This window comes from Hordeum vulgare, chromosome 4H (genome assembly GCF_904849725.1).
Source record: "Hordeum vulgare subsp. vulgare chromosome 4H, MorexV3_pseudomolecules_assembly, whole genome shotgun sequence".
Classification (NCBI taxonomy): domain Eukaryota; kingdom Viridiplantae; phylum Streptophyta; class Magnoliopsida; order Poales; family Poaceae; genus Hordeum; species Hordeum vulgare.
This window is the reverse complement of record NC_058521.1, coordinates 619,939-692,027: the sequence shown is the minus strand read 5'-3', so window position 1 is coordinate 692,027 and position 72,089 is coordinate 619,939. Positions and strand designations below refer to the sequence as shown.

The 72,089-nt window shown below is 43.9% G+C and overlaps 1 pseudogene; it reads left to right on the top strand.

Moving 5' to 3' along the window:
- The first annotated feature begins 39,297 nt into the window (after window positions 1–39,297).
- Window positions 39,298–43,384, top strand: LOC123448158 (annotated as a pseudogene).
- Window positions 43,385–72,089: the final 28,705 nt, after the last annotated feature.

The window sequence follows — 72,089 nt, the reverse complement described above, 5'->3', positions numbered from 1 at the left end:
AAATGGCATAAGAACCTTCGTAAGCTCATGAATATTATATACTTAGCTTGTTTTCCTCTAAAATGGGAAAATTAGCCCATTTAGGTCCAAAAAGACATAATTAGGTAATTTAGCACCAATAAGAGGAGAAGAGGAGAAGAAATAGGCAAAATGAAAAGGAAGAAGAAGAAGAAGAAAAAGAAGAAGAGAAGAAGGAGAAAGAGGAGGAGGAGGAGAAGGCCAAGGACCTTCTAGTCCTTCTCCTCCTTCTCCTCCTTCTTCTTGATTTCTTCTTCTTCTCCTCCTCCTCCTCTTTCTTCTCCTCTTTCATATTATCCTTGCTTTAATTAACCCATTTAGCTCCAAAATGCCATAATAAGCTAAAAATGGCATAAGAACCTTGGTTAGCTCATGAATATTATAATCTTAGCTTGTTTTCCGCTAAAAATGACATAATTAGCTGAAAACATCATATTTTGTTCTTCTTCTGACTTTCTTATTCACATTTTTGCAGATTGGATATACTACATGCATGGAAGCTGGCATTCATGGAGTTGAACAATGTCGATGGATGAACTTTATATGTATATCATCTAGTTTTCATTTGAGTTGATGAACAATGTCGAACTATATGTATATGTATATATGGATAAACAGTGCAATACTTTGTATGTTGGTTCTTTCGATATATGGGGATGTACATTGATTTATATGTATATCATATATGTGTGGTGAATTATATATATATATATGTGTTGGCAAGTATATGTGTGGTGAACTATATATCATATATGTGTGGTGAATTATATAAATGTGATGTCAAATATATATATATATATATATATATATGCTGTGAAATAATATTAAAAAAAACAGGTATTATATGGGCTCTTTGCCGTCTCCCAGCTGATGGCAAAGACCTGTGCCATCAGCTGGGAGATGGCAAAGGTGCCACATGGCACACAGCTGTGCATCCTGGGGTGTCTATATATGCTCTTTGCCGTCTGCCTCCAGGGTGGGCAGACGGCAAAGAAGAGGGCACAGAGGAGAGGGGGAGGAGGAGGCAGACGGCAAAGAGTGGAGGGGGGAGGAGGAGGAGGCAGACGACAAAGATAAAGGGGGAGACAGACGACAAAGAGTGGAGGGGGGAGGAGGAGGAGGCAGACGACAAAGATAAAGGGGGAGGCAGATGGGGTTTTCATCATTGGTTTGAGATTATCCCTCTACATTATGTCATCTTGCTTAACGCGTTACTCTGTTCGTCATGAACTCAATACACTAGATGCATGCTGGATAGCGGTCGATGTGTGGAGTAATAGTAGTAGATGCAGAAAGTATCAGTCTACTTGTCTCGGACCTGATGCCCATATGTATGATCATTGCCTTAGATATCGTCATGACTTTGCGCGGTTCTATCAATTGCTCGACAGTAATTTGTTTACCCACCGTGATATTTGCTATTTTGAGAGAAGCCTCTAGTGAACAATATGGCCCCCAGGTCTACTCCACACCATATTTTCATCCTTACACTTTTACTTCGTTGCACTTTCCGCCTGCACATCTCACTTTGCAAACAATCTTGAAGGGATTGACAACCCCTTTGAAGCGTTGGGTGCAAGCTCGTTTGTGTTTGCGCAGGTACTCTGGACTTGACGAGACCCTTCTTCTAGATCGATACCTTGGTTCTCAAACTGAGGGAAATACTTACTGCTCGTGTGCTGCATCACCCTTTCCTCTTCAAGGGAAAAACCAACGCAAACAAGAGAAGTAGCAAGAAGAATTTCTGGCGTTGCTTGGGAAGGAATTTTGTTGCCGTAGTAGAAGAATTTCTGGCGCCTTTGCCGGGGAGGAAGATCAAGTCAAGAACTCATCCAAGTAGGTGTCGCAAACTCATCTCTTGCGTTTACTTTGTTTGCCAGTTGCCTCTCGTTTTCCTCTCCCCCACTTCACCAATTTGACTTTTTCGTTTGTCTTTTTCTGTTTGCCTTTTCGTTCTCCTTTTCTCGCTTGCTCTTTGTTCGCTTGTGTGCTTGCTTGCTTGCCGAAGTCACCATGAATGAAAACACCAAACTTTGTGACTTCTCGAGTACTAATAATAAGATGCCGTATCCCATCTCAATACCTTCATTGAACTTTGCAACAAGCAAAAGAACAAAGATGTGTATAATGACGTGATTAACTTGTAGCTTTTTTCCTTTCTCGTTGCGAGATCGCGCAAAAACTTGGTTTTCTTCTTTGCCCAAAAATAGTATTGATTCTTGGGATAAGTGCAAAGATGCTTATATATCCAAGTATTTTCCACCAGCTAAGATCATCTCTCTCTGTAATGATATCATGAATTTCAAGCAAATTGATCATGAACATGTTGCACAATCTTGGGAGAGAATGAAATTGATGATTAGAAATTGTCCCGCTCATGGCTTGAGTCGTTGGATGATTATTCAAATCTTTTACGCTGGCTTGAATTTCGCTTCTAGAAATATCTTGGACTCCACCTCAGGTGGAACGTTCATGGAAATCACGTTAGGGGAAGCCACAAAACTCTTAGACAACATCATGACAAACTACTCTCAGTGGCACACTGAAAGGTCACCTACTAGTAAGATGGTACACGCTATAGAAGAAATTAACTCGTTGAGTGCTAAGATGGACGAGTTAATGAATTTGGTTGCTAGTAGAAGTGTTCCTTTGGAACCTAATGATATGCCCTTGTCTTCTTTGATTGAGAGTAGCAACGCTAGCTTGGACGTTAATTTTGTTGGTAGGAATAACTTTGGCAACAACAATGCTTTTAGAGGAAACTATGTTCCTAGGCCTTTTCCTAGTAACTCCTCTAATAACTTTGGCAACTCCTACAACAATACCCATGGAAATTACAATAGATTACCCTATGATCTAGAGAGTAATATCAAAGAGTTCATCAACTCTCAAAAGATTTTCAATGCGTCCATAAAGGAAAAGCTACTCAAAATTGACGATTTAGCTAAGAGCGTTGATAGAATGTCGAGTGATGTTGATGCTTCGGAAGTTAGATGTGCTCCTCCCAAAATCAACATGGATGAAACTTTAAAAGCTAGATGTGTTTCCATGATTGAGAGCCAAGAAAGAACCGCCCAAATTCGCGCTAGACATGAATGGCTTAAAAAGGTGTGTTCTCGTGATGAGAATCACGAAGATCTTAAAGTGCTTGGTGTGACTCCCTTTGAATCTTTGTCTTCTTGTGTCAAACCTAATGATTATGGGGCTGGAAACTTTGAGTAGTAATGAAATTACTACCGTGGATTTCAAGGAATTCAATTATGTTAGTTGCTCCTTGATTGAATGCATTTCTTTGATGCAATCCATGTTAAACTCTCCACACGCTTATAGCCAAAACAAGGCCTTTACCGATCATATCGTCGAAGCTATGATAAAATCTCTTGTAGAGAAACTTGAATTGGAAGTCTCTATCCCTAGAAAGCTTCATGATGAGTGGGAACCTACCATCAAAATCAAAATCAAAAACTATGAATGCAATTCTTTGTGTGATTTGGGTGCTAGTGTTTCTGCGATTCCAAAGTCTTTATGTGATGTTTTGGGTTTTAATGAGATTGAAGAGTGTTCTCTTAATTTGTATCTTGCTGATTCTACTATCAAGAAACCCATGGGAAGGATCAATGATGTTCTTATTATTGCAAATATGAACTATGTACCCGTGGATTTCATTGTGCTTGACATTGATTGCAATCCTACATGCCCTATTATTCTTGGTAGACCTTTCCTAAGGACTATCGGTGCTATCATCGATATGAAGGAAGGGAACATTAGATTTCAATTTCCTTTAAGGAAGGGCATGGAACACTTTCCAAGAAATAAAATAAGATTGCCTTATGAATCCATGATGAGGGCCACTTATGGTTTGAGCACCAAACACGACGATACGTGATTCTATCGCTTTTATGCCTAGCTAAGGGCGTTAAACAATTGCGCTTGTTGGGAGTCAACCCAATGAATTTATCATTTTCTTTCTATTTTGTTGCGTCCACACCATTATAATTCTGTTGTGATTGTGTTTTTTGTGTTTCTTTTTGTGTTTGAGCCAAGCAAAACCTTTTTGTCTAGTCTTGGTGACGGTTGTGTGATCGTGCTGGAAAAAGACAGAAACTTTTCGCTCACGAGATGTTTTTTCATTTTTATTCAGAAAGAGCTTTTGAGTTGATTCTTTTTTCTGCTGGTTGATATGCCTTTTGCCGAGGCAGTCGTAATGTTTCAGATTTTTTGAGGTAACAAAAGTATACAAAGTATACAGATTTCTACAGACTGGTCTGTTTTTGACAGATTCTATTTTTTGTTGAGTTGGTTGCTTGTTTTGATGAAACTATGGTTAGTATCAGGGGGGTACTAGCCATGGATGTAGCGACCCGACTCAAGACGAGTCAAGCCTCTCGTGTTTCCGTACCATCCCAAGATCATGCTGGTACACACTCAGTACATAATGTATATATTCAAGAGTTCAATCACACAGCTTTATTAATCGAAATCTCATAACGAGTACTTTATTACAATAAAGGATTACAATAAAGTGGCTGAAGGCCATCTCATGAGATATCTAACGAAGACTAGTGGAAGCATTAGGTAGACGAGTCCATCCGACTCCAGGGCATGTCGTTGAGCGTAGATCGTAGCCTCACTCCTGGTCGGAAAAGTACTCTGCAACATGATACGTTGCAGCCGTGTAGGTCAGCATATGGAATATGCCGGCAAGTCATCAAAGAGAGGGATAAAATAATAATCAACTATCTCTACATGCATATTTGGCAGGTGGGGCTATAAGTTTTGCATAAAGCCAATTTTATCCTACAACAAGAGGGGCTGGAAGCAAAATATTACTACATTGTTTGTTGTTAATGAGATGGTTCCGCCAACCAATTCTCGTACCCGAGTTGTTGTTAACACCCACATCATTATTAAGTTGTGTCAAGTGTTTAGGGGAATTTCAATGCCCTCGGCTCAAGTTGTCCATGACCGTGGACACGGCTAATCGATTAGGTTGGGCACTCTGCAGAGTTTTGCACACGTTCCCCACAAGATTTGATCGCCTCCGTGTATGTCCTCGCACTTCTGAATGTTTGAAGACCGGATGATCAAAACATGGTCTTTCAACGGGTCCATTCCTACCGTTCTTCTACATCTGCTAGCACCGCCTGTCCAGAGTCGCCGCATTGTCCAACCAAGCCAGAGCCCATAATGACTTGTGGCTGTGCAGGTAAGCCTTGAGTCTTGAAGTCTCCGTCCGTCTCTTCGAGCCTGGGTGAAGCTTTCCGCAGGATGTCATGGCCGTCTCCAGCATCCCGGGCCTTCCACTAGTTTCTCCAGGGAGCTGATCAACCGTCCTTCACCCAGAATTGCATTGCGTCCGAGGTCTTGAAAATCTTGTCTTTACCGGTCTTGATTAATTAATCAACCTCGCATCACTCGTGTTATGCACTCAACCGAAAACCCATCTACTCAAGCATAGCATAAGAAATTTGTCGTCCCGGGGCCAAGTATCGGGGTTGTTGTGTGCCTACCACATGATACTACAACCTATACTAAAATTTCCAAGTACCTAAGCAGCATGCAATTGGGCAAAGAAAGGTGAAACAACCATGCATCGAAAACATAGGAAATAGAATGATCAAAATGACTTGCCTTGATGATAGTTGTCTTGATCGAGCGCTTCTAAGTAACAAGCTTCGCACTCCGGGTGATCTACCGATACAAACAAAATACACACCATAAGCACTACAATCAAGCAACAAGTAAAATAACATCACAAGTAAAAGTTTGCTATGGCCTAAGTGAAAGAATTCAATACACGTCACTAAGGCAGAAACTTGTTTCTGTTAAAAACCCAAGTAAAAGTACAAAATTTTGTTGAAACTTCTACCACAGTAAGATATAATCACTAGGAAGCAGTAGCAAAACGAATCAACTAAAAACCATTTTGTAAACTCCTGGAATAAGCAAAACAAGGTTTAAATTAAATCTGATCTAATTCATATTTGAAAATTTGAAACATAGACAAATTATATGTTTTTAAAAACTATAGACAAATTGGGATCTACTGGAACACGAATCAACATCATTGGACTTCGGGATCAAAAGCTATGGTCAAAACAAAACTGAAACTATTCTGTTTTTGGAACTAGACAGAAAAAAGAAAACAACTGCTAACGGACAGGGGGTACACGTGGCGCTCTGTGAATGGCTGTGGGGGTGTGTGTTGCTAGTGTTAGGAGCAAACGGCCGAAGCCTAACAAGAACCCGCTTCGGCTAATAGTTAGGTAAATAAAACCCGAGCGGTTTTCTTAGCTAAACCGAAAGGGTAACTACTTCTAATCTAGCACGTACGTGTAGGATCCAATGGTGGAGGAGGGGTGGGGGTGCTCACCGTGGGCTGCTCTACTCCGGCGAGGTCTTGACGGCGGCGGCGGCTCGGGCGAGGATGGGGACGGCGCTGCAGAGGGTCTCCGGCGACGGCGAGAGCTCCAGAGGGTGCGGGCGAGGGCGGCGAGCGTGATGTTGGCGTCGGGGAGGGGTCGGGGCGGCCGGAGGCGGTGTGGTGAGCGGCCGGAGGTGGCCGAGCTTTGCGTGCTCCGGCGGCGGCTGCAGCAGGGCGTCTTGGGGGCCGCGGGACGGCGTGGCGATGGGGAACGGGGTGCGGGCGGCCGGGGCAGTACTTATAGGGGGAGAGAGGAGCTCGGGGAGGGAAAGAGCAGGGGATCCGGGGAGATCCCGGCGATCCTGGGAGGCTCGGGCTCGGGCTCGATTTTTGGAAAGGGGAGAGGCGAGAGGAGGAAGGAAGGTGACCGAGGTGGGGAGAGGTCGGCTAGGGGGACCCACCTGGCAGGGAGAGGGGGCTGGGGTGACTGGGGGCGGTCGGCCGATCCTTAAGGGGATCGGGATCCCGGTCTGGTGGGATTCGGCCCACGGTTAAGATGCGCTGGCTGCGGTTTCCTTTTAAAAAAAAACCTTTCCTAATTTTAGTCTTTTTCCGAAACAGAAATTAAAAAGGAATAAAAAGAAAACAAATCAAATATTTAATATGGGGTATTATATACCAAAAAAATCAGAAAAATATCCTCTACTCGATTATCATTTTTCCAAAGCAAAAATAAAAACTTTTAAAAAATGTTTTTTTTTCAGAAAATCCCCTAAATGCTTTATTATTTTTTTTGCAAATATTCTCACGATAAAACTTTGGATTTCTTGGCTCCAAATATTTCAGAAATGCCTCGCACTTTGGAGGGTCATTTTCCTCCGCTCTCTCTCTCTTGCGTGCAAGAGAGTATTTTCCCGGCATTTCTCGTGTGAGGAAAAATGGAAATGCAAAATCGAAAGTCGAAAGAATTCAAATGCCAACTTTATTTCAGTCAATATGCATAGATGCTTAGCTAAAATGTAAAACATTCCCAATTAGGAAAATTGGGATGTTACAAACCTACCACCTTAAGATGAATCTCGCCCTCGAGATTCGGGTTGGCTAGAAAATAGGTGCGGGTGGTCTCGACGAAGATCCTCTTCTCGTTCCCAGGTGGCTTCTTCCTCGGTGTGATGGCTCCACAACACCTTGCAGAACTTGATGATCTTGCTGCGGGTAACTCTGTTGGCAGTCTCGAGAATCCTGACGGGTTTCTCCTCATACGTCAGATCACTGTCAAGCTGTATGGCCTCTAGGGGCACTGTATCTCTCAATGGAACACCGGCCATCTTAGCGTGGCATTTCTTCAACTCGGAAACATGGAAGACATCATGAACTTCGGAAAATCCTTCCAGCAGTTCCAGTTTATATGCAACTTCGCCTCTACGTTCAAGAATTTTGTAGGGGCCAATGAATCGGGGTGCTAACTTTCCTTTCACACCGAATCTCTTGATTCCTCAAAGTGGAGACACCCGAAGATATGCTCGGTCTCCCACTTCATATGTCACTTCCTTGCGTTTGATGTCAGCATAACTTTTCTGCCTGGACTGAGCTATCTTGAGTCGGTCACGAATTAGCTTGACCTTCTCTTCATAATCTCGGATAAGGTCGGGACCAAAAAGTTGTCGGTCTCCAACTCCATCCCACATCAGCGGTGTTCTGCACCTCCTTCCGTATAGAGCTTCGAAAGGGGCCATCTTCAGACTGGTCTGGTAGCTGTTGTTGATGAGAACTCGGCATAAGGTAAATTGTCATCCCAACTAGACCCATAGTCTAGTGCGCAAGCTCTCAACATGTCCTCCAGAATCTGATTGACTCTCTCGGTCTGGCCATCTGTCTGTGGGTGAAAAGTTGTACGGAACTCCAATCTTGTTCCCAAGGTTTCATGCAGTTGGTGCCAAAATTTGGATGTGAACTGAGTCCCTCTATCTGACACAATGCTCTTCGGTACTCCGTGCAGACATACGATCCTCGTCATATATATCTTGGCCAGCTTGGCACTCGTGTAAGTAGTCTTCACAGGAATGAAGTGAGCTACCTTGGTCAAACGATCGACCACAACCCAAATAGAATCATAGCCAGAACGGGTCCTGGGTAATACTGTGATGAAGTCCATACCAAGCTTTTCCCATTTCCACTCGGGTATCGGCAGAGGTTGGAGCAAACCTGCTGGCTTCTGATGCTCGGCTTTTACTCGCTGACAAACATCGCATATTGCTACAAACTCGGCAATGTCTTTCTTCATTCGTGTCCACCAGAAACTTTCTTTCAGATCCAGATACATCTTGGTGTTGCCGGGGTGTATCGAGTACGGGGAATCATGGGCCTCCTGAAATATCAACTTCCTGAGTTCGGGATCATTGGGCACATAGATGCGATCCTCAAACCATAAAGTTCCGTGTTCATGCTCACGAAAACCTTTAGCCTTCCCGTGTTTCATTTTCTGCTTAATCTCAGCTATCTCCTTGTCTGATTTCTGTGCCTCGCGGATCTTTTCTGTCAAAGTGGACTGAATTTCTAGTGTGGCAACAAATCTTCTTGGAACTATTTCCAATTTGAGCTCTCGGAGGTCATCGACTAACTCCTGGGGTAATCCTCCTGCTATGAGTGTGTTCACATAACTCTTGCGGCTCAACGCATCGGCTACAACATTTGCCTTGCCTGGGTGATAATGCAATCTCATTTCATAGTCCTTGATCAACTCTAGCCATCGCCTCTGTCTGAGATTCAACTCCTTCTGCGTGAAGATATATTTCAGGCTCTTGTGATCACTGTAAACATCACAACTATTTCCGATCAGGAAATGTCTCCAGGTCTTGAGAGCGTGCACTACGGCTGCTAGTTCCCAGTCATGCGTGGCATAATTCAACTCATGAGGTATGAGCTGTCTGGATGCATAGGCTACAACTTTACCTTCTTGCATGAGCACTCCTCCGAGTCCTTGACGAGAAGCGTCACAGTAAACCTGGAAATGCTTCCGAATGTTCGGCAATATCAGCACTGGGGCTGTAACCAGACGTTTCTTCAAATCTTGAAAACTGATTTCACATTCCTCAGTCCAAACATACTTGGATTCCTTCTTCAATAACTCTGTCATGGGCTTGGCGATCTTTGAGAAATTCTCAATGAACCTTCGATAATATCCGGCAAGTCCGAGGAAACTGTGGATCTCCTTGACTAAAGTGGGTGCTACCCATTCGGTGACTGCTGCGACCTTGGCAGGGTCCACTGCTATTCCTTCTCCTGAGATGACGTGTCCGAGGAATCCGACTTCCTTCAACCAAAACTCACATTTGCTAAACTTTGCATACAGCTTATGCTCTCGAAGTTTCTCCAGAACTAGACGCAGATGTTCCTTGTGTTCCTCTTCGTTCTTGGAGAATATCAGTATGTCATCGATGAACACCACGACAAACTTGTCCGAGTATTCCATAAATACCTTGTTCATCAGATTCATAAAATATGCCGGAGCATTAGTCAGTCCAAATGACATGACCGTGTACTCATACAAGCCGTACCGAGTGGTGAAGGTTGTCTTGGGTATATCCTGTTCACGAATCTTCAACTGATGATACCCGAATCGAAGATCGATCTTTGAGAATATGCGAGCTCCAACTAACTGATCAAACAGATCATTGATCATCGGCAAGGGATACTTGTTCTTGATGGTCACCTCGTTCAATGCACGATAATCGACAACCATTCTCAAGGACTTATCCTTCTTTTCAACCAAGAGCACTGGGGCTCCCCAAGGTGAAGAACTTGGGCGCATATACCCTTTGTCCAACAACTCCTTAATTTGCTTCTTGATTTCTACCAAGTCATTTGCGGGCATCCGATAGGGTCTCTTGGATATCGGGGTTGTTCTGGGTAATAGCTCAATCAAGAACTCAATCTCTCTATCAGGTGGCATGCCTGGTAATTCCTCCGGAAATACATCTGGGTACTCCTGTACAATCGGTACTTCCTCCTGGACTACTCCCGTGAGAGAGTTTACTCGTTTACTCCGTGTCGAGCGCTGAGACACGTACTTAATCCGCTTCTGCTCGGGGGTGGTGAGCAAAATAGACTTAAGGGCACAATCAATATTCCCTTCATATTTGGCCAACCAATCCATGCCTAGGATTACATCCAATCCTTAGGACTCTAATACGATGAGGTCGGTGGGAACATTATGGTTCCCGATGTTGAGACTCAAAGCATGACATCCTATCCCGGCTGTCATCATGCCTCCTGGGGAACTGACCTTAATAGGCTGGCTGAGGGTTCTAGTTGGCAAACTATACTTTTCCACAACTACCCTTGATATGAATGATTGCGTTGCACCAGAATCAAAAAGTACCAATACTGGATGTGAATTTAGCAAAAACTTACCAACCACAGTATCGAGGTGATCATAGACCTCTTCAACATCAATGTGATTCACCTGAGCTCGAGGAAAAGGATTGGGCTTCTTTGCTGCAGAGTTGCCGTTGCCGTTTCCATTTCCCTGCTTGTTCTGGGGACATTCAGTGGCATAGTGTCCCGTCTTCTGACACTTGAAGCAGGTGATGTGATTCAGATGCTTCTGAGCTGGAGCTGAATGCTGCTGAGTGCCAGTACCGCCATTCTTGAAGTTGTTGTTGTTGCGGTGGTTCCCATTTTCTCCATGGTTGTGGCCTCCATGGTTGTGCACTGGGTGGTTATGCTGGACGTGTCCTCCAAACTTACCGGATCCAGTCCCGGTATTCCCTGAATAGGGGGTGTAGCGAGGCTTCTCCTGAGTGTCGGAGTTGAACTTTCCAATCCCATACTTCCGCTTGCGGTTCTCCATCTGCTGATGTTTCCCCTCCAAGATGAGGGCCTTATCCACCAGCTCCTGGTAGTTGTTGAAGGTGGCTACAGTCAGCTGAATGCTCAGCTCATCATTGAGTCCTTCCAACAACTTTTCCTGCTTGGCCGCATCATCGGCCACATCTCCAGGTGCATAACGGGCGAGCATGCTGAATTCATCGACATACTGAGCCACAGAGCGATTCCCCTGGCGTAAGTTGCGAAACTCACGCTTCTTCAGACTCATTGCACCAGCTGAGACATGTGCAGTACGGAAGGCTTGCTTGAACTGCTCCCAAGTGACTCCAGCAATGGGGTATGTGGTGGTGTAGTTCTCCCACCATGCAGCTGCAGGGCCTTCAAGTTGATGCGCGGCAAAGCGCACCTTCTCAGCTTCAGTACAACCAGCAGTGATAAGTTCACGCTCCATCTTGCGGAGCCAATCATCTACCACAATGGGCTCAATGCTGCTGGAGAGAGTCGGAGGGTTCAAACTCAGGAAACGGGTGAGATTGTCGGCCTGGGGTGGATGGTGGTTGTTGTTATTGTTCTGGTTCTGGATGATGAGCTCCATCAGGGTGTTCTGTTGCTGGATCAACTGGGTGAGTTCTGGTGGAAAGTTGGACTCAGGGGCGCGTCTCGAAGGCATCTGATGTTTCTAGAGGGGTGAGTTTAGCATAGAACAATGGTCTAAGAGTAATTACACTACCCATATGAAATGCAACAAACAAGTATCACACCACACATTATTATTCAATACCATCAGAAAGGTTCACACGGGGATACAAAAAATTCGATAATCCTATACATCGGCCTAAAACGTTTAACGATAAAGTAAATTTGGTGGTCTAGTCTAAGTGTCCTCCTCAGAAAAGCATGGTGATGGGTCCTTCGGTGGAGCTTTCTTCATAGTCCTCATCATTGCTGATCAAGGGGGCTACGTCACCTTCGGGATGAAGGTTCTCGCCCATTTCCAGTTCCTCCTCTAGGTATGCAACTCGAGTCTTCAGCTTCTATCCTCTCCAGAAAGTCCTTCACTTCCAGTTCGTGCTCATAGTGGGCTTCCCGGGCTGCTTCTTCGAGTTCGAGTTCGCGGAGTGACAGTTGCTTGATCTTCCTGGCGTCCTTGATCACACGGTGCTCCAGAGTCCCGCTGTGTTTTTCCAAGGTCTGGGCATAAGATAGGAGAGCGTCCTTGGTCTTTCTTGAGATGATTTCTCCATCTTCGCTTCTCTGGGATACCGTGAATAGGTCTGGTGAAATAGGGCAGCCTTTGTACTCTTCCTTGATACGTCCGAGTGCACAATGGACCGCCATGTCCCTTCCGAGAATCCATTTGGGTGCGATGAACTTGAAATCCACCGGCTTAGTGCGCGGCTCGAATGTCCTTCCGGGAACGTGCACCTCAATCCTGTAGCGTGAATCCTCCGGGTAAGACGAAGTCGGCTTCCCTGTCATAGTCGGCAGAGCAATCCTCAAGTCCTTGGTGATCTGTACCAGCTCCTTTCCGAAAGGCATAGTGGCGTCGGGCTGGCAATACTCCGTGAACTTAACGGGGATGAAGGTGGCCATCTAAAACATTGGAAAATCGGAGAGAAGTCAGAAATGATCAGAAGAGAACACAGAGGATTTATAGACATAAGAAAATAGTTTTCTTCCTAAGGCTTTTCCATTCCTAGAGGTTACGTCCTACGGTCAGCGTGTGCTCTAAATACTATTTCTATAGCGACCCGACTCAAGACGAGTCAAGCCTCTGGTGTTTCCGTACCATCCCAAGATCATGCTGGTACACACTCAGTACATAATGTATATATTCAAGAGTTCAATCACACAGCTTTATTAATCGAAATCTCATAACGAGTACTTTATTACAATAAAGGATTACAATAAAGTGGCTGAAGGCCATCTCATGAGATATCTAACGAAGACTAGCGGAAGCATCAGGTAGACGAGTCCATCCGACTCCAGGGCATGTCGCTGAGCGTAGATCGTAGCCTCACTCCTGGTCGGAAAAGTACTCTACAACATGATACGTTGCAGCCGTGTAGGTCAGCATATGGAATATGCCGGCAAGTCATCAAGGAGAGGGATAAAATAATAATCAACTATCTCTACATGCATATTTGGCAGGTGGGGCTATAAGTTTTGCATAAAGCCAATTTTATCCTACAACAAGAGGGGCTGGAAGCAAAATATTACTACATTGTTTGTTGTTAACGAGATGGTTCCGCCAACCAATTCTCGTACCCGAGTTGTTGTTAACACCCACATCATTATTAAGTTGTGTCGAGAGTTCAGGGGAATTTCAATGCCTTCGGCTCAAGTTGTCCATGACCGTGGACATGGCTAATCGATTAGGTTGGGCACTCTGCAGAGTTTTGCACACGTTCCCCACAAGATTTGATCTCCTCCGTGTATGTCCTCGCACTTCAGAGTGTTTGAAGACCGGATGATCAAAACATGGTCTTTCAACGGGTCCCTTTGAATCCCTGTGGGTGCCCATCCATTCCTACCGTTCTTCTACATCTGCTAGCACCGCCTGTCCAGAGTCGCCGCGTTGTCCAACCAAGCCAGAGCCCATAATGACTTGTGGCTGTGCACGTAAGCCTTGAGTTTTGAAGTCTCTGTCCGTCTCTTCGAGCCTGGGTGAAGTTTTTCGCACGATGTCATGGCCGTCTCCAGCATCCCGGGCCATCCACTGGTTTCTCCAGGGAGCCGATCAACCGTCCTTCACCCAGAGTTGCATTGCGTCCGAGGTCTTGAAAATCTTGTCTTAACCGGTCTTGATCAATTAATCAACCCCGCATCACTCGTGTTATGCACTCAACCGAAAACCCATCTACTCAAGCATAGCAATAAGAAATTTGTCGTCCCGGGGCCAAGTATCGGGGTTGTTGTGTGCCTACCACATGATACTACAACCTATACTAAAATTTCCAAGTACCTAAGCAGCATGCAATTGGGCAAAGAAAGGTGAAACTACCATGCATCGAAAACATAGGAAATAGAATGATCAAAATGACTTGCCTTGATGATAGTTGTCTTGATCGAGCGCTTCTAAGTAACAAGCTTCGGACTCCGGGTGATCTACCGATACAAACAAAATACACACCATAAGCACTACAATCAAGCAACAAGTAAAATAACATCACAAGTAAAAGTTTGCTATGGCCTAAGTGAAAGAATTCAATACACGTCACTAAGGCAGAAACTTGTTTCTGTTAAAAACCCAAGTAAAAGTATTAAACAAAATTTGAAACTTCTACCACAGTAAGATATAATCACTAGGAAGCAGTAGCAAAACGAATCAACTAAAAATCATTTTGTAAACTCCTGGAATAGGAAAAACAAGGTTTAAACTAAATCTGATCTAATTCATATTTGCAAATTTCAAACATAGACAAATTATATGTTTTTAAAAACTACAGAAACATTGGGATCTACTGGAACAAGAATCAACATCATTGGACTTCGGGATCAAAAGCTATGGTCAAAACAAAACTGAAACTATTCTGTTTTTGGAACTAGACAGAAAAAAGAAAACAACTGCTAACGAACAGGGGGTACACGTGGCGCTCTGTGAATGGCTGTGGGGGTGTGTGTTGCTGGTGTTAGGAGCAAACGGCCGAAGCCTAACAAGAACCCGCTTCGGCTAATAGTTAAGTAAATAAAACCCGAGGGGTTTTCTTAGCTAAACCGAAAGGGTAACTACTTCTAATCTAGCACGTACGTGTAGGATCCAACGGTGGAGGAGGGGTGGGGGTGCTCATCGTGGGCTGCTCTGCTCCGGCGAGGTCTTGACGGCGGCGGCGGCTCGGGCGAGGATGGGGACGGCGCTGCAGAGGGTCTCCGGCGACGGCGAGAGCTCCAGAGGGTGCGGGCAAGGGCGGCGAGCGTGATGGTGGCGTCGGGGAGGGGTCGGGGCGGCCGGAGGCGGTGTGGTGAGCGGCCGGAGGCGGCCGAGCTTCGGGTGCTCCGGCGGCGGCTGCAGCAGGGCGGCTTGGGGGCGGCGAGACGGCGTGGCGATGGGGAACGGGGTGCGGGCGGCCGGGGCAGTACTTATAGGGGGAGAGAGGAGCTCGGGGAGGGAAAGAGCAGGGGATCCGGGGAGATCCTGGTGATCGTGGGAGGCTCGGGCTCGGGCTTGATTTTTGGAAAGGGGAGAGGCGAGAGGAGGAAGGAAGGTGAGCGAGGTGGGGAGAGGTCGGCCAGGGGGACCCACCTGGCAGGGAGAGGGGGCTGGGGTGACTGGGGGCGGTCGGCGGATCCTTAAGGGGATCGGGATCCCGGGTCTGGTGGGATTCGGCCCACGGCTAAGATGCGCTGGCTGCGGTTTCCTTTTAAAAAAAAACTTTCCTAATTTTAGTCTTTTTCCGAAACAGAAATTAAAAAGGAATAACAAGAAAACAAATAAAATATTTCATATGGGGTATTATATACCAAAAAAATCAGAAAAATATCCTCTACTCGATTAACATTTTTCCCAAGCAAAAATAAAAACTTTTAAAAAATGTTTTTTTCCAGAAAAATCCCGTAAATGCTTTATTTTATTTTTTGCAAATATTCTCACGATAAAACTTTGGATTTCTTGGCTCCAAATATTTCAGAAATGCCCCGCACTTTGGAGGGTCATTTTCCTCCGCTCTCTTTCTTGCGTGCAAGAGAGTATTTTCCCGGCATTTCTCGTGTGAGGAAAAATGGAAATGCAAAATCAAAAGTCGAAAGAATTCAAATGCCAACTTTATTTCAATCAATATGCATAGATGCTTAGCTACAATGTAAAACAGTCCCAATTAGGAAAATTGGGATGTTACAATGGAAAAGTGAGAATACAGTAGCCCAACACCAATATAGATGGAATTCAAGTTTGCTACAGTACCAAAAGAAGTGGTAGTTTGTTTTCTTGTGCTAATGTTATCACGAGTTTTTGTTTAAGTTTTGTGTTGTGAAGTTTTCATGTTTTGGGCGATGTTCTCATGGACGATGAGATAAGGAGTGGAAAGAGCTCAAGCTTGGGGATGACCAAGGCATCCCAAGCCAAATTCAAGGACAACAAAAAGCCTAAGCTTGGGGATGCCCCGGGAAGGCATCCTGTCTTTCGTCTTCAATCCATCGGTAACATTACTTGGAGCTATGTTTTTATTCACCACATGATATGTGTTTTTCTTGGAGCGTCTTGTATCATAGGAGTCTTTTCTTTTTGTTGTGTCACAATCATCCTTGCTGCATACCTTTTTTAGATAGAGAGAGACATGCACTCATCATGATTTTGCTAGAATGCTCATAGTGCTTCACTTATATCTTTTGAGCTAGAAACTTTTGCTCTATGTGCTTCACTTATATCTTTTAGAGCACGATGGTGCGTGACTTGGTAGTTGTCTTATGCTATTAAAGTATTCCCAATTGTGATAGGTACCCAAAGAGGATGCAAAAACCTTCATCTTCATGTGCATTGAGTCGAAAGAGAAGTTTTGATTCCTCTCAATTAGTTTTGAGACGTGGATTCGGTAATATTGAGAGCTATGTTAGTTGGGTGTTGTGAATCTAGAAATACTTGTGTTGTAGTTAGTGATTCCCGTAGCATGCACGTATGGTGAAACGCTATGTTAGGAAGTCGGAGCATAATTGATCTATTGATTGTCATCCTTTGTGTTGAGGTTGGGATCGCGCGATGGTTAACACCTACCAACCCTTCCCCTAGGAGTATGCGTTTAGCACTTTGTTTCGATTACTAATAAAAACTTTCGCAACAAGTATGTGAGTTCTTCATGACTAATGTGAGTCCCTGGTATAGATGCACTTTCACCTTCCACCATTGCTAGCCTCTCTAGTGCCTCACAACTCTCGCTGGTGCACAAACCCACCATATGCCTTCCTCAAAACAGCCACCATACCTACCTACAATGGCATTTTCATAGCCATTCCGAGATATATTGCCATGTAACTCCCACCGTTCCATCTCATTACTTGTGTCATCACTCTCATATTGCGATTGCATGATCGTAAGATAGCTAGCGAGATGTTGTCAACGTCATACGCCATGCTAGATCGTTGCACATCCCGGTACACTGCCGGAGGCATTTCCTATAGAGTCATAATCATTTTGAGCTTTGAAGCTGTGAGTAAATAAAAGTGTGATGATCATCATTATTAGAGCATTGTCCCATGTGAGGAAATAAAAAAAGAGAGGCCAAAGAGCTCAAAAATAAAAAAAGAGGAGAAAAGAAAAAAGAGGCCTAAGGGCCCAAATGAAAAAAAAGAGATAAAAAGAGAGAAGGGAGAATGCTAGTATCTTTTTCCACACTTATGCTTCATAATAGCACCATGTTCTTCATGATTGAGAGCTTCTTGCTTTGTCACTACCATATTCTAGTGGGAATCTTCATTATAAAACTTGGCTTGTATATTCCAATGATGGGCTTCCTCAAAATTGCCCTAGGTCTTCGTGAGCAAGCAAGTTGGATGCACACCCACTAGTTTTTCTTTTGAGCTTTCACATACTTATAGCTCTAGTGCATCTCTTGTATGGCAATCCCTACTCATTCACATTGATATATATTAATGGGCATCTCCATAGCCCTTTGATACGCCGAGTCAATGTGACCATCTCCTCCTTTTTGTCTCACAACCACCACCACACTCTATTCCACTTATAGTGCTATATCCATGGCTCACGCTCATGTATTGCATGATAGTTATAAAAAGTTTGAGAAAGTAAGAGCGTGAAAACAATTACATGGACAATACCGGGGTTGTGCAAGATTTACATTAGTTGTGTGAGGATGATGGAGCATAGCCAGACTATATGATTTTGTAGGGACAACTTTCCTTGGCCTTGTTATTTTGAAAGTTCATGATTACCATGCTAGTTTGCTTGAAGTATTATCATTTTGATGTCAATAACAAACTATTGTTTTGAATCTTGCGGATGTGAGCATTCATGTCACGTGAAAGAACTTGCAAAGGACAACTATGCTAGGTAGCATTCCACGTCAAAAATTCATTCTTTATCACTTCCCTACTCGAGGACGAGCAGGAGTTAAGCTTGGGTATGCTTGATACGTCTCCAACGTATCTATAATTTTTTATGGTTTCATGCTATTATCTTGTCAAACTTTGGATGTTTTGCATGCCTTTTATAACTCAGAGGAGATTTTGAAACGGAGTCCAAACAGAATAGAATCCCCGAAAAGAATTTCTCCGGAACAGAAGAAGATCATAAGACTTGAGAGCCAAGGCAGGGGAGCCCCAGGGGCCCCACAAGCCCCGACTCCGTGGCCAGGGGGAGGCCTCGGCCCATAGGCTTGTGGGCCCCGTGGGCGCCCTTTGCCCTAGGTTTGGCGCCTATATATCCCCAAAAATTCCACAAAAAATGCACGAGATCATCGAAAGTACTTTTCCACTGCCGCAAGTTTCTATCTTCGCAAGATCCCATCTGGGGCACATTCTGGTTCCCTGTCGGAGGGGGGCTTCGGACATAGAGGGCTTCTTCATCAAACCACGACCTCTCCGATGATGCGTGAGTAGTTCACCATAGACCTACGGGTCCATTGCTAGTAACTAGATGGCTTCTTCTCTCTCTTGGATCTTCAATACAAAGTTCTCCATGATCTTCATGGAGTTCTATCTGATGTAATCTTCTTTCACGGTGTGTTTGTCAAGATCTGATGAATTGTGGATTTATGATCAGATTATCTATGAATCTTATTTGAGTTTCTTCCGATCTCTCTTATGCATGATTTCATATCCTTGTAATTCTCTTCGAGTTGTGGGTTTTGTTTGGCCAACTAGATCTATGATTCTTGCAATGGGAGAAGTGCTTGGTTTTGGGTTCATACTGTGCGGTGACCTCACCCAGTGACATAAGGGGTAGCGAGGCACGCATAGTGTTGTTGCCATCAAGGGTAAAAATATGGGGTTTACATCATTGGTTTGAGATTATCCCTCTACATCATGTCATCTTGCTTAAGGCGTTACTCTGTTCGTCATGAACTCAATACACTAGATGCATGCTGGATAGCGGTCGATGTGTGGAGTAATAGTAGCAGATGCAGAAAGTATCGGTCTACTTGTCTCGGACGTGATGCCTCTATGTATGATCATTGCCTTAGATATCGTCATGACTTTGCGCGGTTCTATCAATTGCTCGACAGTAATTTGTTTACCCACCGTGATATTTGCCATTTTGAGAGAAGCCTCTAGTGAACACTATGGCCCCTGGGTCTAATCCACACTATATTTTCAGCCTTACACTTTTACTTCGTTGCACTTTCCGCCTTCAGATCTTACTTTGCAAACAATCTTGAAGGGATTGACAACCCCTTTGAAGCGTTGGGTGCAAGGTCGTTTGTGTTTGCGCAGGTACTCTGGACTTGACGAGACCCTCCTTATGGATCGATACCTTGTTTCTCAAACTGAGGGAAATAATTACTGCTCCTGTGCTGCATCACCCTTTCCTCTTCAAGGGAAAAACCGACGCAAACAAGAGAAGTAGCAAGAAGAATTCCTGGCGTTGCTTGGGAAGGACTTTTGTTGCCGTAGCAGCAAGGTATTGTATGCTGATGGAGGTAAATTGGTATGATATGAAACTATTATATGGTAATGGATGTTATGTAGCATCTTGGTCCTAGAACCAAACGTGTTATTTGCTTAGTACTAACTTAGTGATGTAGCACTAGCTTAGTGTTGTAGCACTAGCTCAGTACTATAACACTAACTTAGTGCTACTTGTAGTAGTGGTAGGTTACTATATGCTAAGGGAGGTAAATTGGTAAGTGTATCAAAGTGTTCTATGGTAATGGGGTATTTGCGGCATGTGGGTTCCAAAAGCAAAATTGGTCATGGCTTAGTACTATCTTATTATTGTAGTACTAGCTAGCTTAGTGTTGTAGCACTAGCTTAGTACTGTAGCACTAGTTTAGTGCTAGGTGTAATAGTGGTAGGCTTCTATATGCTAACGGAGGAAAGTTGGTAAGTGTATCAAGGTGTTCTATGGTAATGGAGGATATGTGGCATGTCGGTTCCAAAACCAAAATTGGTCATGGCTTAGTTGTAGGGAACGTCGCATGGGAAACAAAAATTTTCCTACGCGCACGAAGACCTATCATGGTGATGTCCATCTACGAGAGGGGATGTGTGATCTACGTACCCTTGTAGACCGTACAGCATAAGTGTTAGTGAACGAGGTTGATGTAGTGGAACGTCCTCACGTCCCTCGATCCGCCCCGTGAACCGTCCCGCGATCAGTCCCACGATCTAGTGCCGAACGGATGGCACCTCCGTGTTCAGCACACGTACAGCTCGACGATGATGTCGGCCTTCTTGATCCAGCAAGAGAGACAGAGAGGTAGATGAGTTCTCCGGCAGCGTGATGGCGCTCCGGAGGTTGGTGATGATCTCGTCTCAGCAGGGCTCCGCCCGAGCTCCGCAGAAACGCGATCTAGAGGTAAAACCGTGGAGATATGTGGTCGGGCTGCCGTGGCAAAGTTGTGTCAAATCAGCCCTAAAACCTCCGTATATATAGGGGGAAGAGGGGGAGCCTTGCCTTGGGGTCCAAGGACCCCTAAGGGCTTCGGCCGAGCCAAGCGGGAGTCCTTCCGCCTTTTCCCACCTCCTCTTTTTTTTCTTTTCTCTTTGATTTTTCTTCCTATGGCGCATAGGGCTCTTTTGGGTTGTCCCACCAGCCCACTAAGGGCTGGTGCGCCACCCCCAAGGCCTATGGGCTTCCCCGGGGTGGGTTGCCCCCCCGGTGAACTCCCGGAACCCATTCGTCATTCCCGGTACATTCCCGGTAACTCCGAAAACCTTCCGGTAATCAAATGAGGTCATCCTATATATCAATCTTCGTTTCCGGACCATTCCGGAAACCCTCGTGACGTCCGTGATCTCATCCGGGACTCCGAACAACATTCGGTAACCTCAGTGTGCAGACCTTAAGTGTGCAGACCCTGCGGGTTCGAGAACTATGTAGACACGACCCGAGAGACTCCTCGGTCAATATCCAATAGCGGGACCTGGATGCCCATATGGATCCTACATATTCTACGAAGATGTTATCTTTTGAACCTCAGTGCCAAGGATTCATATAATCCCGTATGTCATTCCCTTTGTCCTTCGGTACGTTACTTGCCCGAGATTCGATCGTCAGTATTTGTATACCTATTTCAATCTCATTTACCGGCAAGTCTCTTTACTCGTTCCGTAATACAAGATCCCGCAACTTACACTAAGTCACATTGCATGCAAGGCTTGTGTGTGATGTTGTATTACCGAGTGGGCCCCGAGACACCTCTCCGTCACACGGAGTGACAAATCCCAGTCTTGATCCATACTAACTCAACGAACACCTTCGGAGATACCTGTAGAGCATCTTTATAGTCACCCAGTTACGTTGCGATGTTTGATACACACAAAGTACTCCTACGGTGTTAGTGAGTTATATAATCTCATGGTCATAGGAACAAGTACTTGACACGCAGAAAACAGTAGCAACAAAAATGACACGATCAACATGCTACGTCTATTAGTTTGGGTCTAGTCCATCACGTGATTCTCCTAATGACGTGATCCAGTTATCAAGCAACAACACCTTGTTCATAATCAGAAGACACTGACTATCTTTGATCAACTGGCTAGCCAACTAGAGGCTTGCTAGGGACAGTGTTTTGTCTATGTATCCACACATGTAAATGAGTCTTCATTCAATACAATTATAGCATGGATAATAAACGATTATCTTGATACAGGAATTATAATAATAACTATATTTATTATTGCCTCTAGGGCATAATTCCAACAGTCTCCCACTTGCATTAGAGTCAATAATCTAGCCCTCACATCATCATGCGAATTACATTGTAATAAATATAACACCCATACAGTTCTGGTGTTGATCATGCTTTGCCCGTGGAAGAGGTTTAGTCAGCGGGTCTGCTACATTCAGATCCGTGTGCACTTTGCATATATTTACGTCCTCCCCTTCGACGTAGTCGCGGATGAGGTTGAAGCGTCGTTTGATGTGTCTGGACTTCTTGTGAAACTGTGGTTCCTTTGCTAAGGCAATGGCACCCGTGTTGTCACGGAACAAGGTTATTGGATTCAGTGCGCTTGGCACTACTCCAAGATCCCTCATGAACTGCTTCATCCAGACACCCTCCTTAGCCGCCTCCGAGGCAGCCATGTACTCCGCTTCGCATGTAGAATCTGCTACGACGCTTTGCTTGGAATTGCACCAGCTTACCGCACCCCTATTAAGAATAAATACGTATCCGGTTTGCGACTTAGACTCGTCCGGATCTGTGTCAAAGCTTGCATCGACGTAACCTTTTACCGCGAGCTCTTCGTCACCTCCATACACGAGAAACATCTCCTTAGTCCTTTTCAGGTACTTCAGGATATTCTTGACCGCCGTCCAGTGATCCACTCCTGGATTACTCTGGAACCTACCTGCCATACTTATGGCCAGGCTAACGTCCGGTCTAGTGCACAACATTGCATACATGATAGAACCTATGGCTGAAGCATAGGGGACGGAGCGCATATGCTCTCTATCCTCATCAGTTGCTGGGCACTGAGTCTTACTCAATCTCGTACCTTGTAAAACTGGCAAGAACCCTTTCTTGGACTGTTCCATTTTGAACCTCTTCAAAACTTTAACAAGGTATGTGCTTTGTGAAAGTCCTATCACGCGTTTTGATCTATCCCTGTAGATCTTAATGCCTAGAATGTAAGTAGCTTCTCCTAGGTCCTTCATAGAGAAACTTTTATTCAAGTAATCCTTTATGCTCTCCAAAAACTCTACGTTGTTTCCAATCAGCAATATGTCATCCACATATAATATTAGAAACGCCACAGAGCTCCCACTCACTTTCTTGTAAATACAAGATTCTCCAACCACTTGTATAAACCCAAATGCTTTGATCACCTCATCAAAGCGTTTGTTCCAACTCCGAGATGCTTGCACCAGTCCATAAATGGATCGCTGGAGCTTGCACACCTTGTTAGCATTCTTAGGATCGACAAAACCTTCGGGTTGCATCATATACAACTCTTCCTTAAGGAAACCGTTAAGGAACGCCATTTTGACATCCATCTGCCAGATTTCATAATCGAAAAATGCACCTATTGCTAACATGATTCTGACGGACTTAAGCATCGCTATGGGTGAGAATGTCTCATCGTAGTCAACTCCTTGAACTTGTGAAAAACCCTTTGCCACAAGTCGAGCTTTATAAACGGTCACATTGCCGTCAGCGTCCGTCTTCCTCTTAAAGATCCATTTGTTCTGAATAGCCTTGCGGCCCTAAGGAAGTACTTCCAAAGTCCACACTTTGTTCTCATACATGGATCCTATCTCGGACTTCATGGCTTCTAGCCATTTGTTGGAATCTGGGCCCACCATTGCTTCTTCATAATTTGCAGGTTCATTGTTGTCCAACAACATGATTGATAAGACGGGATTACCGTACCACTCTGGAGCAGCACGTGGTCTCGTCGACCTGCGTGGTTCGACAGAAACTTGAACCGGAGTTTCATGATCATCATCATTAACTTCCTCCTCAACCGGCGTCGCAACGACAGAGGTTTCCCCTTGCCCTGCACCACCATCCAGAGGGATGAGAGGTTCGACAACCTCGTCAAGTTCTATCTTCCTCCCACTCAATTCTCCCGAGAGAAACTCCTTCTCGGGAAAAGCTCCGTTTTTAGCAACAAACACTTTGCCCTCGGATTTGAGATAGAAGGTGTACCCAACTGTCTCTTTTGGGTAACCTATGAAGATGCACCATTCCGCTTTGGGTTCCAGCTTTTCAGGCTGAAGCTTTTTGACATAAGCATCACATCCCCAAACTTTAAGAAACGAAAACTTTGGCCTTTTGCCATACCACAGTTCTATGGTGTCGTCTCAACGGATTTTGATGGTGCCCTATTTAAAGTGAATGCAACTGTTTCTAATGCATAGCCCCAAAACAATAACGGCAAATCGGTAAGAGACATCATAGATCGCACCATCTCTAATAAAGTACGATTACGACGTTCGGACGCACCATTACGCTGTGGTGTTCCAGGCGGTGTCAACTGTGAAACAATTCCACATTGTCTTAAGTGAGCACCAAACTCGAAACTCAGATATTCACCCCCACGATCAGACCGTAGGAACTTGATCTTCTTGTTACGATGATTTTCAACTTCACTCTGAAATTGCTTGAACTTCTCAAATGTTTCAGAATTGTGCTTCATTAAGTAGACATAACCATATCTACTCAAATCGTCAGTGAAGGTGAGAAAATAACGATATCCGACGCGTGCCTCTACGCTCAACGAACCACACACATCGGTATGTATGATTTCCAACAAGTCACTTGCACGCTCCATTGTTCCGGAGAACGGAGTTTTAGTCATCTTGCCCATGAGGCATGGTTCGCACGTGTAAAGTGAATCAAAGTCAAGTGACTCCAAAAGTCCATCGGTATGGAGTTTCTTCATGCGCTTTACACCAATATGACCTAAGTGGTAGTGCCACAAAAATATGGCGCTATCATTGTTAACTCTAACTCTTTTGGTCTGAATGTTATGTATGTGTGTATCACTATCAAGATTCAATATGAACAATCCTCTCACATTGGGTGCATGACCATAAAAGATGTTACTCATAGAAATAGAACAACCATTATTCTCTGACTTAAAAGAGTAACCGTCTCGCAATAAACAAGATCCAGATATAATGTTCATGCTCAACGCAGGCACTAAATAACAATGATTCAAGCTCATAACTAATCCTGATGGTAACTGAAGTAAAACTGTGCCGACGGCGATTGCATCAACCTTGGAACCATTTCCTACGCGCATCGTCACTTCATCTTTCGCCAGCCTTCGTCTATTCCGCAGTTCCTGTTTCGAGTTGCAAATATGAGCAACATAACCGGTATCGAATACCCAGGCACTTCTACGAGAGCCGGTTAAGTACACATCAATAACATGTATATCAAATATACCTGATTTTTCTTTGGCCGCCTTCTTATCAGCCAGATACTTGGGGCAATTGCGCTTCCAGTGACCCATACCCTTGCAATAGTAACACTTTGTTTCAGGCTTAGGTCCAGCTTTGGGTTTCTTCGTCGGATTGGCAACAGGCTTGCCGCTCTTCTTTGAATTACCCTTCTTGCCTTTGCCGTTTCTCTTGAAACTAGTGGTCTTATTCACCATCAACACTTGATGCTCTTTACGGAGTTCAGACTCTGCGACTTTCAACATTGCAAACAACTCGCCAGGAGACTTGTTCATCCCTTGCATGTTGTAGTTCAACACAAAGCCTTTATAACTTGGCGGCAGTGATTGAAGGATTCTGTCGGTGATAGCCTCTTGCGGGAGTTCAATCCCCAGCTCAGCTAGACGGTTTGAGTACCCAGACATTTTGAGCACATGTTCAATGACAGACGAGTTCTCCTCCATCTTGCAAGCATAGAATTTATCGGAGCTCTCATACCTCTCGATCCGGGCGTTCTTCTGAAAGATAAACTTCAACTCCTGGAACATCTCAAATTCTCCATGACGCTTAAAGCGACGTTGAAGTCCCGGTTCTAAGCCATACAAGACTGCACATTGAACTACTGAGTAGTCCTCCTTACGTGCTAACCAAGCGTTCTTAACATCCTGATCAGCCGTAGCGGGTGGTTCATCTCCTAGCGCAGCATTAAGGACATAATCCTTCTTCCCTACTTGTAAGATTAGTTTAAGATTACGAGCCCAGCCTACAAAGTTGCTTCCATCATCTTTCAACTTAGCTTTCTCTAGGAACGTATTAAAATTCAGCGTGACTGTCGCGTGAGCCATGATCTACAACACAAATATATTCAAAGTGGACTTAGACTATGTTCAAGATAATTAGAGTTTAACTTAATCAAATTACTCGCTAAACTCCCACTCAAAAAGTACATCTCTCTAGTCATTTGAGTGGTTCATGATCCACTTACACTAGCTCAAGTCCGATCATCACGTGAGTTGAGCATAGTTTCAGTGGTAAGCATCCCCATGCTAATCATATCATCTATATGATTCATGATCGACCTTTCGGTCTCATGTGCTCCGAGGCCATGTCTGCACATGCTAGGCTCGTCAAGCTCAACCCGAGTGTTCCGCGTGCGCAACTGTTTTGCACCCGTTGTATGTGAACGTTGAGTCTATCACACCCGATCATCATGTGGTGTCTCGAAACGACGAACTGTAGCAACGGTGCACAGTCGGGGAGAACACAATTTCATCTTCAAATTTTAGTGAGAGATCACCTCATAATGCTACTGTCGTTCTTAAGCAAAATAAGGTGCATAAAAGGATTAACATCACATGCAATTCTTAAGTGACATGATATGGCCATCATCACGTGCTCCTTGATCTCCATCACCAAAGCACCGGCACAATCTTCTTGTCACCGGCGCCACACCATGATCTCCATCAACGTGTCGCCATCGGGGTTGTCGTGCTACTCATGCTATTAGTACTAAAGCTACATCCTAGCAAAATAGTAAACGCATCTGCAAGCACAAACATTAGTATAAAGACAACCCTATGGCTCCTGCCGGTTGCCGTACCATCGACATGCAAGTCGATATTATCTATTACAACATGATCATCTCATACATCCAATATATCACATCACATCGTTGGCCATATCACATCACAAGCATACCCTGCAAAAACAAGTTAGACGTCCTCTAATTTTGTTGTTCCATGTTTTACATGGTGACCATGGGTATCTAGTAGGATCGCATCTTACTTACGCAAACACCACAACGGAGATATATGAGTTGCTATTTAACCTCATCCAAGGACCTCCTCGGTCAAATCCGATTCAACTAAAGTTGGAGAAACTGACACCCGCCAGCCATCTTTGAGCAACGGAGTTACTCGTAGCGATGAAACCAGTCTCTCGTAAGCGTACGAGTAATGTTGGTCCGAGCCGCTTCGATCCAACAATACCACGGAACCAAGAAAAGACTAAGGAGGGCAGCAAAACGCACATCACCGCCCACAAAAACTTTTGTGTTCTACTCGAGGAGACATCTACGCATGAACCTAGCTCATGATGCCACTGTTGGGGAACGTCGCATGGGAAACAAAAAATTTCCTACGCGCACGAAGACCTATCATGGTGATGTCCATCTACGAGAGGGGATGTGTGATCTACGTACCCTTGTAGACCGTAAAGCAGAAGCGTTAGTGAACGCGGTTGATGTAGTGGAACGTCCTCACGTCCCTCGATCCGCCCCGCGAACCGTCCCGCGATCAGTCCCACGATCTAGTGCCGAACGGACGGCACCTCCGCGTTCAGCACACGTACAGATCGACGATGATCTCGGCCTTCTTGATCCAGCAAGAGAGACGGAGAGGTAGATGAGTTCTCCGGCAGTGTGACGGCTCTCCGGAGGTTGGTGATGATCTCGTCTCTGCAGGGCTCCGCCCGAGCTCCGCAGAAACGGGATCTAGAGGTAAAACCGTGGAGATATGTGGTCGGGCTGCCGTGGCAAAGTTGTGTCAAATCAGCCCTAAAACCTCCGTATATATAGGGGGAAGAGGGGGAGCCTTGCCTTGGGGTCAAAGGACCCCTAAGGGCTTCGGCCGAGCCAAGGGGGGCAGCCCTCCCCTTCCAAACCGAGTCCAACTAGGTTTGGAAGGAGGAGTCCTTCCCCCTTTTCCCACCTCCTCTTTTTTTTCTTTTCTCTTTGATTTTTATTCCTATGGCGCAAAGGGCTCTTTTGGGCTGTCCCACCAGCCCACTAAGGGCTGGTGCACCACCCCCAAGGCCTATGGGCTTCCCCGGGGTGGGTTGCCCCCCCGGTGAACTCTCGGATCCCATTCGTCATTCCCGGTACATTCCCGGTAACTCCGAAAACCTTCCGGTAATCAAATGAGGTCATCCTATATATCAATCTTCGTTTCCGGACCATTCCGGAAACCCTCGTGACGTCCGTGATCTCATCCGGGACTCCCAACAACATTCGGTAACCAACCATATAACTCAAATACGCATAAAACAACGTCGAACCTTAAGTGTGCAGACCCTGCGGGTTCGAGAACTATGTAGACATGACCCGAGAGACTCCTCGGTCAATATCCAATAGCGGGACCTGGATGCCCATATTGGATCCTACATATTCTACGAAGATCTTATCGTTTGAACCTCAGTGCCAAGGATTCATATTATCCCGTATGTCATTCCCTTTGTCCTTCGGTATGTTACTTGCCCGAGATTCGATCGTCAGTATTCGTATACCTATTTCAATCTCGTTTACCGGCAAGTCTCTTTACTCGTTCCGTAATACAAGATCCCGCAACTTACACTAAGTCACATTGCTTGCAAGGCTTGTGTGTGATGTTGTATTACCGAGTGGGCCCCGAGACACCTCTCCGTCACACGGAGTGACAAATCCCAGTCTTGATCCATACTAACTCAACGAACACCTTCGGAGATACCTGTAGAGCATCTTTATAGTCACCCAGTTACGTTGCGATGTTTGATACACACAAAGTATTCCTCCGGTGTTAGTGAGTTATAGGATCTCACGGTCATAGGAACAAATACTTGACACGCAGAAAACAGTAGCATCAAAAATGACACGATCAACATGGTACATCTATTAGTTTGGGTCTAGTCCATCACGTGATTCTCCTAATGACGTGATCCAGTTATCAAGCAACAACACCTTGTTCATAATCAGAAGACACTGACTATCTTTGATCAACTGGCTAGCCAACTAGAGGCTTGCTAGGGACAGTGTTTTGTCTATGTATCCACACATGTAAATGAGTCTTCATTCAATAAATTATAGCACGGATAATAAACGATTATCTTGATACAATAATTATAATAATAACTATATTTATTATTGCCTCTAGGGCATAATTACAACATTAGTACTATCTTATTATTGTAGTACTAGCTTAGTGCTAGCTATAATAACACCAAGGTAGTACGTGCTAATGGACATAAATCTGTAAGAGCGTCAAAGTGTTATATGCTAATAGAGGTAAAGTGGTAAGAGTAGCAAACTTATATATGATGTTCATTGAGTTAGTATGGATCGAGACTGGGATTTGTCACTCCGTGTGACGGAGAGGTATCTCGAGGCCCACTCGGTAATACAACATCACACACAAGCCTTGCAAGCAATGTGACTTAGTGTAAGTTGTGGGATCTTGTATTACAAAATGAGTAAAGAGACTTGTCGGTAAACGAGATTGAAATAGGTATACGGATACTGACGATTGAATATCGGGCAAGTAACATACCGAAGGACAAAGGGAATGACATACGGGATTATATGAATCCTTGGCACTGAGGTTCAAACGATAAGATCTTCGTAGAATATGTAGGATACAATATGGGCATCCAGGTCCCGCTACTCGATATTGACCGAGGAGTCTCTCGGGTCATGTCTACATAGTTCTCGAACCCGCAGGGTCTGCACACTTAAGGTTCGACGTTGTTTTATGCGTATTTGAGTTATATGGTTGGTTACCGAATGTTGTTCGGAGTCCCGGATGAGATCACGGACGTCACGAGGTTTTCCGGAATGGTCCGGAAATGAAGATTGATATATAGGATGACCTCATTTTATTACCGGAAGGTTTTCGGAGTTACCGGGAATGTACCGGGAATGACGAATGGGTTCCGGGAGTTCACCGGGGGGGCAACCCACCCCGGGGAAGCCCATAGGCATTGGGGGTGGCGCACCAGCCCTTAGTGGGCTGGTGGGACAGCGCAAAAGGGCCCTATGCGCCATAGGAATAAAAATCAAAGAGAAAAGAAAAAAAAGAGGAGGTGGGAAAAGGGGGAAGGACTCCTCCTTCCAAACCTTGTTGGACTCGGTTTGGAAGGGGAGGGCTGCCCCCCTTGGCTCGGCCGAAGCCCTTAAGGGTCCTTGGACCACAAGGCAAGGCTCCCCCTCTTCCCCCTATATATACGGAGGTTTTAGGGCTGATTTGACACAACTTTGCCACGGCAGCCCGACCACATATCTCCACGGTTTTACCTCTAAATCGCGTTTCTGCGGAGCTCGGGCGGAGCCCTGCTGAGACGAGATCATCACCAACCTCCGGAGCGCCGTCACGCTGCCGGAGAACTCATCTACCTCTCCGTCTCTCTTGCTGGATCAAGAAGGCCGAGATCATCGTCGAGCTGTACGTGTGTTGAACGCGGAGGTGCCGTCCGTTCGGCACTAGATCGTGGGACTAATCGCGGGACGGTTCGCGGGGCGGATCGAGGGACGTGAGGACGTTCCACTACATCAACCGCGTTCACTAACGCTTCTGTTGTACGGTCTACAAGGGTACGTAGATCACACATCCCCTCTCGTAGATGTACATCACCATGATAGGTCTTCGTGCGCGTAGGAAAATTTTTGTTTCCCATGCGACGTTCCCCAACAGTGGCATCATGAGCTAGGTTCATGCGTAGATGTCTTCTCGAGTAGAACACAAAAGTTTTTGTGGGCGGTGATGTGCGTTTTTCTGCCCTCCTTAGTCTTTTCTTGATTCCGCGGTATTGTTGGATCGAAGCGACTCGGACCGACATTACTCGTACGCTTACGAGAGACTGGTATCATCTCTACGAGTAACTCCGTTGCTCAAAGATGACTCGCGGGTGTCAGTTTCTCCAACTTTAATTGAATCAGATTTGACCGAGGAGGTCCTTGGATGTGTTTAAATAGCAACTCATATATCTCCGTTGTGGTGTTTGCGTAAGTAAGATGCGATCCTACTAGATACCCATGGTCACCACGTAAAACATGCAACAACAAAATTAGAGGACGTCTAACTTGTTTTTGCAGGGTATGCTTGTGATGTGAGATGGCCAACGATGTGATGTAATATATTGGATGTATGAGATGATCATGTTGTAATAGATAATATCGACTTGCACGTCGATGGTACGGCAACCGGCAGGAGCCATAGGGTTGTCTTTATACTAATGTTTGTGCTTGCAGATGCATTTACTATTTTGCTAGGATGTAGCTTTAGTAGTAATAGCATGTGTAGCACGACAACCCCGATGGCGACACGTTGATGGAGATCATGGTGTGGCGCCGGTGACAAGAAGATCGTGCCGGTGCTTTGGTGATGGAGATCAAGGAGCACGTGATGATGGCCATATCATGTCACTTATGAATTGCATGTGATGTTAATCCTTTTATGCACCTTATTTTGCTTAGAACGACGGTAGCATTATGAGGTGATCTCTCACTAAAATTTAAAGACGAAATTGTGTTCTCCCCGACTGTGCACCGTTGCTACAGTTCGTCGTTTCGAGACACCACGTGATGATCGGGTGTGATAGACTCAACGTTCACATACAACGGGTGCAAAAAAGTTGCGCACGCGGAACACTCGAGTTAAGCTTGACGAGCCTAGCATGTGCAGACATGGCCTCGGAACACATGAGATCGAAAGGTCGATCATGAATCATATAGATGATATGATTAGCATGGGGATGCTTACCACTGAAACTATGCTCAACTCACGTGTTGATCGGACTTGAGCTAGTGTAAGTGGACCATGAACCACTCAAATGACTAGAGAGATGTACTTTTTGAGTGGGAGTTTAGCGAGTAATTTGATTAAGTTAAACTCTAATTATCTTGAACATAGTATAAGTCCACTTTGAATATATTTGTGTTGTAGATCATGCCTCACGCGACAGTCACCCTGAATTTTAGTACGTTCCTAGAGAAAGCTAAGTTGAAAGATGATGGAAGCAACTTTGTAGACTGGGCTCGTAATCTTAAGCTAATCTTACAAGCTAGGAAGAAGGATTATGTCCTTAATGCTGCGCTAGGAGATGAACCACCCGCTACGGCTGATCAGGATGTTAAGAACGCTTGGTTAGCACGTAAGGAGGACTACTCAGTAGTTCAATGTGCAGTCTTGTATGGCTTAGAACCGGGACTTCAACGTCGCTTTGAGCGTCATGGAGCATTTGAGATGTTCCAGGAGTTGAAGTTTATCTTTCAGAAGAAAGCCCGGATCGAGAGGTATGAGACCTCCGATAAATTCTATGCTTGCAAGATGGAGGAGAACTCGTCTGTCAGTGAACATGTGCTCAAAATGTCTGGGTACTCAAACCGTCTAGCTGAGCTGGGGATTGAACTCCCGCAAGAGGCTATCACTGACAGAATCCTTCAATCACTGCCGCCAAGCTATAAAGGATTTGTGTTGAACTACAACATGCAAGGGATGAACATGTCTCCCCGCAAGTTGTTTGTGATGCTGAAAGTCGCAGAGTCTGAACTCCGTAAAGAGCATCAAGTGTTGATGGTGAATAAGACCACTAGTTTCAAGAGAAACGGCAAAGGCAAGAAGGGTAATTCAAAGAAGAGCGGCAAGCCTGTTGCCAATCCGACGAAGAAACCCAAAGCTGGACCTAAGCCTGAAACAGAGTGTTACTATTGCAAGGGTATGGGTCACTGGAAGCACAATTGCCCCAAGTATCTGGCTGATAAGAAGGCGGCCAAAGAAAAATCAGGTATATTTGATATACATGTTATTGATGTGTACTTAACCGGCTCTCGTAGTAGTGCCTGGGTATTCGATACCGGTTATGTTGCTCATATTTGCAACTCGAAACAGGAACTGCGGAATAGACGAAGGGTGGCGAAAGATGAAGTGACGGTGCGCGTAGGAAATGGATCCAAGGTTGATGCAATCGCCATCGGCACAGTTTCACTTCAGTTACCATCAGGATTAGTTATGAACTTGAATCATTGTTATTTCGTGCCTGCGTTGAGCATGAACATTATATCTGGATCTTGTTTATTGCGAGACGGTTACTCTTTTAAGTCAGAGAATAATGGTTGTTCTATTTCTATGAGTAACATCTTTTATGGTCATGCACCCAATGTCAGTGGATTGTTCATATTGAATCTTGATAGTGATACACACATACATAACATTGAGACCAAAAGAGTTAGAGTTAACAATGATAGCACCATATTTTTGTAGCACTGCCGCTTAGGTCATATCGGTGTAAAGCGCATGAAGAAACTCCATGCCGATGGACTTTTGGAGTCACTTGACTTTGATTCACTTGACACGTGCGAACCATGCCTCATGGGCAAGATGACTAAAACTCCGTTCTCCGGAACAATGGAGCGTGCAAGTGACTTCTTGGAAATCATACATACCGATGTGTGTGGTCCGATGAGCGTAGAGGCACGCGACGGATATTGTTATTTTCTCACCTTCACTGACGATTTGAGTAGATATGGTTCTGTCTACTTAATGAAGCACAAGTCTGAAACATTTGAAAAGTTCAAGCAATTTCAGAGTGAAGTTGAAAATCATCGTAACAAGATGATCAAGTTCCTACGGTCTGATCGTGGGGGTGAATATCTGAGTTTCGAGTTTGGTGCTCACTTAAGACAATGTGGAATTGTTTCACAGTTGACACCGCCTAGAACACCACAGCGTAATGGTGTGTCCGAACGTCGTAATCATACTTTATTAGAGATGGTGCGATCTATGATGTCTCTTACCGATTTGCCGTTATCGTTTTGGGGTTATGCATTAGAAACAGCTGCATTCACTTTAAATAGGGCACCATCAAAATCCGTTGAGACGACACCATACGAACTGTGGTATGGCAAAAGGCCAAAGTTGTCGTTTCCTGAAGTTTGGGGATGTGATGCTTATGTCAAAAAGCTTCAGCCTGAAAAGCTGGAACCCAAAGCGGAAAAGTGCATCTTCATAGGTTACCTAAAAGAGACAGTTGGGTACACCTTCTATCTCAAATCCGAGGGCAAAGTGTTTGTTGCTAAAAACGGAGCTTTTCTCGAGAAGGAGTTTCTCTCGAGATAATTAAGTGAGAGGAAGATAGAACTTGATGAGATTGTCGAACCTCTCATCCCTCTGGATGGTGGCGCAGGGCAAGGGGAAACCTCTGTCGTTGCGACGCCGGTTGAGGAGGGAGTTAATGATGATGATCATGAAACTCCGGTTCAAGTTTCTGTCGAACCACGCAGGTCAACGAGACCACGTGCTGGTCTAGAGTGGTACGGTAATCCCGTCTTATCAATCATGTTGTTGGACAACAATGAACCTGCAAATTATGAAGAAGCAATGGTGGGCCCAGATTCCAACAAATGGCTAGAAGCCATGAAGTCCGAGATAGAATCCATGTATGAGAACAAAGTGTGGACTTTGGAAGTACTGCCTGAGGGCCGCAAGGCTATTCAGAACAAATGGATATTTAAGAGGAAGACAGACGCTGACGGCAATGTGACCGTTTATAAAGCTCGACTTGTGGCAAAGGGTTTTTCACAAGTTCAAGGAGCTGACTACGATGAGACATTCTCACCCGTAGCGATGCTTAAGTCCGTCAGAGTCATGTTAGCAATAGCTGCATTTTTCGATTATGAAATCTGGCAGATGGATGTCAAAACGGCGTTCCTTAACGGTTTCCTTAAGGAAGAGTTGTATATGATGCAACCCGAAGGTTTTGTCAATCCTAAGAATGCTAACAAGGTGTGCAAGCTCCAGCGATCCATTTATGGACTGGTGCAAGCATCTCGGAGTTGGAACCAACGCTTTGATGAGGTGATCAAAGCATTTGGGTTTATACAAGTGGTTGGAGAATCTTGTATTTACAAGAAAGTGAGTGGGAGCTTTGTAGCATTTCTAATATTATATGTGGATGACATATTGCTAATTGGAAACAACGTAGAGTTTTTGGAGAGCACAAAGGATTACTTGAATAAAAGTTTCTCTATGAAGGACCTAGGAGAAGCTGCTTACATTCTAGGCATTTAGATCTACAGGGATAAATCAAAACGCCTGATAGGACTTTCACAAAGCACATACCTTGATCAAGTTTTGAAGAGGTTCAAAATGGAACAGTCCAAGAAAGGGTTCTTGCCAGTTTTACAAGGTACGAGATTGAGTAAGACTCAGTGCCCAGCAACTGATGAGGATAGAGAGCATATGCGCTCCGTCCCCTATGCTTCAGCCATAGGTTCTATCATGTATGCAATGCTGTGCACTAGACCGGACGTTAGCCTGGCCATAAGTATGGCAGGTAGGTTCCAGAGTAATCCAGGAGTGGATCACTGGACGGCGGTCAAGAATATCCTGAAGTACCTGAAAAGGACTAAGGAGATGTTTCTCGTGTATGGAGGTGACGAAGAGCTCGCCGTAAAAGATTACGTCGATGCAAGCTTTGACACAGATCCGGACGACTCTAATTCGCAAACCGGATACGTATTTATTCTTAATAGGGGTGCGGTAAGCTAGTGCAGTTCCAAGCAAAGCGTCGTAGTAGATTCTACATGTGAAGCGGAGTACATGGCTGCCTCGGAGGTGGCTAAGGAGGGTGTCTGGATGAAGCAGTTCATGACGGATCTTGGAGTGGTGCCAAGCGCACCGAATCCAATAACCTTGTTCTGTGAAAACACAGGTGCCATTGCCTCAGCAAAGGAACCACAGTTTCACAAGAAGTCCAGACACATCAAACGACGCTTCAACCTCATCCGCGACTACGTCGAAGGGGAGGACGAAAATATATGCAAAGTGCACACGGATCTGAATGTTGCAGACCCGCTGACTAAACCTCTTCCACGGGCAAAGCATGATCAACACCAGAACTGTATGCGTGTTAGATTTATTACAATGTAATTCGCATGATGATGTGAGGGCTAGATTATTGACTCTAGTGCAAGTGGGAGACTGTTGGAATTATGCCCTAGAGGCAATGATAAATATAGTTATTATTATAATTCCTGTATCAAGATAATCGTTTATTATCCATGCTATAATTATATTGAATGAAGACTCATTTACATGTGTGGATACATAGACAAAACACTGTCCCTAGCAAGCCTGTAGTTGGCTAGCCAGTTGATCAAAGATAGTCAGTGTCTTCTGATTATGAACAAGGTGTTGTTGCTTGATAACTGGATCACGTCATTAGGAGAATCACGTGATGGACTAGACCCAAACTAATAGACGTACCATGTTGATCGTGTCATTTTGTTGCTACTGTTTTCTGCGTGTCAAGTATTTGTTCCTATGACCATGAGATCATATAACTCACTAACACCGGAGGAATACTTTGTGTGTATCAAACGTCGCAACGTAACTGGGTGACTATAAAGATGCTCTACAGGTATCTCCGAAGGTGTTCGTTGAGTTAGTATGGATCGAGACTGGGATTTGTCACTCCGTGTGATGGAGAGGTATCTCGGGGCCCACTCGGTAATACAACATCACACACAAGCCTTGCAAGCAATGTGACTTAATGTAAGTTGCGGGATCTTGTATTACAGAACGAGTAAAGAGACTTGTCGGTAAACGAGATTGAAATAGGTATACGGATACTGACGATCGAATCTCGGGCAAGTAACATACCGAAGGACAAAGGGAATGACATACGGGATTATATGAATCCTTGGCACTGAGGTTCAAACGATAAGATCTTCGTAAAATATGTAGGATCCAATATGGCCATCCAGGTCCCGCTATTGGATATTGACCGAGGAGTCTCTCGGGTCTGCACACTTAAGGTTCGACGTTGTTTTACGCGTATTTGAGTTATATGGTTGGTTACCGAATGTTGTTCGGAGTCCCGGATGAGATCACGGACGTCACGAGGGTTTCCGAAATCGTCCGGAAACGAAGATTGATATATAGGATGACCTCATTTGATTACCGGAAGGTTTTCGGAGTTACCGGGAATGTACCGGGAATGACGAATGGGTTCCGGGAGTTCACCGGGGGGGCAACCCACCCCGGGGAAGCCCATAGGCATTGGGTGTGGCGCACCAGCCCTTAGTGGGCTGGTGGGACAGCCCAAAAGAGCCCTATGCGCCATAGGAAGAAAAATCAAAGAGAAAAAAAAGAGGAGGTGGGAAAAGGGGGAAGGACTCCTCCTTCCAAACCTAGTTGGACTCGGTTTGGAAGGGGAGGGCTGCCCCCTTTGGCTCGGCCGAAACCCTTAGGGGTCCTTGGACCCCAAGGAAAGGCTCCCCCTCTTCCCCCTATATATACGGAGGTTTTAGGGCTGATTTGACACAACTTTGCCACGGCAGCCCGACCACATATCTCCATGGTTTTACCTCTAGATTGCGTTTCTGCGGAGCTCGGGCGGAGCCCTGCTAAGACGAGATCATCACCAACCTCCGGAGCGCCGTCACGCTACCGAAGAACTCATCTACCTCTCCGTCTCTCTTGCTGGATCAAGAAGGCCGAGATCATCGTCGAGTTGTATGTGTGCTGAATGCGGAGGTGCCGTCCGTTCGGCACTAGATCGTGGGACTGATCGCGGGACGGTTCGTGGGCGGATCGAGGGACGTGAGGACGTTCCACTACATCAACCGCGTTCACTAACGCTTCTGCTGTACGGTCTACAAGGGTACGTAGATCACACATCCCCTCTCGTAGATGGACATCACCATGATAGGTCTTCGTGCGCGTAGGAAAAATTTTCTTTCCCATGCGACGTTCCCCAACATTCAGCTCACCGCCCATTGGGAAGGACTCTCCAGGAGGTTGATGACAACACATCGATTGGAATAACTTAGCCAATGGGATGTGCCAAGGTCCCCATTGGTGTGTTGGGGCGGCCAACCAACACCAACTCGTTTGCTAGCTGCTTGGATTCATACTTTTCTATTTTCCGTTATTATCCGGTGCAAAGACCAACAATTACTCGAAATGCAAGATGAAATTTAATGAAACAAATCAGTAATAAAAGAGTATGGGTGGTTGATCTATAGAACTTTTATTCTTGGATAAATTTAATCCGAGGTTTTGTGTGGCCTATGGGTCCGAAAACGAAACCTTGTATTGGCTTATTACAAACTTAGTACTATAGAGGTCAAGTGGTAAGCGCAACAAACTTATTATATGATGTTGATGAATCTCAATGAATCATGGCTGCAACACCAATCTTCCACTGAGAATGCGCGATGCGTACACTACAAGAAATATGCTCATACATGATGATTTTTAAGACGTCGTTGATGAATTCGTCATAAATCTATGACGATTTCATCCGAGATTGTCGTAAACCGTTTGAGGGGATCAAATCTACATATAAATTATGACGATGTGAGTCAAAAACGTCGTAACCGCATAACATGAGATCGTCATAACTTTTACGGCGATTATAAAAATGTCGTAACATGTTCTAACTATGTTGACATGTCACTCGTGGGTTCATTCTATGTCATGCGTCAAGCTCGTCTAGTTTATGAAGCAACCTACTATTCTCGCATTCCAAAAATTCTCGAAAAATTCTCATAAATACTTTGGATCATATATTCCTCAGATATGTGAAAACCCTTCCTTCCAGCTGAATCGAGGAAATTTTGTCTTTCCACGAGAGGTGGATAAAAACTTTGGAAACCCAACCATTTGGTCAATTGTACGTTAAATATTTCCTAGTATTTTAGAAAAATGATTTGGTCCAATTTCGCAACAAATATATGGTAGGTCCTTCATAAAAAACTTATTTTGGGCACTCGAAAAATGAAAAATGAGGTTAATATGTTACTCCCTCCATTCCTAAATATAAGTCTTTGAAGAGATTTCATTAGGTGACTACATACGAAGAAAAATAAATGAATCTACACACTAAATTATGTCTTTATACATCCGTATGTAGTCCTTTAATAGAATCTCTAGAAAGACTTATATTTAGGAACGGAGGGAGTAAATGTTTACCTTGAATAAGAGGATAAAAACTACTCCCTCCTTAAAATAATATAAGAGCATTTAGATCACTATTCTAGTGATGCAAACACTTTTTAAATAGTTTATAGAGGGAGTATAAAAGAAACAAAAAATAAAATTATATAAGATTAACTCTAATTGGTGAAATCAGTTGTGGGATGGATTGATGACATGGCAAACATCTGTCCATCCATCCATCCCAGCACTCCTCTCTCGCGCGCACAGCAAGCCCTCTCTCTCTCTCGCGCAGCATCCCCTCTCTCTCAGTGCACGCGAACCCTAGCAGTCGCCTCCCACCGCGACTCCCTCTCCCCTCGCAGCCGGTCTGCACCCTCCTTCTTCCCCACTCGATGCAGATCCATTGCAGACTCCTCCCACTGTGGCTTCTGGGTGCTCTCCGGCCCGCCCATGGCTTCCCTGGCGACGAGATCCGGCCTCCGCTCCCTGGCGGTCGTGCAAGATCTGAGGCCCGCGTCGCATGGACGAGAAGGGAACCCCCGTCCCCGCGAGATCCCGTCAGGCGCCCTCCTCCCCGCCGACGGGGATGGTGCGGCCGGCGGGCCTCCTCGACCCGACGATGAGGCGGCGTCCGATCCTCGACCTGCGCGCCTCACCGTCGTCTCCATCGAGGAGATCCTCCTCGTCGCGGGGCTGCTGGACAACAACGAAGACGACCAGGCAGCCACCAAGGAGAACGTCACCGTCACCGTCCGCTTCCGCCCGCTCAGGTTCCGCCGCGCGCTCCCGCTCTCGCTCCGCCTTGGTCGGCTCCTCTTTAAGATGGATTTGGGGGAGTGCGGGTTGATTTTGGGTTTTTTGTTCCTCTCCTCCGTGTGGCGTGAAGCCCACGAGAAATTCGGCAGGGGGAGGAGGTCGCGTGGTACGCCGACGGGGACACGGTCGTGCGGAGCAAGCAGAACCCCAACGTCGGTTACGCTTACGGTACGTCTCACTCCCTTCTCCGCTGGTTGGCGCTTGGATTGCTTGCGGATTGTGGCATTGGCGGCACTGTTTTCTCTCTGGCTGTCATCAGTTTGTCGGGAATTTGCTGTGTCGCACTGAAATGTTCAGTCCGAGCCTAAGCTAGGGGGTGAACTGACTGGATGGGATTTGGGGATACTTCTAATTATAGATGGTTGGAATTTTCTCATGCCGCCCTGCCACTACTCAGTTTGCTTCTAGAGCTCAGAATACACCGCAAATGCTTCCGAATTTCGTATTATGACCTTCTGATATTGCATCAGTTTATCTGTACATTGGAAACAGGGACCTCAATACAGTTCGATGTTTATTTTGCTTATAATTAAGTATGAAACCAGTAGGATAATGTTAGTATTCTCAAAATAGTGCACCTATTCACGAGGGGCACATACTTCAACATGGTAGTTTTGTGTACTGATGCACCGGGGATTGGATAATGTGCACCGTTTAGGCTTGCTACTCCCGTGCTAATTCACAATCCATATGCTGATCTATGTAGGGAATTGTACAGAACAAGTATTCATTAGCTCATGCTTAGGTGTCAGCATGCTTAGGTGGCAGGACTAATACAGGCTATCGGCTCTATAAGAGGTGACTACATGAGAATTGACAGTTGGACGGCACATAACTTTGAAGAACTCTAGTTTACTATAGGTTTTTTCTTTGCAGACGAATCGATTGTTGAAGTTTTCTGGTTATGGTGCTAAAACTATTGGTTTAGATAAATAAATTTCTAGGTAGTTTTGTTTACACATTCATTTGTATGAACAAATGGAACTATTTCAATGTCTCCTACACAGCTAGTTATTCCAGTGAAGTAGGTTGTTCCGTTACATGGAACAATTGCAAATTAATATCTGGGAGAAGTAGACGCATTTCCGAGACTGACATTTTATCTATTCTCTCCAATTTCAAGTTAAACTGTAGAGACTAATACTGTATTGTACTATTGTTACACGGATCGGGTTTTTGCACCTACTACTACAACCCGCCAAGTATATGATGTCGCAGCTCAGCATGTTGTCAGTGGTGCCATGGAGGGCATATGGTAAGTGATATTTTCTTCTCTTACCCTCTTCAGCTTTATCTTAGAACTTAGTATTATGATAACATCTTGTTCTTCCTTTCTGACTTACTTTTCTGATGAAAGAGGCTGGTTTCTGTGCATGGAATGTCACTTTACTATTAGATCTTCTAGAGGTCATAGTGAATTTTAAGAACACAGTGTTAATATACTACACTGTAGTATATTTTTCGTCACGTCGGCCATGACACCATTCATTTGGATCAAATCATGATTGCTGGGATCAATTATGATCTGTGAGAGCATAGTGGGCAGCTTCTGCATTTGCTTCGAAAGGATGCAGGCTCTTACGGCATCAAGCGTACCCACCCTCTCGAGGATGTTAAGCAGCAAATCGTTGGGCAGCTCGCTCAGCCTGTCCTCCCCGTTACCAGTTGCTGCCTTGGACTATGTTTCCAACGTCTCAAGGCCTTTGAGAAGCACATCGTTCAGCAACTCGCTTAGCTTGTCCTCCCTTTTATCAGCTGCTTTCTTCGACTGCATTTAGGGGAGGCGGATTAGTCATCGCTGAGAGAACGATAAATTGTGTTCCCTCCCTGCAGAATTAAATGATGCTGAAATGCGTGTATCTAACGCATTTCAGCATCCACTAATTCTGAACGGAGTGGGTAATAATAATAATAAAGCAAAAAAAGAAGCAGCAACAACTTACATCACGGCTGTTGCGGCGACACCGACCTCTATTGAGCTTCATGGCGATCCGTTCTCAAAAAAGAACTAAGTAGACAACTTACAACGAGAAACAAAAGGTGGGCCAAAAATATTCCTGAAATGACAAGCTAAGCGAGTTGTCGAACGATGTGCTTCTCAAAGGCCTTGAGACGGTGGAAACACAGTCCAAGGCAGCAGCTAGTAACGGGGAGGACGGGCTGAGGGAGCTGCCCAACGTTTTGCTGCTCAACATCCTCGAGAGGGTGGGTACGCTTGATGCCGTAAGAGCCTGCATCCTTTCGACGCAAATGCAGAAGCTGCCCACTATGCTCTCACAGATCATAATTGATCCCATCAATCGTGATTTGATCCAAATGGATGGTGTCGTGGCCGACGTGACGAAAAAGATCCATACTTGTGCTGATCATTTTTTATGGATTTTCTAGAAGTATCCCAAGTCTGAAGTGCCTTGATATTTTTGAAATGAATTGCTTAGTTTTTTAATGTATTCCTCCTTGTATCCACATTAATCTTTATGCTATTTATGTTCTGTAGATAAATAACTGATGGGAGATTGTTCCAGCAGTATCTAGTGAGAGGTTCCTCAGCATGCTTCCACCCTGGCATGCATATGAGCGTTCTACTGAGTACTTCATCTTCACTCATGGAATTTAACAAGTTTACACTACTGTGAAGCACCTGAAGGTGTGATTTTGGTGCTTTCCATCATTAAATACTTCATTTTAGTCAGTTTTGGCATGAGGCCTAGCGATGTACTTAAATAGTTATTGTGATGGAGTAGTATTCATGTGCTCATGAGTTATGCTTTCATAGATTTAGCAGCCTACTGAAAGCTCCAAACTTAATGATGGATATTGTATTAACATGTGCAGTCTGTAGAACTCTAGACTTCCTAATTTTCATGCGAATGCGGTATCACGATGCACTCAAATGGGTTTCTGTGTGCCGTGCAGTACTCTTCTTGTTGTATCTTTATTGTCTGCCTGTTGTACAAGATGCTGAAATTGCTTACTCATGTAACATATTTATGTTCTTTTATAGGCAGATTTGCAGCACCACCAACCTCATTATATTATCTCTATACCACTGGTCTATGAAACTCTGCACATGTTAGTTTCTGTGACTGTGCTCTGTATGTAAACTGTGACACGTTCTGCATGAAGTGGTATTTGATAGTAGAATTTCTTCAGTTCGCTAGTGCCCTCAATGCGGCTCAACATATTTGCCTTTTGTTTGCTGTCAACATCTATCTTTCATTGTATCATTTTTGGCTTATTTGGTTTATCATATTTTTATCCATCAAATCACTATTTTTTGTAAAAATCTGTGATCCATTTTGTAACATTTCATTACTTTTTACAGTTTGATTCAGAGGCAGATATCGGCTAGTTCTCCTGCTCGAAAAATTGTGGCCCTTGCACTTATCAGGATAAGTTTGCTATTTATGGAGGCGAAGAAGATATATGAGGTATGAATCCCAAGTTAGCATGAGTCACCTCATTCTCTTCGCTGCAAGTAAAGTCGCTATTATTTCTTCCTCTCATTCTTTGGTGACTGGAGGTTCTCTATAAATCAATGTCTCCTTGGATTCTGCATGTAGCTTACTCAATTTTCCTTTTTCTGTCTTCTTTTTCTGTTATTCACCAGTACTCCTTGACCTGCTTCCTGGCATCGGCAAGGAGTATGATGCTACCATCTGATCAGTTGTGGTATTGAATGATTGTTTGTGCCTTTATTTGATCTGCCTCCTGTGAGGTAACAATCGGTTATATTGTACATGGTAAACACTGTAGTATCTCTGTTTTATGTGCTATTGTATTAAACTGTGTAGTGTCCATATAGTGTGGACAACTCATCCAACTCAACGACAATTAAAAGATCCGTTTAAACCTTTTCTGGACACCTATTTTATTGGAATCTTGAACTGGTAGAAAATTATTTCAACTAATGTCCTCTTCATGCCTGATATTGAATAGCTATAAAGGAATCAACTCTCGTTTATCTGTGATGCTTATTCATACAAGTTAGCATATTTGCTCAACTGGATGATATTTTTCTATATATTGTAGGTGGATCTATAAAATTAAATACAAGTTCATACTCATACATATAATGGTTTTTTTTACAACTAGCAGCTTTTATACAACTTTGACATCTAGTATATTGGATATATTTTGTGATTTGAAGTTACTGATCTGTGCTCTAGTGTAATACTAGGGTCTAATGTTTTTTCTTTTGTCTCTTTCTCTGTTGATAGGAAAGTGGTGAGAAGATGTCGATGATCCCTCCTTGGGACATTCAAGTCAACACAACATAAAAATTTCTGAACCTATGTCTCATAGAAGAGTGGAATGAACTCCACTGTTAGCAATGTGTCCTTGTTCTATTGTGCAATTCTGTCTGTTCTTGCTATATTCCTGTGTATGGAAATGTATTCATGAGTTAGTTATTGTGTTATGTAAACCTGAGAGATGTATTATGTGATGTTATATGATGGATGTTTTTAATTCGACTTGGGAATTTTCTTGATTTGAATATGAAATAGTATTGGATTTATTATTGGATAAATAATTGGGTTGAAAATACCCAACAAATATAAATGAAACCAAGTTCTGGAACAAAAAGTTGCTGAATTCAAAAAAGAAAAAGGCCAAAACTAAAACTGGACCAAATGTATTTGGGCATTAAAAGGCCAGGGCCCAAATTATAATGATAAAAAAATTGAAAAAATATACTAGAAGTGGATGTAAATAGGCTAAGGCCCAAAAAGAAGCCCAATAAGAAAAAGCCGCAAAAAATAAAACCAGCCCATGTGATCAATTGAAATGGGTTGGGCTGATTTCGACCATGATGTTTTGATTTCGTCGTAATTTTGCCACATAGGACTGGGTTTGATTGCCAACGATGATTTAGGATCGTCGTAAAGGTTACGACGATCCAGGAATCATCGTAAAAGTTACGATGATTTTGATCAAAATGTCGCTAATGTTCATTTATGACGCTCCGTTTTCGACTCTTGGTTTTTCGTCGTGAAATCATCGTAAATTAAAAACCGTGATGATGTAGCGACAAAAAAATAGCGTCGTGTATTAGCATATTCCTTGTAGTGGTATTTAAGTAACTCCCAACATATTAAGGTCATCGCCCATTGGAAAGGAACCTTGGAGGATGCCGACATGGACACATCGATTGGAATAGGTTAGCCAATGGGACGTGCCACTGTTCCCATTCGTGTGTCGGGGCGGGCATCCAACACCGGCCTTGTTTGCTAGCTGCTTGGATCCATAAGTTTTTGTTTTCCATTATTGATCGGTGCAAAGAACAACTGTTGATCGAAATGCAATATAGAATTGAATGAAACAAATCAATAATAAAAGCATCTGGGAGGTCGATCAGAACAACGTGTGCTCTTGGATAAATTCAATCTGAGGTCATATGTGGACTATGGGTCCCAAACCAAAACCTTGTATTGTCTTAGTACTAACTTAGTTATGTACACTACCTTAGTGCTAGCTATAATAATGGTGAGGTACTATTTGGTACTGGAGGTAAATCGGTAAGAACGTCAAAATTTTGTATGGTAATGGAGGTTATGTCACATGTGGGTCCGGAAACCAAACTTTGTACTCGTATACTACTAACTTAGTACTTTAGCACTACGTTAGTGGTAGCTATAATAGTGGGAAGGTATTGTATGCTGATGGAGGTAAATTGGTATGATCTTAAACTATTATATGGTAATGGATGTTATGTAGCATTTGGGTCCTAGAACCAAATGTGTTATTTGCTTAGTACTAACTTGGTGATGTAGCACTAGCTTAGTGTTGTCGCACTAGCTCAGTACTATAGCACTAGCTTAGTGCTACTTGTAGTAGTGGTAGGTTACTATATGCTAAGGGAGGTAAATTGGTAAGTGTATCAAGGTGTTCTATGGTAATGGGGGATTTGCGGCATGTGGGTTCCAAAAGCAAAATTGGTCATGGCTTAGTACTATCGTATTATTGTAGTACTAGCTAGCTTAGTGTTGTAGCACTAGCTTAGTACTGTAGCACTAGTTTAGTGCTAGCTGTAATAGTGGTAGGTTATTATATGCTAACGGAGGAAAATTGGTAAGTGTATCAAGGTGTTCTATGGTAATGGAGGATATGTGGCATGTCGTTTCCAAAACCAAAATTGGTCATGGCTTAGTACTATCTTATTATTGTAGTACTAGCTTAGTGCTAGCTATAATAACACCAAGGTAGTACATGGTAATGGAGGTAAATCTATAAGAGCGTCAAAGTGTTATATGCTAATGGAGGTAAAGTGGTAAGAGTAGCAAACTTATATATGATGGTGATGAATCTCAATGAATCGTTGCTGTAAGCCCAATCTTCCACTTAGAATGCCTGATGCGTATTTGAGTAATTTCCAGCATATTCAGCTCACCGCCCATTGGGAAGGAACTCTCGAGGAGGTCGATGACAACACTTCGATTGGAATAACTTAGCCAATGGGATGAGCCAAGGTCCCCATTCGTGTGTCAGGGCGGGCAACCAACACCAACTCGTTTGCTACCTGCTCGGATTCATACTTTTCTATTTTCCGTTATTATCCGGTGCAAAGACCAACAATTAATCGAAATGCAAGATGAAATTTAATGAAACAAATCAGTAATAAAAGCATCTGGGTGGTTGGTCTATAGAACTTTTACTCTTGGATAAATTTAATCCGAGGATTTGTGTGGCCTATGGGTCCCAAAACGAAACCTTATATTGGCTTAGTACAAACTTAGTACTATAGAGGTAAAGTGGTAAGCACAACAAACTTATTATATGATGTTTATGAATCTCAATGAAGCATGGGTGCAACACCAATCTTCCACTCAGAATGCCCGCTGCGTATTTAAGTAATTCCCAACATATTAAGGTCACCGCCCATTGGAAAGGAACCTTGGAGGATGCCGACGTGGACACATCGATTGTAATAAGTTAGCCAACGGGACATGCTAGTGTTCCCATTCGTGCGTCGGGGCGGGCATCCAACACCGGCCTTGTTTGCTAGCTGCTTGGATCCACACTTTTCTGTTTTCCGTTATTGATCGGTGCAAAGACCAACCGTTGATCGAAATGGAAGATAGAATTGACTGAAACAAATCAATAATAAAAGCATCTGGGAGGTCGATCAGAACAAGGTTTACTCTTGGATAAATTCAATCTGAGGTCATATGTGGATTATTGGTCCCAAACCAAAACCTTGTATTGTCTTAGTAGTAACTTAGTGATGTAGCACTACCTTAGTGCTAGCTATAATAATGGTGAGGTACTATTTGGTAATGGAGGTAAATCGGTAAGAACGTCAAAATTTTATATGGTAATGGAGGTTATGTCACATGTGGGTCCGGAACCCAAACTTTGTACTCGTATACTACTAACTTAGTACTTTAGCACTACGTTAGTGGTAGCTATAATAGTGGCAAGGTATTGTATGCCGATGGAGGTAAATTTGTATGATCTGAAACTGTTATATGGTAATGGAGGTTATGTAGCATCTGGATCCTAGAACCAAACATGTTATTTGCTTAGTACTAACTTAGTGATGTAGCACTAGCTTAGTGCTACTTGTAGTAGTGGTAGGTTACTATTTGCTAAGGGAGGTAAATTGGTAAGTGTATCAAGGTGTTCTGTGGTAATGGGGGATTTGCGGCATGTGGGTTCCAAAAGCAAAATTGGTCATGGCTTAGTACTATCGTATTATTGTAGTACTAGCTAGCTTAGTGTTGTAGCGCTAGCTTAGTACTGTAGCACTAGTTTAGTGCTAGGTGTAATAGAGGTAAAGTGGTAAGAGTAGCAAACTTATAATGGTAATGGAGGCTATAATAACACCAAGGTAGTACATGGGAACGGAGGCAAATCTGTAAGAGCGTCAAAGTGTTATATGCTAATAGAGGTAAAGTGGTAAGAGTAGCAAACTTATATATGATGGTGATGAATCTCAATGAATCTTTGTTCTAAGCCTAATCTTCCACTTAGAATGCCTGATGCATATTTGAGTAATTTCCAGCATATTCAGCTCACCGCCCATTGGGAAGGAACTCTCGAGGAGGCCGATGACAACACTTCGATTGGAATAACTTAGCCAATGGGATGAGCCAAGGTCCCCATTCGTATGTCAGGGCGGGCAACCAACACCAACTCGTTTGCTAACTGCTAGGATTCATACTTTTCTATTTTCCGTTATTATCCGGTGCAAAGACCAACAATTAATCGAAATGCAAGATGGAATTTAATAAACAAATCAGTAATAAAAGCATCTGGGTGGTTAATCTATAGAACTTTTACTCTTGGATAAATTTAATCCGAGGATTTGGGTGGCCTATGGGTCCCAAAACGAAACCTTATATTGGCTTAGTACAAACTTAGTACTATAGAGGTAAAGTGGTAAGCACAACAAACTTATTATATGATGTTCATGAATCTCAATGAATCATGGTTGCAACACCAATCTTCTACTCAGAATGCCCGCTGCGTATTTAAGTAATTCCCAACATATTAAGGTCACCGCCCATTGGAAAGGAACCTTGGAGGATGCCGACGTGGACACATCGATTGTAATAGGTTACCAAAGGGACGTGCTAGTGTTCCCATTCGTGCGTCGGGGCGGGCATCCAACACCGGCCTTGTTTGCTAGCTGCTTGGATCCATACTTTTCTGTTTTCCGTTATTGATCGGTGCAAAGACCAACCATTGATCGAAATGCAAGATAGAATTGAATGAAACAAATCAATAATAAAAGCATATGGGAGGTCGATCAGGACAAGGTTTACTCTTGGATAAATTCAATCTGAGGTCATATGTGGACTATTGGTCCCAAACCAAAACCTTGTATTGTCTTAGTAGTAACTTAGTGATGTAGCACTACCTTAGTGCTAGCTATAATAATGGTGAGGTACTATTTGGTAATGGAGGTAAATCGGTAAGAACGTCAAAATTTTATATGGTAATGGAGGTTATGTCACATGTGGGTCCGGAACCCAAACTTTGTACTCGTATACTACTAACTTAGTACTTTAGCACTACGTTAGTGGTAGCTATAATAGTGGCAAGGTATTGTATGCTGATGGAGGTAAATTTATATGATCTGAAACTGTTATATGGTAATGGAGGTTATGTAGCATCTGGGTCCTAGAACCAAACGTGTTATTTGCTTAGTACTAACTTAGTGATGTAGCACTAGCTTAGTGCTACTTGTAGTAGTGGTAGGTTACTATTTGCTAAGGGAGGTAAATTGGTAAGTGTATCAAGGTGTTCTGTGGTAATGGGGGATTTGCGGCATGTGGGTTCCAAAAGCAAAATTGGTCATGGCTTAGTACTATCGTATTATTGTAGTACTAGCTAGCTTAGTGTTGTAGCGCTAGCTTAGTACTGTAGCACTAGTTTAGTGCTAGGTGTAATAGAGGTAAAGTGGTAAGAGTAGCAAACTTATAATGGTAATGGAGGCTATAATAACACCAAGGTAGTACATGGTAATGGAGGCAAATCTGTAAGAGCGTCAAAGTGTTATATGCTAATAGAGGTAAAGTGGTAAGAGTAGCAAACTTATATATGATGGTGATGAATCTCAATGAATCTTTGCTGTAAGCCCAATCTTCCACTTAGAATGCCAGATGCGTATTTGAGTAATTCCCAGCATATTCGGCTCACCGCCCATTGGGAAGGAACTCTCGAGGAGGTCGATGACAACACATCGATTGGAATAAATTATCCAATGGGATGTGCCAAGGTCGCCATTCGTGTGTCGGGGCGGGCAACCAACACCAACTCGTTTGCTAGCTGCTTGGATTCATACTTTTCTATTTTCCATTATTATCAGGTGCAAAGACCAACAATTAATCGAAATAAAAGATGGAATTTAATGAAGCAAATCAATAATAAAAGCATCTCGATGGTTGATATATAGAACTTATACTCTTGGATAAATTTAATCCGAGGTTTTCTATGGCCTATGGGTCCCAAAACGAAACCTTGTATTGGCTTAGTACAAACTTAGTACTATAGAGCTAAAGTGGTAAGCAAAACAAACTTATTATATGATGTTGATGAATCTCAATGAATCATGGCTGCAACACCAATCTTCCATTCAGAATGTCCGCCGCGTATTTAAGTAATTCCCAACATATTAACGTCACCGCCCATTGGAAAGGAACCTTGGAGGATGTCGACGTGGACACATCGATTGGAATAGGTTATCCAATGGGACGTGCAAGTGTTCCCATTCGTGTGTCGGGGCGGGCATCCAACACCGGCCTTGTTTGCTAGCTTCTTGGATCCATACTTTTCTGTTTTCGATTATTTATCGTTGCAAATACCAACCGTTGATCGAAATGCAAGATATAATTGAATGAAACAAATCAATAATAAAAGTATCTGGGAGGTCAATCAGAACAACGTTTACTCTTGGATAAATTCAATCTGAGGTCATATGTGGACTATGGGTCCCAAACCAAAACCTTGTATTGTCTTAGTACTAACTTAGTGATGTAGCACTACCTTAGTGCTAGCTATAATAATGGTGAGGTACTATTTGGTAATGGAGGTAAATCGGTAAGAACATCAAAATTTTATATGGTAATCGAGGTTAGGTCACATGTGGGTCCGGAAACCAAACTTTGTACTCGTATACTACTAACTTAGTACTTTAGCACTACGTTAGTGGTAGCTATAATAGTGGCAAGGTATTGTATGCTGATGGAGGTAAATTGGTATGATCTGAAACTGTTATATGGTAATTGATGTTATGTTGCATCTTGGTCCTAGAACCAAACGTGTTATTTGCTTAGTACTAACTTAGTGATGTAGCACTAGCTTAGTGTTGTAGCACTAGCTCAGTACTATAGCACTAACTTAGTGCTACTGGTAGTAGTGGTAGGTTACTATATGCTAAGGGAGGTAAATTGGTAAGTGTATCAAAGTGTTCTATGGTAATGGGGGATTTGCGGCATCTGGGTTCCAAATGCAAAATTGGTCATGGCTTAGTACTATCTTATTATTGTAGCACTAGCTAGCTTAGTGTTGTAGCACTAGCTTAGTACTGTAGCACTAGTTTAGTGCTAGGTGTAATAGTGGTAGGTTACTATATGCTAACGAAGGAAAATTGGTAAGTGTATCTAGGTGTTCTATGGCAATGGAGGATATGTGGCATGTCGGTTCCAAAACCAAAATAGGTAATGGCTTAGTACTATCTTATTATTGTAGTACTAGCTTAGTGCTAGCTATAATAACACCAAGGTAGTACATGGTAATGGAGGTAAATCTATAAGAGCGTCAAAGTGTTATATGCTAATAGAGGTAAACTGGTAAGACTAGCAAACTTATATATGATGGTGATGAATCTCAATGAATCTTGGCTGTAAGCCCAATCTTCCACTTAGAATGCCAGATGCGTATTTGAGTAATTCCCATCATATTCAGCTCACCGCCCATTGGGAAGGAACTCTCGAGGAGGTCGATGACAACACATCGATTGGAATAACTTAGCCAAGGGGATGTGCCAAGGTCCCCATTCGTGTGTCGGGGCGGGCAACCAACACCAACTTGTTTGCTAGCTGCTTGGATTCATACTTTTCTATTTTCCGTTATTATCCAGTGGAAAGACCAACAATTAATCGAAATGCAAGATGAAATATAATGAAACAAATCAGTAATAAAAGCATTTGGGTGGTTGATCTATAGAACTTTTACTCTTGGATAAATTTAATCCGAGGTTTTGTGTGGCCTATGGGTCCCAAAACGAAACCTTGTATTGGCTTTGTACAAACTTAGTACTATAAAGGTAAAGTTGTAAGCGCAACAAACTTATTATATGATGTTGATGAATCTCAATGAATCATGGCTGCAACACCAATATCCCACTTAGAATGCCCGCTGCGTATTTAAGTAATTCCCAACATATTAAGGTCACCTCCCATTGGAAAGGACACTTGGAGGATGCCGACGTGGACACATTGATTGGAATAGGTTAGCCAATGGGACGTGCCAGTGTTCCCATTCGTGTGTCGGGGCGGGCATCCAACACCGGCCTTGTTTGCTAGCTCCTTGGATCCATACTTTCCTGTTTTCCGTTATTGATCGGTGCAAATACCAACCGTTGATCGAAATGCAAGATAGTATTGTATGAAACAAATCACTAATGAAAGCATCTGGGAGGTCGATCAAAACAATGTTTACTCTTGGATAAATTCAATCTGAGGTCATATGTCGACTATGGGTCCCAAACCAAAACCTTGTATTGTCTTAGTACTAACTTAGTGATGCAGCACTACCTTAGTTCTAGCTATAATAATGGTGAGGTACTATTTGGTAATGGAGGTAAATCGGTAAGAACGTCAAAATTTTATATGGTAATGGAGGTTATGTCACATGTGGGTCCGGAAACCAAACTTTGTACTCGTATGCTACTAACTTAGTACTTTAGCACTACGTTAGTGGTAGCTATAATAGTGGCAAGGTATTATATGCTGATGGAGGTAAATTGGTATGATCTAAAACTGTTATATGGTAATGGATGTTATGTAGCATCTGGGTCCTAGAACCAAACGTGTTATTTGCTTAGTACTAACTTAGTGATGTAGCACTAGCTTAGTGTTGTAGCACTAGCTTAGTACTATAGCACTAGCTTAGTGCTACTTGTAGTAATGGTAGGTTACTATATGTTAAGGGAGGTAAATTGGTAAGTGTATCAAGGTGTTCTATGGTAATGGGGGATTTGCGGCATGTGGGTTCCAAAAGCAAAATTGGTCATGGCTTAGTACTATCGTATTATTGTAGTACTAGCTAGCTTAGTGTTGTAGCGCTAGCCTACTGTTGTAGGACTAGTTTATTGCTAGGCGTAATAGTGGTAGGTTACTATATGCTAACGGAGGAAAATTGGTAAGTGTGTCAAGGTGTTCTATGGTAATGGAGGATATGTGGCATGTCGGTTCCAAAACCAAAATTGGTCATGGCTTAATACTATCTTATTATTGTAGTACTAGCTTAGTGCTAGCTATAATAACACCAAGGTAGTACATGGTAATGGAGGTAAATCTGTAAGAGTGTCAAAGTGTTATATGCTAATAGAGGTAAAGTGGTAAGAGTAGCAAACTTATATATGATGGTGATGAATCTCAATGAATCTTGGCTGTAAGTCCAATCTTCCACTTAGAATGCCTGATGCGTATTTGAGTAATTCCCAGCATATTCAGCTCACCTCCCATTGGGAAGGAACTCTCGGGGACGTCGATGACAACACATCGATTGGAATAACTTAGCCAATGGGATGTGCCAAGGTCCCCATTCGTGTGTCGGGGCGGGCAACCAACACCAACTCATTTGCTAGCTTCTTGGATTCATACTTTTCTATTTTCCATTATTATCCGGTGCAAAGACCAACAATTAATCGAAATGCAAGATGGAATTTAATGAAACAAATCAGTAATAAAAGCAGCTGGGTGGTTGATCTGTAGAACTTTTACTCTTGGATAAATTTAATCCGAGGTTCTGTGTGGCCTATGGGTCCCAAAACGAAACCTTGTATTCGCTTAGTACAAACTTAGTACTATAGAGGTAAAGTGGTAAGCTCAACAAACTTATTATATGATGTTGATGAATCTCAATGAATGTAGCGACCCAACTCAAAACGAGTCAAGCCTCTGTGCATCTGTGCCATCCCTGGATCAGTATGCTGTCACACACAGTACATCAATGTATATATCAAAGTGCAATCACATGGAAATAACGTAAAACTGATATATACCTCAAAATCTCAGCGGAAACAGTCAAGGGAGTGGAGGCCCAATAAACATCAACGGCAAAGTTGAGTGCAGACCATAACCCTGAATCGTACTCTTACTCGTCGAAGACAGTATCTGCACCATAAGACGATGCAGCCGTGTAGGTCAGCATATGGAATATGCCGACAAGTCACAAAAGAGAGAATTAAAATATCATCTATATTATATGCATATATGGCAGGTGGGGCTGTAAGTTTTTAGCAGAAAGCAAAGTTTTCTCGTACAACAAGAGAGGGGCTAAAAGCAAAATATTACTACATAGTTGGTTGTTAATGAGATGGTTCCACCAACCAGATCTCATACCAAAGTTATCTATATTACCCACATCAAATATATATAATGGAGTTGAGAATTCCTGATAGTTTCAGTTCTTTTCCCTCAAGTTGTCCATGACCATGGACACGGCTAATCGATTAGGTTTGAGTACTCTGCAGAGTTTTGCTCACGTTCCCCACAAGATGTGATCCCCTCTGTGTATGTCCTGGCACTTTAGGGTGTTTGAAGACCAAATGATCAAAACATGGTGTTTCAACGGGTCCCTCTGATCCTCTGTCGGTGCCCGTCCAATCCTACCGTTCTTCTACATCTACTAGCACCGGCTGTCCAGAGTCGCCACGTTGTCCAACCAAGCCAGAGCCCATAATGACTTGTGGCTGTGCAGGTAAGCCTTGGGTCTTGAAAATATCCGGCCATCTCTTTGAGCCTGGGTGAAGCTTTCCGCAAGTTGTCATGGCGCTTCCTGATGCATCCCGGGTTGTCCACTGGTTTCTCCAGGGAGCCCATCTAAACCGTCCTTCACCCAGAGGTATATTTCGTTTTGTGGTCTTGCAAGTCTTGGAGTCTTCAGGTCTTGATTATTAAGTTCTCACAACACTCATGGTAAACACTCAACCATAACCCCGTCTACTAGGAGTGTAGCATAACAACGTCCCGGCCAGAGTAACAAGGGGGTGGGTGCCTACCACATGATACTACATCAAAATTCCAAAACTTCCGAGTACCTACTTTGCATGAAATTGAGTGAAGAAAGGTAGAACTACAATGCATATAAATCATAGGTAATAATATGATCAACGTGACTTGCCTGGTGAGGTTGATGAAGAAGAATTATCGTTCCCGGGAAATACGTGATAGAACTATTCGTCACTCTCTGATGAAATCTATATAATCAAACATACTATTCACATAAGCACTCACACTAGCAATCATTCTAGAAATAAAATAAGAAACAACAATAAAACTTTATGCAATCAAAACAATAAGTCAGATCAAATAAGAATCCAAAGAAAATTTCAAAGAAAACTAGGGAGTCTTCTACTACATCAAACACTAAATAGTTTCTGTTCTAATTGAAAAATAAAACACTAAAATAACAGAGAATAAAATATAAATTTAACTAAGATAAAATCAAGTATTTTCCATAAAACTATTTTGAAAGTATTTTCAAATGGGAGTAAACTAGTAGGGAAATCAATTGCAAGTTATTAGAGAACTAGAATTGATTTCATGATAACAAATAAAAATAAATTTTGTTTTTGTTGAAAACCTACTGTTAACTAACAGAAAACAAAATTTAAACTTTCTCAAATATAAAAGAAAATAATTTAAAAACACAAATAGAAAAAAGGAGTAGCTATAATTCTAAAAGAACTAAAACTGAATCTGTTTCACATGAAATGATGAGTTAAAATACTCCAAAATTTTTGAAACTTAAACCACAAATAAATAATGTCACTAGGGAACAGTAGAAAAAATAATCAAATTAAAAGCTGTTTTTAAACTCCCAGAATAAGCAAAACAAGATTTAATTCAAATATGATCTAATTCAAATTTTATAAATCCAAACATAGACAAATTATATATTTTCACACACTACAAGAAAATTGTGATCTAATGCAAAAAGACTCAGCTACATTGGACTTCTAGATTAAAAGATATAAAGAAAACAAAAACAGAACTAATTTTGTTACAGATTTAAAATAGAAACGAAAACGGTGACGTGGCAATATCTGATTGGCCGCATCCGTGCGCTGCTAATACTAGCTAACAAACGGCCGCTATGTAGGAAAATGATTCGGTTCACCTAACTGGTGGACCGGTTCTTTAATAAAAACTGAAAGGGTATGCCCCTTTTAATCTACACCGTAGATCTTGATCTAGAGGCAAAATAAAACAAAAAGAAGGACCGGCGACCCACTCTTGTGAAGATTGCTACGTAATGCAAGAATTTCGGGCGGAGGCACTCAAGAAAGGCCAAACCGGTGACCAGAGCCAACGACAGGAACAGTACAGTGCGCCTAATCAACGCCAGAATCCGTTCGACGGTTTTCCCGAACCAGGGCGCCAGGGCGGCTCGCAACCAAGCAGTGGCCAGTACCCTGTGCATAACCAGCAGCGATATAACCCGCCCGGAGTGTTTCAGCACCCACCCCCGCAGGGGGCTCCCCAGGGGCCAGATGATAATGGCGGATTCCGCAGCAATCCGAAACAATTAAACGGCGGACAATACCATGTGTTCACCACCAGTTCCTGTAAGCGATACAAGAAGGTGAAGCACAGGACGTATAGCGTGTCCGAGCCGGTGCTCCCTAGGTACCTCCATTGGTCTGAGCAGACTATCTCATGGAGTAGGGGGGACCACCGGCCCAGAATTGACAACCCCGACGACTTGGCATTGGTCGTGGCCCCCCAAGTCGGGGGATATACCCTTTCAAAGGTTCTTATGGATGGTGGCAGTAGCATCAACATACTATATTTCGACACCTTTCGAAGGATGAACGTCTTGGATAAAGAGCTAATGCCGTCAACCACGGTATTCCATGGTATCGTCCCGGGTAAGTCGGCATATCCAATTGGGTGGGTCAAACTTAACGTGGCTTTTGGTACAACATCCAATCACAGGAGTGAGTCGCTTATATTTGAGGTAGTCAAGCTAAAGAGCCCTTATCCTGCGTTGTTCGGGCGACCGGCTTACGCCCGGTTCATGGCTCGCCCCTGCTATGTCTACCTTCAACTCAAGATGCCTGGCCCTAAGGGACCCATCACGGTCGATGGTGATAGGAGGATAGCAAAGGAGTGTGAGGAAGGAGATGCGGCTTATGCAGAAATCGCCTGTGTTGTAGAAGAACTCAAGTATCACCAAGCCAATGTTGACCCGGCGGATATGTCCCCCTCAAGAAGCCAACAACAGATGCCGAGCCGATCCTCAAATTTAAGCCGAAGGATGACACTAAGATGGTGGACTTTACTCCTGGCGATTCATCCAAGCAGTTCACTATCGGGGCGGGTCTGGATCCCAAATTGGAAAGCGCGCTCATCGAATTCATCTGTGAGAATCGGGACATCTTTGCATGGAAACCTTCTGACAGGCCTCGTGTACCGAGAGAATTCGCTGAGCACCATCTTAATGTTGACCCTAAAGCAAAGCCAATTCAGCAATATCTTCGCAGGTTTAATGAGGAGCGACGCAAGGCAATGGGAGAAGAAGTCACCCGTCTTTTGGCCGCCGGATTCATCGTTGAGGTCTTCCACCCTAAATGGTTGGCTAACCCGGTCCTGGTGCTCAAGAAGAATGGCACTTTCCGGATGTGCATCGACTACACCGACCTCAACACAGCTTGCCCAAAAGATCCTTTCACCCTTCCCCGCATTGATCAAATCATTGATTCGGTTGCGGGATGCGAGCGTTTGTGTTTCTTGGACGCCTACTCCGGATATCACCAAATCAAGATGGCAGTGGAAGATCAGGAGAAGACAGCCTTCATAACCCCGTTTGGGGCTTTTTGCTATGTATCCATGCCATTTGGGCGACTTACCAGCGTTGTATTCAAAACTGTCTCCGCGGCCAAATCGGACGCAACGTCCATGCTTACGTTGATGACATCGTGGTTAAATCTCGCAAGAAGGAGACGCTCTTGGAGGATCTCAAGGAAACCTTTGACAATCTGCGTGTGTATCAGATGAAGCTTCATCCCACCAAATGTGTCTTTGGCGTTCCTGCAGGAAAGCTTTTGGGTTTTCTGGTGTCCGAACGCGGCATTGAGGCCAACCCGGAAAAAATCGAAGCAATCACCTCGCTCGGGAAACCAGCAAATATAAGTTCAACGCATGGAGGGTCGTATTGCGGCCTTGAGTCGCTTTATAAGCCGCCTGGGGGAGAAAGACATTCCCCTCTATCAGTTGCTTAAGAAAGCTGATCAGTTTGTTTGGACGGACGAGGCCAACGAAGCTTTTGAAGCCCTGAAGCAGCAACTGGTCAACCCGCCGGTTCTGGCTGCCCCGACCGAAAAGGATTCTATGCTTTTGTACATCCCGGCGAACACCAAGGCAGTGAGCGTGGCAGTGGCTATTGAACGAAAGGAAGAAGGAAAGGAATAGCCGGTACAGCGCCCGGTGTATTTTATCAGCGAGGTGCTAATCCTCTCCAAACAACGTTATCCACATTGGTAGAAGTTGGTTTATGGGGTGTTTATGGCGAGTCGGAAGCTAAAACATTATTTCCAAGAACATCCTATCACGGTGGTTAGCTCCGCCCCTCTTGGGGACATCATCCAGGACCGAGAAGCAACCGGACGAATCGCCAAATGGGAAATTGAGCTCGGGCCACACCACGTGCGATATACGCCTCGCACGGCTATCAAGTCCCAGGCATTGGTCAACTTCATCAATGATTGGACCGAGTTACAGATTCCGGAGGACAGGCCTGATCTCACGTACTGGACCATTTACTGTGATGGGTCTAGGCTGTTGGAAGGCTCGGGGGTTGGCGTGGTGTTGATTTCACCCCACGGAGACAAGTTCTGTTATGTTCTCCGACTCATGTTTCCGTGTACCAACAACGCTGCGGAGTATGAAGCCTTGCTTCATGGTTTGCGACTTGCCAAGGAGATGAACCTCACAGGCGTCAGGTGCTTGGGCGATTCCGATCTGGTGGCACAACAAGTTTCAGGTACATGGGATTCCCGGGACCCCCTGATGGCGGCTTACAGAAGGTCTGTGTCTGATGTGGCGGGTCATTTCCATGGTTATCAAGTCGATCATATCGACCAGCGACTCAACAAAGCGCCTGATGCCTTCTCGCATCTCGGCTCGCAACGTAAGACGATTCCTCCTAATGTCTTTCTGGATATTCTACATAATCCTTCTGTGAGGTTGCCTTCAGAAGAGGAGTTGGCGATACCAGATCCTAAGTTTCAGTATGTGGCGGCTCTACGCCTTACGCCGGATTGGGTTCTTCCTTACTGGGCGTACCTCACACGAGATGAGTTACCATCGGATGAGGTGTTGGCCCGTCAAATCGTTCGTCGGAGAAAATCCATGGTCGTCATCAATGGCGAGTTTTACAAGAGAAGTACTTCTGGGGTATTTCAAAGATATGTTTCTTCTAATGAAGGGTGCACAATTCTCAATGAAATCCATGCAAGAGATTGCGGACATCATGCCGGGTCACGTTCCCTGGTTTCCAAGGCGTTCCGGCATGGGTTCTTTTGGTTAACGGCTCATGCGGATGCAGAAGAGATAGGTCGTCGGTGTGATGGCTGTCAACGTTTTGGACGACAAGCTCATGTGCCGGCTCAAGAATTAAGGATGATTCCCATCACTTGGCCTTTTGCGGTCTGGGGGATAGATATGGTTGGTCCCTTTAAGATGTCATCCAATAAAAAAAACTCATCTCCTGGTGGCGGTGGATAAATTCACCAAGTGGGTCGATGCAGAGCCTGTTGGCAGTTGTGACGCAGAAACGACCGTCAAATTCTTGAAGAAGTTGATATTCCGGTTTGGATACCCACACAGCATTATTTACTGATAATGGTACCAACTTATCACAAGGGGCGATGCAGGTGTTTTGCAACCGGGAGCATATCCGGCTTGATGTGTCTGCGGTTGCTCATCCACAATCTAATGGGCACGCAGAACGGGCGAATCAGGAAGTGTTGCGGGGAATCAAGCCCTGACTTATGGTTCCCCTAGAGCGCACCCCAGGGTGTTGGGTTGAGGAGTTGCCTTCGGTATTATGGAGCATTCGAAACACCCCGAATCGTTCTATGGGCTTTACTCCTTTCTTCTTGGTGTACGGAGCAGAAGCCATTCATCCCAGTGACATTAGGCATGACTCGCCCCGAGTCGCTACTTATGTGGAACGAGATAATGAGTTGGCACGTCAGGATTCTTTGGATGCTTTGGAGGAAGCATGCGATTTGGTTGCCTCCCGATCGGCTATCTATCAGCAAGACTTGCGGCATTACCATAGCCGCCGGGTCAAGAGCCAAGCTTTTCAAGAGGGCGACTTAGTGCTCCGGCTGATCCAAGATCGCACTGGTATGCATAAGTTGTCACCGCCTTGGGAAGGACCTTTCGTCGTCAACAGAAATCTTCGCAACGGGTCATACTATTTGGTAGATCTTCGGCCTGATCGGCCCACCACGGAGGCTGAGTCAACTCGCCCCTGGAACATAGCCCATCTGCGGCCTTACTACACTTGAGCTATTGGCTCCCTTTTTTTCCTTTCTCTCCCATTTTTGGAAATTGTAAGTCCTTCGTTTATATAAAGCAATAAAGTCGATACCCACGAATCTTGGGTTTTCCTGCCACTTCATTTTCTTGAAAGCATGGATCTTTATTGTTCTTCGACAAGTCGCCCAAGCATGGACGCTATCAATACCGGAGAGCATAAGTCGCCATGCTACACTTATTACAACACTGGGTATCGATAAGCCAAAGAGGATCAAGTCGCTACAAGCACACGATTCAAACATGGGAGCCTTATATGATTCTAAGGATTAGGCCGGCTTACTTGGGGCTATCAGCTCCCAAGTCGTTTTGTGGTAAGAGCATATACGCTTCTGCAATCCTATGACCGGTCTTTCCCCTAATCATAGGTCACTTGGGGGCTTCCTCTCACTGAGATCAGCCTAACTACCCATTTGGCTAGCGAAAAATTACCGCACTACAAATGGTTATACTGGACTGTGTATTGGCCAAATCGCCATATGGACCCATGAACTCTTGGCGAGTCAATCCGCTATATGGACCCTGAACTCACCTTGGTTAAAACATGCATGGTACCGGCTAGCGCCCCACATGGAAAATAGAGAAACCATTGGTTCATTGAACCTGCTTCACTCAAGCTTGACTCGCGCCTGATCAGCCGGTCTAAATACTTGAGCTTTTTTACACAAAAAGTCTTCCTTTTGGGTAGCACTTGAGTTTTTCTAACTCGTCCTATCCTGTCGCAACTTGAACGAGCCGACGAAGTTCTTATTATCACCTTCCTGGCACTGCCACAAGGTTTCACAGATTTATGAGACTCGCCGTGTCTCGTTGAGCCGGGTTTCTTCATACGATTCACCGAGACACCTTGAGTCGGTTATTATTTATCATCATTCATTACTCATTGAGATGGTTTGAAATATGCTTTTGCTAGTCAAACAGGTTGGTGATCAAATCTTTACTGACATGGCGGGTCAAGCATCATGGCACCCTAAGGGCGGCACAAGGTTTTTTTTCTAAGGACACAGAAGAGTTCCACAACTGACATAAGCAAAGGATTGTTTTCTACGATGACCTATTACATGGCTCAGATGGACAAATCAGTAAGGCCTATTCTGCTGGTGCCTCCGGGTCAACTTGCCTCGAGCTTCGGCCGACTTCAAGTTGTAAATCGCCCAGTACCCAATTACACTTGGACAGGGCAGCAAATTCGTCTTCATCATTTAAAAATGCCGAGAGATCCGACTCCAAATCAAAAGGGTTCTTGGGTCGACGAGGAGTTAAGTTGGTTTTCACAAATGCAGGCGGGTTTACTTTCTTGTTCTTGTCATCATAAGCGGCTTGGTACTTTGATAAATCTAAGCTCGCTGCTAGCTGAGTCGTCGCCCAGTGTGACTCCTTGATGACGCGCTGATAATCATCTTGAGTGAATTCTGACTCGTCATCCTTGAGTTGTGGGAAGCCTGCTGCTACCTCTTCGGGCTTCAGTTCTGGAGCATATGCCAAACACCGACTCAAGTTAGTCAGCGCCCCCTTCCGGGCGGCTGATCGGGTTAGCTCATCTATCTGAGGCGAAAGGGTGGATAGGCAGCCAAGCATTTTTTGATTGATGTGATCGGTTCCTTGGTGCCCATCACTGCCTTCATGGTTAGCATGCTCCTAGTATACAACTGCTCAGTCAGTTTGTAAATCGCCTTTAACTTCAAGATGCAGTCATCCTGAAGGTTGGTGGCTCTCGGGCCTGCGTGGGAAACACAATGATGGTTTGTACTTTGTTTTTTTCACACTAATCTTTACTTTCAGAGATACAAAACCAGGAATTTCTTCTTACCAAAGATGGCTTGTGTCATGCTGGAAATATGTTTCTTTAAACCGACCAGCTCTTGTTGCGCGGCTCCGAGTATTGTTTTAGCTATTTCAGCTTGCTTTAGCGCGGTGGCTCGATCAGCTTGAGATTTTTTGTTGGCGGCTTTCAGCTTTTCACTATCAGCTAAGATCGCCTGGTATTTTTCTTCTGCTTGAGCCCGCGTGTCGTGCTCGTCGACTAAACTTTTCTTTAAGTCGCCCAACATCGACTCGGCTTGGGCTAGAGATTCCTCTCAACACCTTTTGGAGGGACAAGTCTCAGAATTGTTGCAAGCAACATCCCTGACACTTGGGGGCTAATGTATAATTTTTTAAACATACAAAATTATACCACAAGCAAGACCCGGCTCATCTTTCAAAAGATGACCCGGCCCTTGGGGTTACATGTCGCAAGTTTTTTCTACATCAAGACCCGGTTCATCTTTCAAAAGAGGACCCGGTCCTTGGGGGTTACAGGTCGCAAGTTTTTTCTACATCAGAAGACCCGGCTCATCTTTCAAAAGATGACCCGGCCCTTGGGGGCTAATGAGGAGGGTATGCATTAAGGCGTACCTCATGTTTATTCTTCATAACATGGAGTGGGTTCTTCTCCATTTCATAACTTGTTTCCAGGCGACTTGCAAAGTCGGAGCACAGTTCATCAAACTCAAGCTTTTCATATTGAGAAAGTTTGGCCTTGGAGATCTCATGTCAAGTGGACGGATGTGACGATGTTGGTACATGCTTCGATAAAATTGTCGAAGCCGGCTTAGAGAAGCCAGTACCGGTAATGACCATAGCATCAGGATCTTCAGCCGCCTTCAACGGACTTGGCGGGTTGGGTGTTTCCATGCCTTCCTTGGGAGAACTTGGAAGGTCAATTTGGTCGTCAGGTATATCCTTTGCCGGGTCAGCACGAGATGGTGCTGGGTTTTCTTTAAGCTTTGGAGCAGGAGTGGAAGTTGAGCTGCCGGTTTTCCTCTTCTTCGCTTGCGCTCTAAGGAAAAGAGGGGCATGTTTAAAGCAAGCATCATTATCATTAGGAAAGACATAAGTATTATAAGGACTTACCCTTGTACGCGAATCATTGGCGGAAGGGCCGACATCACTGAGTCGCCCAATGATGGGGGAGAAGTCTGCAAAAGTAATATCTCAAAATGTGAGCGAGTTACAAGTGTGATCCAAAAGGAAACGAAGGTAGAAATTGATAGAGGGTACCTCATTCTGCCGTTTCTTGGTAGGGGTTTTTACTAGTAACCCGGACATCAAATCACCTGAGTGGCTTCGAGTTTTCTGAAAGGAAGTATGGTGCGCCTGCTTCAAGAGGAAATTAGGGTCCAGACAAGCATTCGGGTGAGACATGAGAACTTTCCGACAAACTCGCCTCGCCGGCTTAGGCGAAGGAGAAGTTGAGTCGGAAGAAATGGAAATTACCTCTACGACGTCATCTTGGCTTTCGTTATCATCATTCTATACAGGGAAATGCAGAGATATAAACACAAATTAGAGTAAAAGGGCGTCAAGACATAAAGGATAAAATTTTACCTCTGAAGACGCTTCGCCGACTTGGGATTCGTCCACATCAGATGATTCGGCAACAGCGGTTTTGTTTTTACCCTTGGACTTCCTTTTTGGAGGTGGTCTGGTTTGCTTCACAACAATCTTTTTCGGCCTTCGTGACCAGAATCGGTAGCCTTTTGAGATGGAATTGACGTTATGCAAGTCAGAATCCGAGTAAGTTGGAAAGAGTGAATCAAGGGCGGGTCAAATTATTTACCTTAGGAGCCGGGTTAATTTTGCAAAATGGCTTAAGCCCTATTTGGCTACACTTGGCCAAAGGCTCGCCGGTTTGCTTTTTGATGATGGTCACAATGTCTTCCTCTGTGAGTGCTGTGTGGAAGTAGCATTGGGGATGGGTCAAAGTACCATCAAATTCACACATCAAGCCGTCTCGGCGACTCAAGGGAAGGATGTGCCATTCCACCCAGCAGCGGATCAGATCAACTCCAAAAAGGCCATTGTTTGTCAAAGATCGTAACTCGGATAGCACTGGAATGAAATCCGATTCTTCTTCTTCGGTGAGCTTTTCAGGAAGTTTGAAGTTTGTGGGCAGACGCTCCTTCCTGTAGCCTAGGAGTTTGTTTTCACCTGGAGGAGAAGTGTCCCGGCAATAAAACCAAGACTCGCCCCAGCCTTTGGGATGGCTGGGCATGGCGAGTGATGGGAATGGGTTGTCTTTGCGTTGTTGAACATTAACCCCTCCAAGTTCTAAGCTAGGGCCATTCCAAAACTCGGTCTGGCGATTCAGGTGGAAGAAGTACCAAAACAAATTGACCGACGGTTCCATTCGTAGGTAAGCTTCACAGAATACCTGGAATTGACACATGTTGCTGATCGAGTTGGGGCCCAGGTCTTGGAGGCGGACGTTCATGAAGGACATAGCATCTATGAGGAACTTTGATCCTGGCGGCTTAAACCCTAGTTCGAGGTGTTCAGCAAAAACGACTATTTCCCCTTTGACCGGGTTGGGAATTTCGTCGCCTAGTCCAGATCGCCATCCAATGACTTCCTTTGGATCAAGGTTCCCTGTCTTTACGCAATCCTCGAGGAAGGCGTTGTCAACTTTGGTCGGGAGCCAGTCGGCCTTGAAAACGGTACCCATAGCTACAGAGGAAAAGGTCACGGGTAAGTTAACCCGCCAAACACTTGTTGAGTGGCTAAGAGAATCCATTAACCCGCCGAACACTTGTCGAGTGGCTAAGAGAATCTATTAACTCGCTAATAAGGGACCAGATTTGGGCACAAGGGCGACTTAGGAATTTCCTGTTACTCAGAGAAAGTATCCCAGGGCATCGAAGACGTGCGGTAAAACCATGAAGTATCCCAGTAAGCAGTGCAATGCGGATCTACGAGCAAGATAAAATAACGGAAAAAGGTTTGGATGAAGCAAAACGGGCTGTGACTAAAAATGAATATGGCAGAGATGATTTGGCTGAAGCTTATTTGGTTTTCGAATAGGAAACTATTTAATCAAGGATGCGGTTAACGCTATCATATCAGCTATTACCATTAACCAATCAACATGCAAAGGGAAGCTTGAAGCGTTCTAAGAACATGGCAGGTGGCGAATGCCGAAGAATCAAGATCTGATTGCAACTGATGAAGAACCGACCTGCTAATGGCGTTCGGAATCGGCTGTGTGGGTCCGCGGCGAGGACGGAGTTCTCTCTAGGTTGAAGATATGTCGGACGCAGTGGGCGGCGATGGAGTGCCTCGAGCGGCGACAGAACTTCGCAGACGGCGGCGGAGTCCCTTGAGCGGCAAGAAAGCTCCGCAGGCGGCGGAGGAGCCCCTTGGGCGGCGACGGAATCCTTCGGGCGGTGCAGAATTCCTTGGGGCTATTTAATAGGTCGGATTTATTTCTGTGGTCGCGAGGAAGAAGAAGCCGATGGGACGAGTAGGTGAAGATTCCCTCCACTCCTGTTCCTGGGCCTATTTAATAGGTCGGGTGCGAGGATCGAGGCGCCTCACGTGGGAACCAAAAGGGCAGACTAAAGATTCACACTTATGGCACCAAGATTTTCGGTATATTTGTGCCACGAGATCCGCTAGAGATTGCGTCATCATTTTCCGAGGGTAAAGGGATAACGTGATGTCATCAAGAAACGCTTCGGCGACTTGGATATTTCCATGGAGGATGGCGGCTTAAGCGTATGATGCATGAAAGGAGTGGACTGAGTCGCTCCTAAACTAGGTAAGAGTTTATTGGCGTGAACAGGTTCAAGTCAATCTGGGCCTAATGTTGGGGATATTATCTGCGGCGTGACCCGCCCTAGTTGGGTCGGGTCACCAAATGGGCGACTCATCCTTTGGCGGTTCAAGCTTTGTCCCAGAAGGCCCAAGAGCTGGATGGTGGTTCAATATCCACATGGAGGATAAATTATCGGGGAGTTCTCCAGTCTTGAAAGGCACGACGATTTAGAGATAGAAAGAATCACGACTTGTGATGGCAAGGACTCTTGTAAACCCTAAGGCCTCGACCTGTATATAGAGGCGAGTCCCTGGAGAGGACATGACAGGTTAGAAATCATCGAGAGCTAGGTCAGGCGAGTTACGCCCTCCTCGTAATTGAAACATCATCAATACAACACAAAGCAGGACGTAGGCTTTTACCTCCTCCCGAGGGGCCGGACCTGGGTAAATCCGAGTCCCGCTCTGTTCAACCCCTTTGAGTCGCCACCATGGTGTGATGGCTCCATCATTAAGTCCTTTCACTAGGACATCTTCCGTGACGAAACCACGACAGTAATGGAGGATATGTGGCATGTCGGTTCCAAAACCAAAATAGGTCATGGCTTAGTACTATCTTATTATTGTAGTACTAGCTTAGTGCTAGCTATAATAACACCAAGGTAGTACATGGTAATGGAGGTAAATCTGTAAGAGCACGAAAGTGTTATATGCTAATAGAGGTAAAGTGGTAAGAGTAGAAAACTTATATATGATGGTGATGAATCTCAATGAATCTTGGCTGTAAGCCCAATCTTCCACTTAGAATGCCTGCTGCGTATTTGAGTAATTCCCAGCATATTCAGCTCACCGCCCATTGGGAAGGAACTCTCGAGGAGGTCGATGACAACACATCGATTGGAATAACTTAGCCAATGGAATGTGCCAAGGTCCCCATTCATGTGTCGGGGCGGGCAACCAACACCAACTCGTTTGTTAGGTGCTTGGATTCATACTTTTCTATTTTCCGTTATTATCCGGTGCAAACACCAACAATTAATCGAAATGCAAGATGGAATTTAATGAAACAAATCAGTAATAAAAGCATCTCGGTGGTTGATCTACAGAACTTTTACTCTTGGATAAATTTAATCTGAGGTTTTGTGTGGCGTATGGGTCCCAAAACGAAACCTTGTATTGGCTTAGTAGAAACTTAGTACTATAGAGGTAAAGTGGTAAGCGCAACAAACTTATTACATAATGTTGATGAATCTCAATGAATCATGGCTGCAACACCAATCTTCCACTCAGAATGTCCGCTGCGTATTTAAGTAATTCCCAACATATTAAGGTCACCGCCCATTGGAAAGGAACCTTGGAGGATGGCGACGTGGAAACATCGATTGGAATAGGTTAGCCAATGGAACGTGCCAGTGTTTCCATTCGTGTGTCGGGGCGGGCATCAAACATCGGCCTTGTTTGCTAGCTGCTTGGATCCATACTTTTTAGTTTTCCGTTATTGATCGGTGCAAAGACCAACCGTTGATCGAAATACAAGATAGAATTGAATGAAACAAATCAATAATAAACGCATCTGGGAGGTCGATCAGAACAACGTTTACTCTTGGATAAATTCAATTGAGGTCATATGTGGACTATGGGTCCCAAACCAAAACCTTGTATTGTCTTAGTACTAACTTAGTGATGTAGCACTAGCTTAGTGCTAGCTATAATAATGGTGAGGTACTATTTGGTAATGGAGGTAAATCGGTGAGAACGTCAAAATTTTATATGCTATTGGAGGTTATGTCACATGTGGGTCCGGAAACCAAACTTTGTACTCGTATACTACTAACTTAGTACTTTAGCACTACGTTAGTGGTAGCTATAATAGTGGCAAGGTATTGTATGCTGATGGAGGTAAATTGGTATGATCTGAAACTGTTATATGGCAATGGATGTTATGTAGCATCTGGGTCCTAGAACGAAACGTGTTATTTGCTTAGTACTAACTTAGTGATGTAGCACTAGCTTAGTGTTGTAGCACTAGCTCAGTACTATAGCACTAGCTTAGTGCTACTTGTAGTAGTGGTAGGTTACTATATGCTAAGGGAAGTAAATTGCTAAGTGTATCAAGGTGTTCTATGGTAATGGGGGATTTGCGGCATGTGGGTTCCAAAAGCAAAATTGGTCATGGCTTAGTACTATCGTATTATTGTAGTACTAGCTAGCATAGTGTTGTAGCACTAGCTTAGTACTGTAGTACTAGTTTAGTGCTAGGTGTAATAGTGGTATGTACTATATGCTAACGGAGGAAAGTTGGTAAGTGTATCAAGGTGTTCTATGGTAATGAAGGATATGTGGCATGTCGGTTCCAAAAATAAAATTGGTCATGGCTTAGTACTATCTTATTATTGTAGTACTAGCTTAGTGCTAGTTATAATAACACCAAGGTTGTACATGGTAATGGAGGTAAATCTGTAAGAGCGTCAAAGTGTTATATGATAATAGAGGTAAAGTGGTAAGAGTAGCAAACTTATATATGATGGTGATGAATCTCAATGAATCTTGGCTGTAAGCCCAATCTTCCACTTAGAATGCCTGATGCGTATTTGAGTAATTCCCAGCATATTCAGCTCACCGCCCATTGGGAAGGAACTCTCGAGGAGGTCGATGACAACACATCGATTGGAATAACTTAGCCGATGGGATGTGGCAAGGTCCCCATTCGTGTGTTGGGGAGGGTAACCAACACCAACTCGTTTGCTAGCTGCTTGGATTCATACTTTTCTATTTTTTGTTATTATCCGGTGCAAAGACCAACAATTAATCGAAATGCAAGATGGAATTTCATGAACAAATCAGTAATAAAAGCATCTAGGTGGTTGATCTATAGAACTTTTACTCTTGGATAAATTTAATCGGAGGTTTTGTGTGGCCTATGGGTCCCAAAACGAAACCTTGTATTGGCTTAGTAGAAACTTAGTAATATAGAGGTAAAGTGGTAAGCACAATAAACTTATTATATGATGTTGATGAATCTCAATGAATCATGGCTGCAAAACTAATCTTCCACTCAGAATGTCCGTTGCGTATTTAAGTAATTCCCAACACATTAAGGTCACCGCCCATTGGAAATGAACCTTGGAGGATGCCGACGTGGACACATCGATTGTAATAGGTTAGCCAATGGGACGTGCCAGTGTTCACATTCGTGTGTCGGGGCGGGCATCCAACACCGGCCTTGCTTGCTAGCTGCTTGGATCCATACTTTTCTGTTTTCCGTTATTGATCGGTACAAAGAGCAACCATTGATCGAAATGCAAAATAGAATTGAATGAAACAAATCAATAATAAAAGCATCTGGGAGGTCGATCAGAACAACGTTTACTCTTGGATAAATTCAATCTGAGGTCATATGGCGACTATGGGTCCCAAACCAAAACCTTGTATTGTCTTAGTGCTAACTTAGTGATGTAGCACTACCTTAGTGCTAGCTATACTAATGGTGAGGTACTATTTGGTAATGGAGGTAAATCGGTAAGAGCATCAAAATTTTATATGGTAATGGAGGTTATGTCACATGTGGGTCCGGAAACCAAACTTTGTACTCGTATACTACTAACTTAGTACTTTAGCACTACGTTAGTGGTAGCTATAATAGTGGCAAGGTATTGTATGCTGATGGAGGTAAATTGGTATGATCTGAAACTGTTATATGGTAATGCATGTTATGTAGCATCTGGGTCCTAGAAACAAACGTGTTATTTGCTTAGTACTAACTTAGTGATGTAGCACTAGCTTAGTGTTGTACCACTAGCTCAGTACTATAGCACTAGCTTAGTGCTACTTGTAGTAATGGTAGGTTACTATATGTTAAGGGAGGTAAATTGGTAAGTGTATCAAGGTGTTCTATGGTAATTGGGGATTTGCGGTATGTGGGTTCCAAAAGCAAAATTGGTCATGGCTTAGTACTATCGTATTATTGAGTACTAGCTAGCTTAGTGTTGAAGCACTAGCTTAGTACTGTAGCACTAGTTTAGTGCTTGGTGTAATAGTGGTAGGTTACTATACGCTAACGGAGGAAAATTGGTAAGTGTATCAAGGTGTTCTATAGTAATGGAGGATATGTGGCATGTCGGTTCCAAAACCAAAATTGGTCATGGCTTAGTACTATCTTATTATTGTAGTACTAGCTTAGTGCTAGCTATAATAACACCAAGGTAGTACATGGTAATGGAGGTAAATCTGTAAGAGCGTCAAAGTGTTATATGCTAATAGTGGTAAAGTGGTAAGAGTAGCAAACTTATATATGATGGTGATGAATCTCAATGAATCTTGGCTGTAAGCCCAGTCTTCCACTTAGAAAGCCTCATGCGTATTTGAGTAATTCCCAGCATATTCATTTCATCGCCCATTGGGAAGGAACTCTCGGGGAGGTCGATGACAACACATCGATTGGAATAACTTAGCCAATGGGATGTGCTAAGGTCCACATTCGTGTGTCGGGGCGGCCAACCAACACCAACTCATTTGCTAGCTGCTTGGATTCATACTTTTCTATTTTCCATTATTATCCGGTGCAAAGACCAACAATTAATCGAAATGCAAGATGGAATTTAATGAAACAAATCAGTAATAAAAGCATCTGGGTGGTTGATCTATAGAACTTTTACTCTTTGATAAATTTAATCCGAGGTTCTGTGTGGCCTATGGGTCCCAAAACGAAACCTTGTATTGGCTTAGTACAAACTTAGTACTATAGAGGTAAAGTGGTAAGCGCAACAAACTTATTATATGATGTTGATGAATCTCAATGAATGTAGCGACCCGACTCAAAACGAGTCAAGCCTCTGTGCATATGTGCCCTCCCTGGATCAGTATGCTGGCACACATAGTACATCAATGTATAAATCAAAGTGCAATCACATGTAAATAACGTAAAACTGGTATATACCTCAAAATCTCAGCGGAAACAGTCAAGGGAGTGGAGTCCCAATAAACATCAACGACAAAGTTGAGTGCAGACCATAACCCTGAATCGTACTCTTACTCCTCGAAGACAGTATCTGCATCATAAGACGTTGCAGCCGTGTAGGTCAGCATATGGAATATGCCGGCAAGTCACAAAAGAGAGAGTTAAAATATCATCTATATTATATGCATATATGGCAGGTGGGGCTGTAAGTTTTTAGCGGAAAGCAAAGTTTTCTCGTACAACAAGAGAGGGGCTAAAAGCAAAATATTACTACATATTTGGTTGTTAATGAGATGGTTCCACCAACCAGTTCTCATACCCAAGTTATCTATATTACCAACATCAAAGATATATAATGGTGTTCAGAATTCCTGATAGTTTCAGTTCCTTTGGCTCAAGTTGTCCATGACCGTGGACACGGCTAATCGATTAGGTTTGAGTACTCTGCAGAGTTTTGCACACGTTCCCCACAAGAGTTGATCGCCTCCGTGTATGTCCTGGCACTTCAGGGTGTTTGAAGACCGGATGATCAAAACATGGTCTTTCAACGGGTCCCTCTGATCCTCTGTCGGTGCCCATCCAATCCTACCGTTCTTCTACATCTGCTAGCACCGCCTGTCCAGAGTCGCCACGTTGTCCAACCAAGCCTGAGGCCATAATGACTTGTCGCTGTGCAGGTAAGCCTTGGGTCTTGAAAATATCCGGCCATCTCTTTGAGCCTGGGTGAAGCTTTTCGCAAGATGTCATGGCGCTTCCCCATGCATCCCGGGTCGTCCACTGGTTTCTCCATGGAGCCCATCTAAACCGTCCTTCACCCAGAGGTATATTTCGTTCTATGGTCTTGCAAGTCTTGGAGTTTTCAGGTCTTGATTATTAAGTTCTCACAACACTCATGGTAAACACTCAACCATAACCCCGTCTACTAGGAGCGTAGCATAACAATGTCCCGGCCAGAGTAACAAGGGGGTGGGTGCCTACCACATGATACTACATCAAAATTCCAAAACTTTCGAGTACCTACTTTGCATGAAATTGGGTGAAGAAAGGTAGAACTACAATGGATATAAAACATAGGTAATAATATGATCAACGTGACTTGCGTGGTGAGGTTGATGAAGAAGAATTATCGTTCTCGGGAAATACGTGATAGAACTATTCGTCACTCTCCGATGAAATCTATATAATCAAACATAGTATTCACATAAGCACTCACACAAGCAATCATTCTAGCAATCAAATAACAAACAACAATAAAATTTGATGCAATCAAAACAATAAGAAAGATCGAATAAGAATCCAAAGAAAATTTCAAAGAAAACTAGGGAGTCTTCTACTGCATCAAACACTAAATAGTTTTTGTTCTAACTAAAAAATAAAACACTAAAATAGTAAAATAAAAGAGAATAAAATATAAATTTAACTAAGATAAAATAAATTATTTTTCATAAAACTATTTTGAAAGTATTTTCAAATGGGAGTAAACTAGTAGGGAAATCAATTGCAAGTTATTAGAGAACTAGAATTGATTTCATGATAACAAATAAAAATAAAATTT